At 42.4% G+C, this 58,374-nt stretch overlaps 1 non-coding gene and 1 pseudogene across 1 annotated transcript; one reads left to right on the top strand and one right to left on the bottom strand.

Annotated features, from left to right (window-relative positions):
* Positions 1-8,184: 8,184 nt before the first annotated feature.
* On the bottom strand, positions 8,185-36,804 carry LOC105034237 (uncharacterized; annotated as a pseudogene).
* LOC140853900 (small nucleolar RNA R71) lies at positions 28,025-28,130 on the top strand. The gene has a single exon (XR_012137042.1). It is a non-coding gene; the product is annotated as a small nucleolar RNA R71 (small nucleolar RNA).
* Positions 36,805-58,374: the final 21,570 nt, after the last annotated feature.

Genomic DNA, 58,374 nt, shown 5'->3' with positions numbered 1-58,374 from the left:
AGAAGAAGAAAAGAAAGAAAGAAAGAAAAAGAAAAGAAAAAAAGAAAAGAAAAGAAAGAAAAGAAAAGAAAAGAAGAAAAAGAAGAAAAGAAAGAAAAAAGAAAAAGAAAAAAAAAAGAAAAAGGAAAAGAAAAGAAAAGAAAAATAATAATAATAATAATAAAAATATATATATATATATTTATATATATATATATATGTATATATGAACAAATAAGTAATTAAGTAAGTAAATAAATAAATAATAAATAAAAAAAAAGAGAAAAATTGAAATTGATGAGAGAGAGAGTTTCTCTCTCTTCTCTCAGTCTGAACCCTGACTTTTTCTCTCTCTGGAATTGGACTTTCTCTCTCTACTTCTCTCTCTAGAATTTTCTCTCTCTAGGATATTTCTCTCTCTTGATGGATTCCTCTCTCTCTAAGTTATTCCTTTAGGATTAGCGTAGTGGGAGGTCTCATCTGATGATTTTGATCGAGTTTAGGAAAGAATCGATTTTAAGTGAGGTTTTGAGTTGGGATTTGTTTAGATTTAATTTTGAATTAAAATTAATGTAAAAATATAATTTTGAATAATAGGCAAGGAAGAATCTCCTAGAAGTTAGTCGATCCATTCATTCAGTGCTCCGTGAAAGGTAAGTAATGAATCATCTTTCCAAGATATTCCATATTTATTCTGAAAATAAATAATTATTCTCTGAAATTATGCATGATTTATGAAATTATGTTTTTGAAAGAAAAGTGCTTTTGAAATGTTATGGTATAGTCGATTTATGCACATGTTTAGTGAAATATTATGATATATGGTTGTGGTACTAAGTGTTTTGATACAGATCGAATTTAATGCTCTCAGCCTAACTATGTTTCAGTGGGCCCCGCCAATGGGGATTATACGTTGGTACTTTGTGGACCCTGCCAGTGGGGTTGTGCGCTGGTATTTCTGGACCCTGCCAGGGGGGTTGTGCGCTGGTACTTGTGGACCCTGCCAGTGGGGGTTGTGCGCTGGTATTATGTGGACCCCGCCAATGGGGGTTAAACGTTGGTCATAGTCGAGGCTGTTGAGTTTCGAGTGTTTTGAATCGAATCGGATTTATTATATGTGAATATTTGAAATTTTGGGTTTGCATTAAATCAATATTAAATATATTTTTATGTTTAATTGCAGCTTTATTCTTAAAAATTTATAATATCTGAAATATCTGGTTGAGATATTTGTTACTTACTGGGCTGTCTAGCTCATTACATTTCTTTCTATTTTTCAGATTCAGATAATTAATTTCGAACGTGGGAAGAAATATTGGGACAGAGCTTTTAGAGGCGAGATTTAGCATTGTCAACACTTCAATTGAATTTAGATTTATTGTTTTAGAAAAATTTATTGGATGTAGACATTTGATTTAATTACATGAATTACAGTTGAATAATAATTATTTGAATTTATTCCGCTGCGATGCATCGATATCGTGATGAGATGCCTTGCATGCTTATGGAGAGAGTTCTTCATGAGTATGCGGCGGTTGCCGCGACCCTCGATCCACAATCTCGGGTCGGGGGCGTGACAATTAATATGGTATCAGAGCATAAGTGGATAAATTATGACACATAGAATTTAACATAATATGAGTGTAGGTGGGTAGACATTAGGATATTGGGACGTTAAAGTATGAGCATCATAATAAACTCAGGGAAGAGTCTATGCGCTTACTCACAGAATCCACAGGTTTCCAATACAATGGTGACAGGTATGAAAATTTCGAGGACGAAATTTCTTTTTAGGGGTGAAGAATGTGATAGCCCAAATGAAAAAAAAAAAAAAAAAACAGAGAAACCGGGAAGAAGACTCCCGGTAGGAGTCTTCTTCTCCGGCGAATCCCGAGCAATTAGGACTCCTAGGACCCCTCGGAGTCCTAGGGTGCTCTATAAGAAGACCCCCTCCCTCTTGAGACCGATCATTGGCCTCCTCCCTCTCTCCTTCCCTCCGATTTTCCCCGAAATTAAGCCGCGGACACCGGGTTGATTTCTCGCCGTGATTGCCTGCCGACGAGGTCTCCGGAGGCTGAGGTAAGTCTTTCCTCTTCCTCCCCTCTTTCTTCTCCTTCCTCCCATACTCCTGTGCGGCTGCCGGCGACGAGAGTCGCTGATTTTTCCGTCGGGAAGCGACCCTGTTTTTGGGTTTCTTCTCCTTGAATTCCGGCGCCGGCGATCGGAATTGATCGCCGGCCACCCTCCTCCGTGATCGGGGGAGTGACCCCGTCGGCCGCCGGCCTCCGCCGCGGCGGCCGTGGCCCGAACGGTCGGTCAAGGCCGAGGGGACGCCGGTCCCCTGTTCCGGGCGGGAAGAACGAGAAGAAGAAAAAAAGAAAAAGAAAAGAAAAGAAAAAAAAGAAAAAAAAAGAAAAAGAAAGAAAAGAAAAAGAAAAGAAAAGAAGAAAAAGAAAAAAAAGAAAAGAAAAGAAAAAAAAAAAAAAAGAAAAAGAAAAGAAAAAGAAAAGAAAAGAAAAGAAGAAAAAGAAGAAAAGGAAAGAAAAAGAAGAAAAAGAAAAAGAAGAAAAAGAAAAAAAAAAGGAAAGAAAAGAAAAGAAAATAATAATATAATAATAATAAAAATATATATATATATATTTTTATATATATATATATATATATGAACAAATAAGTAATTAAGTAAGTAAATAAATAATAAATAAATAAAAAAAAAGAGAAAAATTGAAATTGATGAGAGAGAGAGTTTCTCTCTCTTCTCTCAGTCTGAACCCTGACTTTTCTCTCTCTGGAATTGGACTTTCTCTCTCTACTTTCTCTCTCTAGAATTTTCTCTCTCTAGGATATTTCTCTCTCTTGATGGATTCTCTCTCTCTAAAGTTATTCCTTTAGGATTAGCGTAGTGGGAGGTCTCATCTGATGATTTTGATCGAGTTTAGGAAAGAATCGATTTTAAGTGAGGTTTTAAGTTGGGATTTGTTTAGATTTAATTTTGAATTAAAATTAATGTAAAAATATAATTTTGAATAATAGGCACGGAAGAATCTCCTAGAAGTTAGTCGATCCATTCATTCAGTGCTCCGTGAAAGGTAAGTAATGAATCATCTTTCCAAGATATTCCATATTTATTCTGAAAATAAATAATTATTCTCTGAAATTATGCATGATTTATGAAATTATGTTTGAAAGAAAAGTGCTTTTGAAATGTTATGGTATATCGATTTATGCACATGTTTAGTGAAAGATTATGATATATGTTGTGGTACTAAGTGTTTTGATACAGATCGAATTTATGCTCTCAGCCTAACTATGTTTCAGTGGGCCCGCCAATGGGGATTATACGTTGGTACTTTGTGGACCCTGCCAGTGGGGGTTGTGCGCTGGTATTTCTGGACCCTGCCAGTGGGGGTTGTGCGCTGGTACTTGTGGACCCTGCCAGTGGGGTTGTGCGCTGGTATTATGTGGACCCCGCCAATGGGGGTTAAACGTTGGTCATAGTCGAGGCTGTTGAGTTTCGAGTGTTTTGAATCGAATCGGATTTATTATATGTGAATATTTGAAATTATTGGGTTTGCATTAAATCAATATTAAATATATTTTTATGTTTAATTGCAGCTTTATTCTTAAAATTTTATAATATCTGAAATATCTGGTTGAGATATTTGTTACTTACTGGGCTGTCTAGCTCATTACATTTCTTTCTATTTTTCAGATTCAGATAATTAATTTCGAACGTGGGAAGAAATATTGGGACAGAGCTTTTAGAGGCGAGATTTAGCATTGTCAACACTTCAATTGAATTTAGATTTATTGTTTTAGAAAAAATTTATTGGATGTAAGACATTTGATTTAATTACATGAATTACAGTTGAATAATAATTATTTGAATTTATTCCGCTGCGATGCATCGATATCGTGATGAGATGCCTTGCATGCTTATGGAGAGAGTTCTTCATGAGTATGCGGCGTTTTATCATAGGAGTTACTGTAGAGGACTTCTGGCTGGAGGTCATAGAGCTCGACTTCTTTGATGATGTCGGAGGGAAGGGTTTTGCCGGAGACCTTTACTGCTCGATGAGTTCCACCTTGGTGGGATTAAACCTGTACCCTGCGGGAAACTTCTCCTCCTCTCCCATATCAGTCTTTCTTTCTCTCAATCCGAGCTTCAAGATTGTTCCGATCCTCCAAGATTGTGCCAATCCCGAACAGAGAAGTGTGTCTGTCTCTTAGAGGCTGCAAACGAGTTCTCCTCGAACGGGGTCGAGGCTGCTGAAGAGGAGGAGAAGAAGAAGAAGAACGGGAGGAGGCGCTAAAGAGAAAGAGAAGAACAAGAATCACGGAGGGCTGTCATCATATAATTCTTTTCTCCTTATGGTTCCAGATGTTTTTTTCAAAATGTGTGCGCGCGAGAGAGAGATGGTATTTTGCTTATCATGGGGTTCTGCAACCTCAGAAACCACTGCCATTTTTCTTTGCCTCTAGTGGGTTTTCTAGTTTTTATAGTTAGAAGTATTTGTATATGTGTATGCATTTTTATAACACATGAACATCTCATCTCTCTATGTTCCTATGATGATTTTTCCACTTTGTCTTTCCAAAAGGACGAGTTGGCAACTTGGCATGTATCATACAGTTGATATGCATCAAACTTGTTGGACTTGCTCTTATCAGTCTAAACATTTGCCCTGAGGATTGACTTATCCAAATCGTGAGACGGACTCATTGAAATCACAAATCAGGAAGAAGAGGAATTTGGAACAGTAGGAAAGATACTTTCCTTACTTAATTGGGATAGCTTTGAAAGTGTTATTGGGAGCAGAAGAAAAATAAATGCAGCATTTTCTAGTTCAAAGAATAAACCAGGCCTATTGCACGATAGAAGAACTGTAAGACAATTTTATAGGCATAGGCCATTCTCCTGTGCAAGCTTAAATTAGCCCTTTTCATTCCTAAACAAATGAATCCAAACTGAGTTCAAATGGATCTCTGTGATTTAAGTCTATAATCTGATACATTAATTCTGTTGCTTCTTCATATAAGATTTAGTTTGTGTTGAGATCAACCAATTTTAGGTTGTGCATAAACCTAGACCAATGTCTACATTAATTTAGCAATGATCACTGACCATTCATGCAGGTACAATTGCAAAGGTAACTGGGACTTGAATGGGATTTTGTTTTCCATCCAAGACTAGGATGTCAATTTTGATATTACTTAGGTCTCAACTTGAGCCTGCTTCAAATGTATCAAGTAAGGCTTGAAAATTATGCACTAAAATTATACCCTGCACCTTCAGACACAAATAAATGGTGGGAATATGGTGGTTCAACTCATCCCTGGCCTTGGAAACCTGTTCTTGGGGTTTAGACTCGTAGTCCGCCTCATACTTAAGAATAATCAAGCATTAACTAGGACAATAATGCATTCAGTAGAATTATACACAGAAATATTCTTAATTCTTGAGGATATTCTCTCTCTTTGTATCTACCATCGCACTTCTTTCAAGTCGATGGATAACCCTTTTTTTTTGTCAGTGTCAAGTGCTTGAAAAGCTAGAGCCTAGGGAGGAGTAGTTGCACCTTCTCTCACAAGGGCACGGGCAGGTTTCCATGGAGGAGAGAGTACAAGAGAGAAAAGAGGTCTCCGCACATACTGAGTTCCATTATGTACATAGTTATCTTCAAGTGGTGCACACTAATATCCTGTCTGCACACGATTAAACTCAGCATACAATTTATCAGTCAAGCTAGTGATGTCACTTGGACAGTTATCAAACCTGCTGGTTCTTTAAAAATTTTGGAATTAGACATTGTTCAAAATGCACCTTGGATGATGTAGTATTACTGGTTGGCAATTGAAGGCTGTTACAATATTGCCATCCTATTGCTTAGTTTAGATACTTAATTTACATCTATAATGAAAGATTCTTGTGATGTAATGCATTTTGGTCATCAATGGAGCAGGATTAGGCTTTTCACTACAACTAAGGAGAGTGATGCTAAAGAGCCAAGCCTAGCATCGCTCACTATGCCATGCTATATAAGATAATGGTAGGTGACATATCATTAAAAAATGGAATAGTGGAATATAAAAGAGAAGCCCGAGACTAGGCAGATACTTGAAGCAGTGCTGATGTCACTCTAAACTGTTGAGCAAGTAGTTCTCTAAAATAATCATGAGAAATAGATGAAATGAAGAGGATGGATTTGATGCTATATGAAACATTGGAAGCCATATGAAAGAATTCTGTCTCTCTCAAAGAAGTTGAACAGAAATTGTCATACCCGTGACACAAGATTGTGAGCCAAGGAGTCATGGCAACTACTGCATACTCCTGAAGAACTCTCTCCATAAGCATGTGAGGTATTCCAAATACGATATCAATGCATTATAGTAGAATTGATTTAAATAACTAAAAGTCAATATAAATTAATAACTTGAATTAATAAATATATTTGAAAGTTTTTATATAAAATAAATCTCGATTGATAAATTTCAACTAATAACAATAGATCTAAATCTAAACAATATTGATGATACTGAATCTTGCTTCTAATCTCTCTTCCAAGTAGTATCCATATCTGAAACTAAGCATCTGAATCTGGGAAAAAAAAAGAAGAGGTAATGAATTAACAGCCCAGTAAGCAATGAACATGTTAGTTAGATAAATCTAGCTTATCATATATTGAAAAAAAAAATATATATATATATAAGGTACATCAATTCAAAATCCAATTCCCATATATAATACTTTCTGAATAGACAACATGCAGATGCAATCCTTTCACAATTCAAATTTGTTCATTAATCAATATCTTTCAAACATTACGTTTATCCTGACAACTATGAACTAAATTAAAGTAGAAATTCATAACCTCCATTAGTAGGGTATCAAAATTACCAGTATTTAATCACTCCACGATAGGATATCGAAACATTAGCACACAACCCCCACTGGCAGGGTATCAAAATAGCAGCATTTACTAGGATGTCATAATATCAGCATTTAACCTCCACTAGCAAGGTTTGATACATAGTCAGGCTACAAGTCAAAATTTATTACAAATCAAAATACTTTTATTCAAAGACATATTTTATATTTCAAATCGTATGATTCATAAATCATGCGATATCAAAATCAATCAGACAATCCACATCAAATTCAATATATTTGATAATAATTCATTTAATATTCTAAAGAAAGCCATGTTTAGTAATTAAAACTATAATGCATCAATTCATAATCATGAATAATTCAATATAGAAAGTATTTTATAATTTACTGATGAATATAGAAAAAGTGAAACATCACTTACCTTGCAAGTAAAACTAAATAATTGATCAAATTAATTTTTAGAATCCCTCTTAGAACTCATCACTTTTGCATCAGAAACTTGTACATATTGCTATGTAAGAGCATAGACCTTTCCTTATATTTGAAATTTCAAGTTTCTATCTTTATTTTGTTCAATTGTTGGAATAGACTGACTTTTCATTCTTTGCAGGTATTCAGCTATTTTGTAGCCTTTCTAACCATAACCAAAGTATGCACCGGTGTTCCAGAGATAATTTTTTTACTATGACTTTTACTACATCTAAAATACTTGATGCTATCAGTTGATCTAGAATTATTACTTACTAATCTCTTGTTTGAATTCTCAGTATTTTTACTATTTTGTTCTTGAGATTCATTTAATCTATTTCTCTTCTTTTGATTGCTTTCCCTTTCTTCACATTCTTCATTAACTTCTCTTTCTTTGGAGGTCATTCTAGCAAATTTATTGTGGGCAGATTATTCAGAAAGCGAATTAGAATGATTAGATAGTGCTGCAATACCAAACAAATCTCAATTTGTTTCTCGTATGTCCTTGTACCACCAGAAGCAAGCCCTTGGTATGTAGTATGTAAACTTTCCAAACCTAACATTTTTTTGATGCTTCTTATTTTGGATGTTTTTAGTAGTCGTAAAAACAAGGCTTTTCCAAAAAGTTTCACTTAGCTATGGTCTATTTGATTTTTGCATCCTGTTAATATCAGTGCAATTGTTACATAATTCTATTGGACTATTCCATTTGTTCTAACTAACCAAACTTGGGCACTACTATGCTCCATTCTAACATACTACTAACTACCGATTTGTGGTAACTTACTCTGTCAAGAAGCATGACCCACATAATAGATGTGAGGTGCTGAGAAGATTTGCTACTAATAGCTTAATTTGGACTCTGACTCCACTGATGTCGATCAAGCAACTTTCCCCTCAAGCCTCAAATCTTACGCATTGTGAATAGATAAACCAACATCACTAATTTCCTTTGTGTCTGGTTCTTTGCTTGATGGTTTGGCAAGACCATTTTCTGTTTGAATATGAGGAATCTGAATACCTGTTTCTGGAACAGTAACAGTCACTGTCGTTACCAACTGTAGGGTCCATTGAATTTTCCTGAAAACCATTCTGAGGTTCCAGCTGAGATCCAGGTATGTTTTCCACATGCTCGGTCTGAACTTTTCGGTCATTCAGTTATGAAGTTCTTCCAAGAGGTTATATTCTGTGTTCATCTGCCCATTTTGTGTTTTGTTCTCACATCAGGAACATCAATATCATCACCAACTGTATTTTTTGTAGATCCTACCTGAGGTACTTTTTACTGTTCTACTTGATTTGAATGATCTTTAGTTATATCCTCCAAGTGGCTGGAATCGTATTCATTAAGTTGTAAACCTGAGCCCTTCTCCAAAGGAATGGATGCAATTTTATTCTGGCCAGCATGCAGCTCATTGACTGCATTTTATATTATTTCCTCATGAGGAGGATTGCTCTTATGAACTTGAATGGTTGAAGGGTAATGGCAACATTGTCTAGTTCCACCAATGGAACCATTTCAGGGCCTACACCTTCTATATGATAATTTAACTTATTTCCAGACTCAGCACCAGCATAAATTGCAGTTGCATTTGGTTCTGCAGATCTATGATCCTCAATCCATGCTTCACTTTCAAAAAAAATTCTCCCTCAGAAGTGTTTAGTGGCATTTGTAAAGCATCTATATTCTCCAGTTCATTCCCATTCATTTTCCATTTGTCAGGATATTTTGATACTCACATTGATCATAGCAAACAGAACCATCCAGATAGTCACCATCATTATTTTCCATAAGGCATGCTCCGCCTTGGATATTAATTCTTTTGATACAGTTATCCTTCTTCATTAGTTTGCTCTTCCTATGCATGGTAGGCAATTGAGTTGGCTTCCTGTATATTTGCAGAAACTTCATCAGGGCGTTTGCTGTGGATGATCCATCTTCTGTAATTGTGAGTCTACGACGGAGGAATCACTTGCAGGATTATCAAGTTGGTTGGGAGAAGCAGGAGACATGTCCCCACTACCATCATTCTTTTCATAGTTCCCTACTTCTGTATCATTGACAAGCATAGTACTATGAACATTCCTTTGATTACTAGAAAAATCTTGTTTCTCTTTAAAAGCAACCATAAATGCTTTGGTTAATAAAGAACAATCAGTGCTTTTTGTATATTTGGTGGCAACATCCATATTGACACTAAAGGATACATCAGCATCATAGTAATTGTCACGCCCCAAATTTGGGACATAATATGGCCATATTACCGAGGGGTATAGCCCATGATAACATGAAGCCAATTAATCATAATCAACTAAAATCCTTCATAAATAAAACATAATGAAAGATTCAATTTCATTATTCATCAAATAATTAAACTAATATTGGTTCGGAGTATCTAAATCCAAAAGCAAGTACCAACCCAAATCTCAACATTGGTAAATAGATAGCTACAAATCCATGATCATAAAATAAACTAAACTTCCACTACCAAATTTTCAAGCTTGCTATGTAGATCCTTAAGCTTAAATCCTTCATCGGTCCTAATATTTTTTCTCTGTAAAAGAAAAAATAAAAAGATGTGAGCTACACTAGCTTAGTAAGTAGAACTGGTGCTTCCTTATCGGATCAAGCATAAGTTTTTCCATGATAATACTATATTTAGAAAGTAACAGATATTATAAAAATAAATATTTCATAGAGTATATAATAAAACAAGTTATAAACCGGATCATGCTTGCATAAATCATGAATATTTTATAAATATGAATTATAAATCATTCTATCATGTATTCATGTTATGTTTGAAAATATTGCTCGTAGATATTCATAATAAGGTCACTATTATACTCATGACAAAGTCATATTTCTTAATCGACAGAGTTTTTGTTTTATATGCCAACTTTATATCCATTGGCAAGGCCATGTTTCGTGTGGATGCTAGCTTCGAGTGTCAATCTTTCTATAGGGATTCGTTTATACCTGTTGGGTATAAAATACCCACAGCCGGAACCCACGGCGCAGCTCCGCCCGGACTCCTACGGGAGCCGGGCTCCACCGCCATCAGCAAGCGCTGCTCCGCCCGGACTCCTACGGGAGCCGGGCTCCGCCGCCGACATCAAACAGCTCCGCCCGGACTCCTACGGGAGCCGGGCTCCGCTCTCAATATCAATCGCTGGTAAGCTCAATCCGGGCTCCTATCAGAGCCGGACTTCACCCTTGACTTTGCTTGCAGCGCAGCTCCGCCCGGACTCCTACGGGAGCCGGGCTCCACCGCCATCAGCAAGCGCTGCTCCGCCCGGACTCCTACGGGAGCCGGACTCCACCGCCGACATCAAAACAGCTCCGACCGGACTCCTACGTGAGCCGGGCTCCGCTCTCAATATCAATTGCTGGTAAGCTCAATCCGGACTCCTACGAGAGCTGGACTTCACCCTTGACTTTGTTTGCAGCGCAGCTCCGCCCGGACTCCTACGGGAGCCGGGCTCCACCGCCATCAGCAAGCGCTGCTCCGCCCGGACTCCTACGGGAGCCGGGCTCCGCCGCCGACATCAAAACAGCTCCGCCCGGACTCCTACGGGAGCCGGGCTCCGCTCTCAATATCAATTGCTGGTAAGCTCAATCCGGACTCCTATCAGAGCCGGACTTCACCCTTGACTTTGTTTGCAGCGCAGCTCCGCCCGGGCTCCTGCGGGAGCCGGGCTCTGCCGCCATCATCACAGCTCCGCCCGGACTCCTACGGGAGCCGGACTCCGCCGCCGACATCAGAACAGCTCCGCCCGGACTCCTACGGGAGCCGGGCTCTGCTCACGACGGCTCCGACCATTGCCGAGCTTCAATCGACAGATCCGCGCCCCTGACAGGCCCTCAAAATGGCTGCGACCCTGCTCCACCTCCTGTGGCGGACTCCACACAGCATCATCATTCCCTGACAAGCCGCAGCAGCCATGGCCGCCCTGCTCCACTTTCTTGTGGCGGACTCCGCACAGCTCCATTATCCCCCTGGCAGGTCACAGTAACGGCCACGAACCTGCTCCACCTCCTGCGATGGATACCATGCGATTCTCCTGACGACGGACGCTGCTCCACCCCTCATAACAGATTCCACGTGGCAAGTCGAGGTGATACCCACGTGTCTGCTCCATTATCTTTCGCAATCAATTCCCCTGGCCATGGGCGGCCCACTACCAGGCAGTTACACACGTCGCCGTCAGTCCGTTGCCTCCCCCGCCTATAAAAGGGGGGACTCAGATACGTTATTTTTTAAGCTCATTTTTCTTATCTCAAAACTCTGCTAAATTCTCCGTTCGAGCACTCCATTCTTGTTGAGGCAGAGAACTGACTTGAGCGTCGGAGGGTCTTGCCGGAGCAACCCCACCTCCGATTTAGACTTCCCTTGCAGGTCCCGGCGGCGACCGCGGCTTCCTCAACTCCAGCTTCTCCGGTGCAGGCGGATTTTTGCACCAACAGGATTGGCGCTAGAGGAAGGGGCTGTGTCTTCGCAGCACCCTTGTTCTTGAAGGAGCGCTCAACGAAGCCACCTCGGCCATCTCTCCGTCATCTACTCCTAATCCTCCCCCGCGAGATCAACACCTGATGCCTCCGCGCAGGGCGTCCACCCGGCGGTCCACGGCCTCCGCGGCCAGGTCTCAGGCTCCGGCCTCCCCTCCCGTTTCTCAGCCAGCTCCTCCTCCCCCTCCGACGACGGCGGTCGGCGCGGAGCAGTTTGACTTGCTGGCGCAGCAGGTCAAGGGCCTCGTCGAGGCCGTGCAGGCGATGCAGCAGCAGCCGCCGCAGGCGTCAGCGCATCCGGAAGGGGCATCTCCGGAATGCCAGAACCCGACGGTGGGGCGGGCCACCTGGGCTAGCCGCCCCGTCCTTCCCGAGAAGGCGAATCCAAGGGTGGAGAGCCCTCAGTCAGACCATGACTCCACCCCTGGGAGGTCCCTGCCCCCGTTCTGCCAAAGGACCCTCGAGACTCGAAGTCGAGAAGATTCCTGGACCGGAGGCTCCAGGAGATGAACCGACGGATCGAAGAACTCCGCCATGCGCCTCCCGCTTATGGTGAGGATATCTGCACTGACCCTCCCTTCTCCCAAATGATTATGCAGGAACCGATCCCGCCGAATTTCAAGCTCCCCCAGTTTGAAAGCTACGACGGGACGTCGGACCCGGTGGACCACCTGGAGGCCTTCCGAACGATGATGTTGCTTCATGGTGCCCCCGACGCCATCTGTGCCGGGCTTTCCCGTCTACGTTGAAGGGAGCAGCAAGGAACTGGTACTCGGCTCTGAAGCCGGGTACCATATTTTCCTTCGATCAAATGAGCCATCAATTTGTGGCCCATTTCGTCAGCAGCCGGCATCCCCGAAAGGGTTCGGAGTCCCTCATCAACATCAAGCAGAGGGAAGGGGAGTCCCTCCAGGCCTACATCAACCGCTTCAACATCGCGGCGTTGGAGGTCCGGAATTTGGACCAGTCGGTTGCCATGGCCGCCCTGAAAGGCGGCCTTCAGAAGAATGACCTTCTGTACTCCCTGGAGAAGAAGTACCCCAGGGATTTCGCTGATCTGCTGGCTCGGGCTGAAGGATACGCCCGAGCGGAAGAGGCCTTCAAAATGAAGGATGAAGAGACTGCAAGGGAGCGCCAGGTGGGAGATTCTGGCAAGCCCGCAGTTGAGAAGAGGCCAAGGGAAGCCCAGCCTCGCTCCCGATCCCCTCCTGGGCACAAGCGCGCCCATACTCCACCCCGGGCACACAGGCAGAGAAGCCCGGACAACAGGTTTCGGCGGGGTTCCCCGCCAGGGAAGTTCTGCAGCTACGCCCCCCTCAACGCCTCGAAGGCCCAGGTACTGATGGAGGTCAGGGAGCTGATCCCTAGGCCGGAGAGGATGCGCACGCACCCCGGGAAGCGCAACCCCAACAAGTTCTGCCTCTACCACCGCGACCACGGCCACGACACCGAAGAGTGCATCCAGCTCCAGGACGAGATCGAGGAGCTCATCCGGTGAGGTCGGCTCGACAGATTCATCCGCCGCAGGCCTGAGGGTAGAGGAGACCGGCCAAGAGCCCTCCCGCCGCCCGAACCACAGAAGAGGGAGGAGCAGCCCGGGGACCGGTCTCCTATTGGGACCATCGACTCCATCGCCGGAGGGCCTCAAGGAGGAGCGGGAGAACTGTAAATGTATTGCTTACTGTTTTGTTTTGAATCTACTTTTCTTTTTAGCTAACGCACTCCTCCTGCTTAACGCGGATGTACTATGACTGGATATGACCTCTCCAAAAAACAACGGCCATGTCAGGAACAGGAGGAGAACCTCGTCCTGACATGAGCAAAGTCAAAGGCTCGGTTCTTTTAGACCGGATGGGGGGAGAGGCCTTACAACGCCCTAATGTGCCCCCACAGCCCTGTTAGGGACAGGAGGAAAACCTCGCCCTAACTTGAGCAAAGTCAAAGGCCCGGTTCTTTTAGACCGGATGGGGGGAGAGGCCTTACAACGCCCTAATGTGCCCCCACAGCCCTGTTAGGGACAGGAGGAGAACCTCGCCCTAACTTGAGCAAAGTCGAAGGCCCGGTTCCTTTAGACCGGATGGGGGGAGAGGCCTTGCAACGCCCTAATGTGCCCCCATAGCCATGTCAGGAACAGGAGGAGAACCTCGTCCTGACATGAGCAAAGTCGAAGGCCCGGTTCTTTTAGACCGGATGGGGGGAGAGGCCTTGCAACGCCCTAATGTGCCCCCATAGCCATGCCAGGAACAGGAGGAGAACCTCGTCCTGACATGAGCAAAGTTGAAGGCCCGGTTCTTTTAGACCGGAGGGGGGAGAGGCCTTACAGCGCCCTAACGCGCCCCCACAAGCCAGGCTGATGACGAGAACCTCGCCACCGGCTCAAGCAAAATGGAAGACCCGGACTCCTACGGGAGCCGGGTTCCGCCGCAAAGGTAGGCTTCACCCGGACTCCTACGGGAGCCGGGTTCCGCCGCCAAGGTAAAGCTTCACCCGGACTCCCACGGGAGCCGGGTTCCGCCGCCAAGGTAAAGCTTCACCCGGACTCCTACGGGAGCCGGGTTCCGCCGCCAAGGTAAAGCTTGACCCGGACTCCTACGGGAGCCGGGTTCCGCCGCCAAGGTAAAGCTTCACCCGGACTCCTGCGGGAGCCGGGTTTCGCCGCCAAGGTAAAGCTTCACCCGGACTCCTATGGGAGCCGGGTTCCGCCGCCAAGGTAAAGCTTCGCCCGGACTCCTACGGGAGCCAGGTTCTGCCCCAAGAAAGACTTCGCCCGGGCTCCTAAGAAAGCCGGGCCCCATCCGCCACTTCGCCAGCAAGGGTTAAAAATGGTGGCGAGGCTCAGCCACATGACGAGATCGGATGGAAGGGAAGAGCCCTTTCCCACGACGACCTCTAAGCCAAACAAGCCAAACAACGAGAAAGGGTCGACGAACGACAACATTGATGCTACGCGCGGACAAGGTAACACAAAATACCTTTTTCTTATTTCCGATATATGTACTACAGGGCCAGGACGGCCAGAAAAAGAGGGACAAAACGACAAGAAAAGAAATGGGGGGCAGCTACAAAAAGGGGCTGACTACAAAAGAACTCTAAGGAGGTCCTGCTCCCTCTAACATAGGGTGATCACCTCCATCCCCCGACCAGGACTGCCTCAGGGTCTCCACCATTTCCTCTAGTTCCTCCTTCTTTTGCAGCATATCCTGGAGCGCCTGACGAAGTCGTCGGCTCTCAGCCTCCGCTTCCCGATGCCACTTCCGCAAAACTTCGGACTCCGTCTCTGCGTCCGCGACGGCCTTCCGCTCAAGCCCCAGCTGGATTTTTACTTGTTGAAGCTCAGCTGTCTTCTCCCCAAGAGAGACGAAAATCCCTTCGACAGTGCCTCTCAGGGCCCGGAGCTCTTCGTTATCTTGGGCGTTAGCAAGCTGCGCCCTAGTAACCAACTGGCTCTGGAGGCGAACCACCTCGTCCGCCGATCGATGGAATCTCCCCTTGAACTCCTCTACCTGTCGGTGCCAGTTGGCCCGCTGCACATCGTGGCTCATCTCGGCATCTTGAAGCTGCTTCTGGAGGTCAGAAACTTTTTGTGACCATATCTGCTCATCCCGCGCTATGAGTCAGGGTGAGTTCCCTTCCAGCTGGCCGATCCTCCTCTTGGCAGCCGACAGCTCCACTTTAAGGGCGCTGATCCTGGCCTCTTGAGCCCAAGTTCGGTCGCTAGCGCTCTTCGTGCATTCTTCGAGCTCCTTCGCAAAGTTCGCCTTCCTCCGGCTGTAGTCCATGATCACCTTCACTTGAATACTTCTGAAGTGGGCGGCCTCGACAGCGGCCTCGGAGTAGCATTTTTTTGCCTGACGGAGCTCGCCTTCCGACTTCTTCAGCTTCCTCGTCAAGTGGAGGACCTCCTTTTTCAACCGTCGGATAGTGGACTTCAGCGGGACCCCCAGGGGCAAGGGGAGTGCTTCAGCGAGACACTGCCATCGGAAGAGGCAAGCGTCAAAGACCGAATCGTTACAAGAAGAAAGGTCGGAAGGAAGGAGCAGAGGGAGGAAAAAATCATCCACAAAAAGAAATTCGGCTTTATTAAGTGATCTTGAAGACAAATGAAAAGGAAGCATGACAACAAAAGAAAGATACAAGGTCGGAGGTCTCAGACCTCGGGAGCGGGGGGTGGAGAGTTCGGCGCGGGGGGTGCAACTGCTGTGGCGGCGGGCGAAGGGCCGGCCTCATCGTCGGACTCCTCCAAGAATTCGAGGCCAAGATCGGGATATCTGCTGGCCACCTTCTCCCGGCAAAGCTCAAACCCTTTGGTAAATGCCTCCAGGCCGAACTGGACGTTCAGCTCCCTCATCTCCGCGGAGGCCTTGAACTCCTCCACCGCAAGGGTCTTGGCCTCCGAGACTAGAACCGGAGTTTGCTCGGCCAGCTGGGCGACCTCGGCCTCCGCCTTCCTCACCGACTCCTCCAGGCTCCGTCTCTCCGCCTCCCGGGCTTGTCTCTCCTCCTCCCGGGCTTGTCTTTCCTCTTCCCGATCCTGTCTCTCTCTCTCCAGGGCCTCCCAGAGGGCGGCCACCTCGGCCGTCTTCGCTTGAAGACGAACAACCTCATCTTGGCAGCGCTCCTCCGCCCGGAGGAGATCCCTTCTCATGCGGCCCGACGCCTCGACATAGGCGAAGAGCTGGTGCCCGATCTGCAAAGATAGATGGAGAATTACAACAAAGACCGAGGCAACTGTGCAAATGAAAATCTGCTTACCTCAAGAAAGGACCCCAAGGTGTCCCAGGCCCGCTGCTCGGGATCGGTGCGGTCGATCCTCTCCACGACATCGGACAGGATGCAACCATCGAGCAGCCTACGGATTAGAGCCTTGTCGTTGAAGGGATTCTCCGATCCCCCCTCGGAGCAGACGGACTCGTCTGCAGCGGCTCGGTGGCTGCTCGGCCTGCGGGCCACCGATTTTCTCCTCCTCCCCGCGGCAGGCGCCTCCGCGGGGCGAACCTCCAGAATTGGGACCCCAGTCGGTGGGCTCCCTGGGGGAGCCCGGGGGGCCGCTGGCTCGGCATCCGAAGAAATGTCGATCGTCGGGGTCGCCTGGACGGGCGCGGCCAGGCTTGTCTCCTCCACCCTGGCCCTCTTCGCCGAGCCGGAAGTCGTCGCGCCCTTCCTTTTCTGGGCTCTCATGGCCTTGGCGAGCATCTGTGTGGCTTCGGCGTCCATTGCTAAAAAAAAAAAAAAAAAAAAAAAAAAGAAAAGAAGAGGGGGAAAAGAAAAGAAGAAGGAAAAAGCAGCACCAATCAGTCCAAAAAAAAAAAAAAAAAAAAAAAAAAAAAGAGAAGAAAGAAAGAAAAGAAAGAAGAGAAAGAGGAAAGAGGAAAAAGGAAGAGAGGGAAGAAGAAGACAAGAAAAGGAAAGATGTATACTTGCTGGATCTTGAGGGCTCAGGCCGATGTTGAAGAGAAGCGGCTCCCTCAGTAGGTTTGGAAGGGAAGGAGCGGGATAACTCAGGAGCTTCTGGGCGGCCTGAAGGTCGTCCTCTCCCAGGCCAGGAGCCCAGCGGACGGAATCCCTCAGAGACCCCCAAGGGGGTAGGCCCAATTCCAGGGTCGGGCAGTAAACAAAGAAGAATTTCCCCTTCCAGTTGTGAATCGAAGAAGGGGCGCCCTTCAGCAAACCCTTCTTGCCGAACTGAGGGGAGAAGTACCACCAGTCCTTCGCTGAAGGATGGCGTTTGAAGGTGTAGAAATATCTGAATAAGGAGAGGGATGGCTGGACCTCGGCTATATGGCAGAGAGAGAGAAACCCTATCAAAAACCTAAAGGAATTCGGGGCAACAGAAGCAAGTGAAATATCTAAAAAGCGAAAGAAGGCGGCGACGAAGTTTGGGAGCGGAAGCCGAAGCCCGGCATGAAAGGCCTCCTGGTACAGGCAAAAGCGGTCGGGAGGGGGAGCGCTGGCCCTATCAGAGGGGCCAGGAAGCTCCAGGTCGTACTCCGCAGGGACCCCGTATCGAGCCCTTATCAGGAGAAGTTCATCCGGGGTCGACGAACACGAAATGGAGCCCTGTGCGAAAACCGAGCGAGGCCCTGCCCCGAGCGCGGGTTCATCCGCAGAAACGGGGGCCTGGGGGTTCGAAGCAGAAGAACTCCCAGAACTTACGGAGACAGAAGATTCAGAAGACATTTTTTCTCGGGGAAAAACCTAAAGGACCCTAGAAAGGCAAATCGAGAGGGGAACGAAACGCCAAAGGTCAACCCGGAGGAAGACACGAAGAGAATGAAAAGACGAAAGATCCCTAGGCGGTGAAAAGAAGGTGGGCACTAACCTATCTTGCTCTGAGACGGAAGGCGCCTACGGCTCGAAAGGGCGTTCGCGAGAACAGACTCTCGGGGAGATGACAGACGCCAGCGAAAATCAAAAATGGAGTAGGACGCCTGAAGGAGGGAGGACGGGTTTAAATAGACCCTGGGATCCGGCGCCATAATGATCTCCAGTCCCCCCAGGCCAGTCCGCGCTCGACACGTGTCCCACTCCCCATGGAAGACGGCTGAAGGCGGCTGGCGGTTGGCAGGGCCATAATTGCGCCGTACCTAGGCCAGCGTATCTGCGGGGTCTTCGAAGCGTCCCCTCGTTCCGCCCCAATTCGAAAAGACTCCGGCACGCGCTCATTTAATGCCAAAATTTCTGGGAGCGGCAGGGCGCGGGATTCGAAGGGATGGTTCCGGCTGTACTTCTGTGTACTTCCTTCGTTTGAAATTCAAAACTCGGATGTAGGGGGACTGGTGTTGGGTATAAAATACCCACAGCCGGAACCCACGGCGTAGCTCCACCCGGACTCCTACGGGAGCCGGGCTCCACCGCCATCAGCAAGCGCTGCTCCGCCCGGACTCCTACGGGAGCCGGGCTCCGCCGCCGACATCAAAACAGCTCCGCCCGGACTCCTACGGGAGCCGGGCTCCGCTCTCAATATCAATCGCTGGTAAGCTCAATCCGGGCTCCTATCAGAGCCGGGCTTCACCCTTGACTTTGCTTGCAGTGCAGCTCCGCCCGGACTCCTACGGGAGCCGGACTCCACCGCCATCAGCAAGCGCTGCTCCGCCCGGACTCCTACAGGAGCCGGGCTCCGCCGCCGACATCAAAACAGCTCCGACCGGACTCCTACGGGAGCCGGGCTCCGCTCTCAATATCAATTGCTGGTAAGCTCAATCCGGACTCCTACGAGAGCCGGACTTCACCCTTGACTTTGTTTGCAGCGCAGCTCCGCCCGGACTCCTACGGGAGCCGGGCTCCACCGCCATCAGCAAGCGCTGCTCCGTCCGGACTCCTACGGGAGTCGGGCTCCGCCGCCGACATCAAAACAGCTCCGCCCGGACTCCTACGGGAGCCGGGCTCCGCTCTCAATATCAATTGCTGGTAAGCTCAATCCGGACTCCTATCAGAGCCGGACTTCACCCTTGACTTTGTTTGCAGCGCAGCTCCGCCCGGGCTCCTGCAGGAGCCGGGCTCTGCCGCCATCATCACAGCTCCGCCCGGACTCCTACGGGAGCCGAACTCCGCCGCCGACATCAGAACAGCTCCGCCCGGACTCCTACGGAAGCCGGGCTCCGCTCACGATGGCTCCGACCATTGTCGAGCTTCAATCGACAGATCCGCGCCCCCTGACAGGCCCTCAAAATGGCCGCGACCCTGCTCCACCTCCTGTGGCGGACTCCACACAGCATCATCATTCCCTGACAAGCCGCAGCAGCCATGGCCGCCCTGCTCCACTTCCTGTGGTGGACTCCGCACAGCTCCATTATCCCCCTGGTAGGCCACAGTAACGGCCACGAACCTGCTCCACCTCCTGCGACGGATACCATGCGATTCTCCTGACGACGGACGCTGCTCCACCCCTCATAACAGATTCCACGTGGCAAGTCGAGGTGATACCCACGTGTCTGCTCCATTATCTTTCGTAATCAATTCCCCTGGCCATGGGCGGCCCACTACCAGGCAGTTACACACGTCGCCGTCAGTCCGTTGCCTCCCCCCGCCTATAAAAGGGGGGACTCAGATACGTTATTTTTTAAGCTCATTTTTCTTATCTCAAAACTCTGCTATATTCTCCGTTCGAGCACTCCATTCTTGTTGAGGCAGAGAACTGACTTGAGCGTCGGAGGGTCTTGCCGGAGCAACCCCACCTCCGGTTTAGACTTCCCTTGCAGGTCCCGGCGGCGACCGCGGCTTCCTCAACTCCAGCTTCTCCGACGCAGGCGGATTTTTGCACCAACAATACCTATCTGAGAGCTTTTGAAATATTTGCATCTTTTTCTTAAAACATACATATACATAGGTAAAAAAATCATAAAATTTATACTTCATAATCATACTATTTTAATAAAATATATTTATGAAATCAATACTCATAATAAAATATACTTTTTCATATCACATATGCTGATCCTTATTTTATAAAAAATATGATTTCATCAACAATAATTCTTTGCATAGAAAATATGGTTATTTAAAAATATATAAGGAGTGTAAGATCCATTTATCTCATTCGTCTTAGATTTTTAGTCTTCCTTAAATAAATCAGATAATCTTATTTAAAATATTAAAATATAATCAATTTTCTTTTAATGAGTTCAATAAAATTAAATAAGGAAAGAGGTCGTTGATCGAATGATCGGTGCGATAAGCTGTCCGGACACCGAAACAATTCATGGCCTCCTAGCTGAGGATCCGATCTAAGTGACTCTGATCAAGAAATTATAGAGCATAGATTGGATCAAGATCAAGATCGATCAACAGAGTTCATCAATAGTAGGTTTCAAAGATACTAGACAGGCATGGTATGGGTTTGACATATAGTACAAATATTAAAGTAGTTTCAGATCATCTTGTTGGAGTCAACATAGGTTCTTAGAAGAGGAAGACATGACTCGATAGGAGTCCATAGATATTTTTAGAGAGAGAAATTTGGTGAAGAGAGAAAGTAAAGAGAGAAAATGGAGAGAAAATCTTCATATTTCTCAAAAGAGAAATTCCTGATTAACATCATCGAGGCCAAGTCATGATGACTCCATGGGGGTTAACAGTGTTCAGATCTATAAATATATAGTAAGGACTGGACAGGGATTGACAAACTGTACTGATGCATAGTCGTTGATAGCACCAAAAATAACTCTACTCACTACGTAGGTAGGATGAGTCCAGATCGTATCCTCAGGGACCTTGGGCTAAGTTGAGATTGCAAAATAAAAGAAAGAAGCATTGTTTTGATTTAGAAAATAAATTATCTTAAAATTGATGTAATAAAAAAATAAAGAACTCGAGAGTTTTGAATTAATTTTGTACTAGCAGAGTTGTATCTCTTTTTTTTAATTAAATTGATGTGATTAATCTTAGAAAAAATACCTATCTTTTCTCGGCACGCTCCGTACCCATAGATCACGGTGCGTCTCCAAAAAGTACTAGGTAAACAACTCTTCTTTCCTCGGCACGCTCCGTATCCGTAGATCATGACACGTCTCCGAAAAGTAAAAATTATTCCTAATATTAATCTAATAGGAAAGCATAAATAAAAGCATATGAAAGAGAGCAAATAAAGAACTCATGACAATTTAAATAAAAAGCATAATCTTTATTGCATATAAAGAAATACAAGAAAGTTTAGAACAATAAACCCGCTCTGTGTCGTTACAAAGTTTCTTCTCCACTTTCGAGACTGCTAGCCTAGCTGCTCATGAAGTAGTCCCTTTCTTTTCCTCTATGCAAGGCTCTAGAAGAATTTCTGGGATGATCCTCCAATAGAAGTACAAGAGCCTTTTTATAGATGTTAGGAGGGAGGAGTTTTACATGATTTTTTGATATGGGACTAAAGAAAAAAAATACTAAAGACCGCGCGTCCGAATGCCGCACCTGCGTCTGCGCCCGCCTGCACGTCGTCTGTGCTCCGCCCGCACTGCGCGTCGCCTACGCGTCGCCTGCGCATCTGCTGCCACGATCCGTGCACCACTGTGCCACTCACGCCCGCACCCGCGCTGGCCCGCGCTGTGCCGCTCGCGCCCACGCCCGCAATGCCGCGTTCATGAGGAAAGCACCCGTGAAACAAATTACAAAAGTTTCCCAATTACAAAAAGAAACTTTTGTTTCTTTAAAATGATGCCTATATCCTTTTGGATTCCTTGCATAGTATCTTCATTTTTTATAATACCGTATGCATCCTTCTTTTATTTTAATTTCATTTTAAGTCCAATTTTCTTCAAACTTGAGTCTTTTTGATCTGCGAATCGGACTCTTTGTATCGACGATCATCTTTCCTGTAAAACATAAAAAGAAACATCAAATTTTTAATAAATAAAATAAATTAAATATAATTTTTTGCTTTAAAATACTTAAATTAAGTGTTTATCACACCCCCCAACTTGAATTTTGCTCGTCCTCGAGTAAAATAGATATATCAGTATTATGTACCGACTTGATTTTGAATAAAAAGTTAGGTTAGGCATCCCAAAAGGTAGGTGATACTTGATCAGACCATTAAAGAGATACTTCATTGGATTATCAATTTGACCCAATTAGTGGCTGAGTATTAACTAAAGAAATTTCAAGAGCTTTTCTTTCACCAACTCTCCACTTTACTCTTTAAATCCTCTAACTTAATGTGAGAAAGGTTTATTATCTTCTTGCAATTTAACCCCCTTATTATCCACTTTTTTTTTTTTAACATTGCTCACCTTTTTACGCGAACCACAACGCTTACCTAAGCGAAAGGGCCCGGTTACTCCGTAGGAAACCAATATTTTTTTTTATTATTTTTTAATAAAAATAAAATTTTAAGGAGAATTTTTGCATACCTCGATCTTTCCACCCAATCTCTCATGAAGCAGATTCTTTATTGAGATCAGTAAGAAGAGGGTTGTAGAATCATCCTTAAATTTTAGTTTAGTCTAAACCCTGCCATTCATTGGGTTTTTTTAATAATTTATTCCTCAGTATCTCTAAAATTATCTTGACCGTTAATCATTCATTGATTAGGATGCCTAATTGACTCTTAATCAAAATAAAATTCGGATACACAAAACTAATTATTTCTGACTATACTCGAAGATTTTATTAATTTCCTTCCCCCTAACTTAATCTACATTGTCCTCAATGGAGTAGAAAGCAACGAAAATAAAAGGAGAGAGTGCACTTGGGATAATTTTGCTTCGAAAGTTGAAGATAGCTTCATTGATTAATAGGCTTTTGTTCTAAATTTCTGCAGCTGCAGTAAAGTAAAAAGTAAAAAAAAAATGAAATCGTTGGGTTGTCTCCCAATAAGCGCTAAGTTTTACGTCTTCAGCCAGACTGAATTGAGTATTATGGCGGTATTGGATCCACTAAATCAATAGATTCAATTAATTTTCCATCACTAATTCTATCTATGTAAGGTTTCAATCACTGACCGTTCACTTTAAAGGTGTTCCCCTGTTTAGGATTTTTGAGTTCTATAGCTCCATGAGGAAATACCTGAGTTACAATGAAAGGTCCGTCCCAACATGAGCGAAGTTTTTCAGGAAACAGATGCAACCTAGAATTGAAGAGCCAAACTTTTTGATTGGGCTCAAATATTTTTCATGCAATGAATTTATCGTGGTATGCTTTAGTTCGAGCCTTATAAATTCTGACACTCTCATACGCTTCGTTGCGTAGCTCTTCAAGTTCATTTAGTTGAAGTCTCCTATTGGAACCTGCATTTATCATATCAAAGTTAAATTGCCATATGGTCCAAAATGCACGATGTTCCAATTCCACCGACAGATGACAAGCTTTTCCGAATACAAGTCGATAAGGAGACATTCCTATGGGTATTTTAAAAGCAGTACGGTAAGCCCATAATGCATCATCCAAGCGTGCTGACCAATCTTTTCTATCGGGTCTTACCATTTTTTCAAGAATATGCTTGATCTCTCTATTGGAGACCTCAACTTGACCACTTGTCTAGGGGTGATAAGGTGTGGCAACTTTATGAGTTATTCTATATTTTTTCATTAGCATGTCGAAGTGCTTATTTGTGAAGTGTGTACCCCCATCGCTAATTATGGCTCTTGGGTATCCAAATCGACTAAAGATGTTATGCTGAATGAACTTGATCACGACTTTGTGATCATTGGTTCGGGTTGCCATAGCCTCTACCCATTTTGATACGTAGTCCACTGCTACCAAAATATACTCGAATCCAAATGAGGAGGGAAAGGATCCCATGAAATCAATTCTCCAAACATCAAAAATTTCTACAACAAGAATAGGGGACAGGGGCATCATATCTTTTCTCGAAATATTTCCTGTTTGCTGGCATCGCAAGCAATTACGGCCAAATTCATGTGCATCTTTGAATAGTGTCGGCCAATAAAATCCACTCTGCAACACCTTTGCTACAGTTTTTCTTCCATTAAAATGTCCCCCACATGCTAACGAGTGGCAGAAAGTAAGAATACCTTGGACTTCACACTCGGGGACACAACGTCGGATTACTTGATCTGGGCAATATTTGAACAATTCTGGTTCTTCCCAGAAATAGTACTTTACTTGGGAGAAAAATCTATTTTTCTCTTGTTGGGTCTAGTGAGATGGGATTTGTCCCACTGCCAAGTAATTGACTATATGAGCGAACCAGGGAAGATCAGTGGAAGAGATTGAAAAGAGTTGTTCATCCAGAAACCTATCTTTAATCCTTTCTTTATTGTGTTCTACCAGGATCCTAGAAATATGATCTGCTACCAAGTTTTTGGAGCCCTTTTTGTCTAAAATTTCTAAATCAAATTCTTATAATAGAAGGATCCATCTAATCAGCCTAGGTTTTGTATCTTTTTTGGATAGCAGATGTTTCAGTGCTGCATGATCGGAGTATACTAGGACCTTGGAGCCCAAAAGGTATGATCTAAATTTATCTAGGGCAAACACAACAGCGAGTAACTCTTTTTCAGTCGTGGTGTAATTCAATTGAGCATCTGAAAGAGTTTTACTTGCATAATAAATTACATGCGGTTCTCGATTAAATCTTTGACCAAGGACTGCCCCTATAGCATAATCAGAAACATCACACATGATTTCAAATGGTAGGGTCCAATCCAGAGATTTTATGATTGGTGCAGTGGTTAAGGCAGTTTTGAGTTTATTATAAGCAGTTAGGCAATCTTCATTAAAATCAAAAGAATTTTTCTTGGCAAGCAAGCTGCACAAGGGTCGTGATATCTTGCTGAAATCCTTAATGAAGTGCCTATAGAAACCTGCATGGCCTAGAAATGATCGCACCTGTTTAACCGAGGTTGGGGGAGGCAATTTCAAGATTACTTCAACCTTTGCTTTATCTACTTCGATCCCTCGCTTGGATACAATATGTCCAAGCACGATTTCTTCACGAACCATAAAATGGCTCTTCTCCCAACTTAAAATCAAATTTGTCTCTATACATCATTGAAGAACCTTGGCTAGGTTCTGAAGACAATCATCAAAGGTAGAGCCAAATACTGAAAAATCATCCATGAAGACTTCTAGAAATTTATCGACCATATCAGAAAAGATGGTCAAAATGCACCGTTGAAAAGTGGCTGGTGCATTGCAAAGACCGAATGGCATACGTCTAAATGCAAATATTCCATATGGGCATGTGAAAGTAGTCTTTTCTTGATCAGCAGGAAATATCGGGATCTGGTTATATCCTGAATATCCATCTAGAAAATAGAAGAAACTTTGTCCTGCTAGCCGTTCTAAAATTTGGTCAATAAAAGGTAAAGAAAAATGATCTTTCCTAGTAATGGCATTCAGCTTTCGGTAGTCTACACATACTCGCCAACCAGTTGTTGCACGAGTAGGAATTAACTCACCCTTATCATTCTCTACTACGGTAATACCTGACTTCTTAGGTACTACCTGGGTTGGACTAACCCATTGGCTATCCAAAATTGGGTAGATAATTCCAGCATCTAGCCATTTCACTATTTTCTTTTTCACGACTTCCCACATATTCGGATTCAATCTTCGTTGCATGTCCCTATGTGGTTTTGCCTCAACCTCGCAGTGAATATGATGCATGCAAACAGAAGGATCTATACCCTTCAAATTGGCAATTGACCACCCTATAGCCTCTTTATGCTTTTTGAGTATCCCGACAAGTTTGTCTTCCTGATCGTTGGTTAGGTCAGATGCAATGATCACTGGAAGGGTGTCATTGGATCCAAGAAATGAATATTTCAGCGTGGTAGGAAGAGGCTTTAGCTCTAGCGTAGGTGGTGCTTCTAAGGATGGTACCAGAGGGCTTGATTGAATTGGTAATTGCTCGTACTTTACAGTCCAAGGGGGATTGGTGCTAAAATTGGAGGGTTGTAGCAAAGCATGTATTTCTTCAGTGTATCCATCAATATCAAAATTATCCATTCCAAAATGTGTTAGACATGCCTGTAAAGGATCTGAGTTGAGCAAGGCAGGAGCTTTATCTTCTATAACTTCCTCTAACAAGTTGATCTCATTATGGTCGTACACAGGTGGTCCCAAAGATGCATTGAAAATATTCAACCTTAGCTTCTTATTTCCGAAAGATACATCCATAACTCCGATCCTACAATTTATACAAGCATTAGCGGTTGCTAAGAAGGGTCTACCTAGGATGATTGGTATTTGGTTGGGGTTGCTGCCAGATTCCATATCCAGCACAAGAAAATCAACAGAAAAGTAAAATTCATCTATTTTCACCAATACGTCTTCCAACATTCCACGGGGTACCTTAATGGATCGGTCTGCTAGTTGTAAGGTCACTGTCGTGGGTTTTAACTCTTCAAATCCAAATAGGTCATATACAGAGCTCGGGAGAAGGTTGACACTTACACCCAAGTCTAATAGTGCCTTCTTAATCGTGAGATCCCCTATGACACAAGAAATAATTGGGGTACCTGGATCTTTCAGTTTGGGTGGGGCAATTTACTGGAAAACTGAGCTAGCCTGCTCAGTTAGGTGGACTTTTCATAGTATTTGTGCCTTTGATTTTCGTTTCTGTGTACACAGGTCCTTTAAAAATTTAGCATAGGTTGGAACTTGCTTAATGGCATCGAGAAGAGGTAAGTTTATCTGAACCTGTTTAAACAGTTCCAACATTTCATTCATTTTTATACCCTTCTTATCAAGAGGCAGAGAGGATTCTAAAGCACTGGGAAATGGAGCTTTAGGTGTAGGTGCTGGGTTAATAAGTTCTTTCTTCTCTTCAAATTTCTTCTTTTCTGTTGTAGCTGAAATTGGTTGCTCTTGTTGTTGGATTACTTCAGGTTGATTTAAGATTTTTTTGCTTCTAAGGGTCATAATCGATTTGGCATGTTCGAAAAAAATTTCAGGACCAATGGAGCTTTCAGTCATGTACTGTCCTTTTGGGTTATTAATAGGCTGACTGGGTAATTTGCCTTCTTCCCTCCTACTGAAAGCTGTTGCTAGCTGACCCATCTGGGTCTCTAGCTTTGCTATTGATTGCGTATGGGAGTGAAGGAGTTGGGTATTCATTTCTAGTCCTTTAAGTGCTTGCAGTACCTTTTCTTCGAAAGTCGAGCTATGAGTACTCGGAGTGGGTTAAGGAGGGTTCTGGTATTGTGGCTGAGATGGATGCCTATAAGTCGCATCCGGATAACCTGATCTTTGTTGCACTGGAGGAACCACTGGTTGTGATTTCCATGAGAAATTCGGATGGTTTCTCCATCCCGGATTGTACGTACTAGAATAGGGATTGTTCTCTGATCTATGAGTAGTTTGGGCTTGATGGACTTGTTCTTGTACATATTCAGGAAACTATGGTGCAACCGAACAATCATTCACACAATGAGTGGGGCTCGAACACAATGCACGTATATCTTATATCTGACGGGATGGAGAAGGTGACTGTCCTATACTTAATAATCGATCTAACTTTTGGGATAATTTATCTACCTTATGATGGATATCTATGGTATTTCCTACTTCATATATTCCACCTCTCTTTGGGTTTAACATGGGTTTACCTCTAATAGAGGCAAACATATGATGTAATGAATTTTCACTTAAAATTTCAAACAGTTGCCATGCTTTATTCTCACTTTTCAGTATGAATGTCCCACCACATGATACATCGACCATTTATCGATGTCTTTCAGATAGCCCATCATAAAAATATTAGATTAACTGCCACTTGGGTACAGCATGGTGAGGATATTTTCTAATAAGGTCCTTTAATCTCTCCCATGTTTCATGAAATATTTCTCCATCTAATTGGGAAAAACTAGTTATGGCTTTCCTTATTTGATTAGTTTTTCCTATGAAAAAATATTTCTTGAGAAACTCTCCTTGCAGCTGGTCCCAGGTTGATATAGTCATGGAATCCAAAGTATGTAGCCAGTATTTGGCTTTGTCCTTAAGTGAGAAAGGAAATAATTTTAACCTAAGAGCATCATCGGAGAAGTTATGAATTTTGACAGTTGAGCATATCTCAAGAAATTCTTCAAGATGTTTATAAGGGTCCTCATTACTAAGTCCATAAAATGAAGGTAACATTTGGATTACACTGGACTTAATTTCATATTGAGTGGCCTCCACAGGGGGTACTTGAATACAAGGAGAGTAGGTATATGTGGAAGGAGTAAAGTACTCTTTCAATTGCCTGGGTGGATCATTCTCCTGATTTTGGTCTATATTTTTACGTCTGTTGGCTCTAAAGGTTCTTTCTATTTCTGGATCAAAAGGTTGAATTTCTGGTCGTAACGATCTACGGCCAAGCATACACCCTATAATTATACTTTAGAGCAAACACAAAAAATTTTAGTTTTTATAATATATATATATATATTTATAATAAAGTGAGAAAAGAGTGAAGAAAATCTAAAGAGAAGAACCTAAGAATCTAAAATCTATGAAAAGGGAGAAATTAGTTAATGTTTAGATATTAATTGCAATCAACTTAAACAAGCATAGACTCTCTATCCTAGGGTTAACTTAGATCTAGACAGCTCCTAACTTTCAAGACCGCCTTTGAGCACTCCAAGCTCAAGACTGACTAACTCACTCGGCCAGGTAAGCGTAAGATGTGGGAGGTTCCCTGCTCGTTGCTTTTCTTAGACACCAACTGAGTTGGCCAGGTCAGTCAACGGAACCAATTAAAAATCACTTTCTTTAACCACTTGCCTTAGACACCGAGCAATTAACCAATCCACACTCGGTTCAACTCTAGAGCTTTCTTGTCCTATTGAGCTCAAAATTCCTAGGGCTGACGTCTAGTTGATTTTAAAATTAAGGCTTGGTTTAATGCAGAATGAAGGTTATAATTTTTGGACCAAGGAAGGGTGATCAAATCCCCACCTTATCTGGTTAATGGGTTATTGCCCTTAAGATTAATTATGGAGATGCAATGCAAAGAAACAAGGTGTCCAATCAAGTTAGAAATTTTTATATTTGAGGTTACACTATTTTAGTTAAGTGTTATGAAATGTCAGTGGCTTCTCTTTTTTTTTAAAAAAAAAAAGGTTTATAGTTTTATCTTTTTATATATATTTTTTTAGTTTTTTTTTAGTTTTGCAAGAAAATAAGTTTAAGTGATTAAGTCTAAAAAGCAATAAATCACTAGGCTATAAAAAGTAGCAAATTATTCTAAGCAGAAAAATTCCTAAGATTAAAAAGTAGTAAATTAGTTATGCAAGGTAATTATGTAATTATGCAAATAAGATTATCTAGCTAGAAAGCACTGAAAAAAATTTAAAGCGAGAAATAAAAATTGAAAAGTATTTTTTTTTTATTTTTTTTTAATTTTTTAATTCAACCGTGCCAAGATCCCCGACAACGGTGCCAAAATTTTATGCGTAGTCGTTGATAGCACCAAAAATAACTCTACTCACTACGTAGGTAGGATGAGTCGAGATCGTATCCTCAGAGACCTTGGGCTAAGTTGAGATTGCAAAATAAAAGAAAGAAGCATTGTTTTGATTTAGAAAATAAATTATCTTAAAATTGATATAATAAGAAAATAAAGAGCTCGAGAGTTTTGAATTAATTTTGTACTAGCAGAGTTGTATCTCTTTTTTTTAATTAAATTGATGAATTAATCTTAAAAAAAATATCTATCTTTTCTCGGCACGCTCCGTACCCGTAGATCACGGTGCGTCTTCGAAAAGTACTAAGTAAACAACTCTTCTTTCTTCGGCACGTCCCGTATCCGTAGATCACGACGCATCTTCGGAAAGTAAAAATTATTTCTAATATTAATCTAACAGAAAAGCATAAATAAAAGCATATGAAAGAGAGCAAATAAAGAACTCATGACAATTTAAATAAAAAGCATAATCTTTATTTCATATAAAGAAATACAAGAAAGTTTAGAACAATAAACCCGCTCTGTATCGTTACAAAGTTTCTTCTCCACTCTCGAGACTGCTAGCCTAGCTGCTCATGAAGTAGTCTCTTTCTTTTCCTCTATGCAAGGCTCTAGAAGAATTTTTGGGATGATCCTCAAATAGAAGTACAAGAGCCTTTTTATAGGTGTTAGGAGGGAAGAGTTTTACATGATTTTCCGATATGGGACTAAAGAAAAAAAATACTAAAGACCGCGCGTCCAAATGCCGCACCTGCGTCCGCACTCGCATGCACGTCATCCGCGCTCCACCCGCGCTGCACGTCGCCTACGCGTCGCCTGCGCGTCTGCTGCCGCGATCCGTGCACCGCTGTGCCGCTCGCGCCCATGCCCGCAATGCCACGTTCACGAGGAAAGCACCCATGAAACAAATTACAAAAGTTTTTCAATTACAAAAAGAAACTTTTGTTTCTTTAAAATAACGCCTATATCCTTTTGGATTCCTTGCATAGTATCTTCATTTTCTATAATACCGTATGCATCCTTCTTTTATTTTAATTTCATTTTAAGTCCAATTTTCTTCAAACTTGAGTCTTTTTGATCTGCGAATCGGACTCTTTGTATCGGTGATCACCTTTCCTGTAAAACATAAAAAGAAACATCAAATTCTTAATAAATAAAATAAATTAAATATAATTTTTTACTTTAAAATACTTAAATTAAGTGTTTATCATGTACGGATGTCAAAGTGAGTTCGGATCTTTCTGAAAAGATCATATCAGATTCATAGTATGGTCCATGGGTCAGATAGAGAGAGAAAAAGAGAGGATAGAGAGAGAAAATCTTAAAAGAGAGAGACAAGAGAGAAAAAAAGTATTTTCTCTCTTATTCCTCTTTTTTTTATCTTTTCTTTTCTTTTCTTCTTTTCTTCTTCTTTTCCTTTCTTCTTTTCTTGGCCAAACAAGGGAGACATGGGTGGTCCGTTGTGGCTGGTGGTCGGAAGATCGGGGATGGGTAGCGGCAATAAGCGAAGGTCTAGTAGTAACGGTCGACGGAGGTGGGGCAAAAGACAGTCAACGACGGGGATCGTCTGGTGAGAAATCAAGAAAGGGAAGCAAAAAAATAGGGCACCTATGGTTTCTCTTCATTTTTTATCGTTGGCCGTTCATCGATGGTCATAATCTCACCATGGAGGATCGTGGGGAGGCTGAGGATTATGGTTTAGGGGTGTGGCACCACAGTTGGTGGCGTTAGTGGTCGGAAAGATGGGAAAAAGATTCAATTAAAATAGAAAAAAATAGAGCTTTGCCTTTTGGTGGTGCATCTGGCGAGTCCGATAGCCGACGGCTGTGCACAATGGCATGGGAAGGAGAGGAAGGAAGAGGGAAAGAAGGGGCGGGACTTACCTTAGGCTCCGACAACTTCTCCGATGAGAAATTTAGGCAGACACAGTGAGGGTGTCCATAGCTTCAGCTAAAGAAAAAAGAGAGAAAGAGGAGGGAGGAAGGCTGTTGTTCGACGTTGATTGCTAAGGACCAGAAGGGAGAGATTTATAGGTTGGAGGGGAGGCCGAATCCTCTCCAAATTCGACTTCTCCTCCAATAATTTTGGATGGAAGAAGACTCCCAGCGGGAGTCTTCTTCATTTCCTTCTTTTTTTTTCTTTTTAAGCTACTTTGAGATTCGTGCGATAAAAAAAAAATTAGATTATCACATTCTATATTTTTTTTAAAAAAAATTATCCTCGAAACTTGACATACCTGAGATTTCGAACATTGAAAGTATATAATCTTCATACTGTCCTTAAGCTTTCAAATTATCTACGTCTCAAAGTACTTGATCCAACATAAATAATTATATAATATTTCAAAACTAGATTATTTTTATCTGCAAGATAATGAATTTTTTTGATCCCTTGATCTTAGCTTAAATATCAAACTTCCTTGGGCATAAAATTATTTACTCTTGATTAATTTCATCTGAAAATCATGATCAACCCTATCTATTCTTAAGAAAACAGAAAAGTCAATAACATTAGATGCTCACCATAATCTACAATCTTCTTTATCTTTTTAACTTCTTATATGTTGTAACAATTAAATTTTTATCATAGAAAATCCTCGAATCCAATCAAACAAATGAAATAATAATATCAAAGATAGAAAAAGAATATCTATACCCAAATATTCTACATCCGAGCTTATCCAAGAAATATCAATCCACAACCTTAAACTTAAGATGCTTAACAATCTTCTGACTATTATTAATAATAAAAGAATCCGAAGGTAGTATTGCAACATCTAAATGAGCCTAAGGATCAACAATCTTATCCTTTTGTTTGTCAATGACAGTCTCTTTTGCAAAAGTCAAGCTCCATTTATATCATTAATACTTTTAACTAGTTTTAATATAATTCAACCACAACACTTCTATTATGCACTCTGATCTAATCCCTCAAGTCCTCCAAGGCTACTAGATGAATCATAACAAAAATATCATTTACATTAGAATCTAAAAATAAAATAAAATCCAATTTTTATTTATTTATTTATTTGATAGAACTAGAGTAAAACTCTAAGTTGCTTTGTCCTTAACTATTCCTCAAACATACCACATCAAAATTAAATATTGATTCATTTTGTATGTTTAAAACCATTGCATAAGCTTTCACTATTCATCTAGAATCTAATACATCTAGAATTAATTGGGAGTAAGTTAACTTTAGATTTACCTAACAATCAATAGGATGATTCTAAATCAACCTTTCTTTGTAAAATAATTAACTCAAATCTCTAATAAATTAGAAGACCTTAAATCAATATCATTGCGAGTAGAATCAATTCAGTTATCTCTTATAGAGCTTCCTTTATCATGACCCTTAGCATCAAAAAATAATTTGACATAAAACCTTATTCCTTATTTATTAAAAATTATGCAGTCTTTCAAGAATTTGATAATAGCAGGATACCTTAGATGAGCTCCAAAACCTAAACTTTGATTTGAAATAATTAATATACTCTATTATCTTCAACAAACATAGGGTAGATCAAATATTCCAATACAAAAGATGGTAATTTTTTTATAAAAAAAATTCATCAAAATGTGTATGTCATACTCTCATTATAAAATTCATCCACCAAAAGAATCAAATATATTTTTTTATTTACATACAAGTTTCATATATGATCCTTCTGTAGGTTCAACGCTCAAAAATATTTCTCTCTCATATGATACAAACTTTTTTTTCTTAGATCACATTCTAAATAGCTTCCTTTCTAAAATTATAATGATCAAACAATCAACATCAAAATTAAAAAAATCATAATCTTCACTCATATCAAGTTTAAAATTTTAGAATCATCTAAATAACAATTAATCAAGCATACTCAACATAACATATCAATATATCCTACTTTGTTCTAGAGTCAATATCTCTCATACTTAGGTCAAATCTTATTTATTAAAATGCAAGACATAACTCATCAGTTCTATTATATACATCATATGCCACTAAATAAATTCTATCATAATATTTATTGACCTGAAATCCAATCTTTGAATCCTTTAGGCTACATTGACCATGTCCTTAGTGATCGTAATCCTATACTCAAATATCACTTATGTTACAGTCCTTAGTGATCATAACCTAGGCTTTGATATTACTTATATCATGCCCTAGTTACTTAATTCATAGTTCCAAGTAATCATAACCTAGACTATGATACCATAAAATATCACGTCCTAAATTCAAAACATAACACGGCCATACTACTGAGAGGTACAGCCCACGATAACATAAAGCTAATTAATAATAATCAACTAAAATCCTTCATAAATAAAATATAATAAAAGATTCAATTTTATTATTCATCAAATAATTAAACCAATATTAATTTAAAAGCAAGTACCAACCCAAATCTCAACATTCGTAAATAGATAACTATAAATCTATGATCATAAAATAAACTAAACTTTCACTACCAAATTTTTAAGCTTGCTACGCAAATCTCCAAGCTTAAATCCTTCATCGATCCTAACCTTTTTCCTCTATAAAAAAAAAAAAAGATGTGAGCTACACTAACTCAGTAAGTAGAACCGACGCTTTCTTATCAGATTAAGCATAAGCTTTTCTATGATAATATAATATTTAGAGACTAACAGATGTTACAAAAACAAATATTTCATAAACATATAATAAAATAAGTTATAAATCAAATCATACTTGCATAAATCATGAATATTTCATAAACATAAATTATAAATCATTCTTATCATGTATTCGTATCATGTTTAAAAATATTACTCACAGATATTCATACTAAAATCACTATTATACCCATGACAGGGCCATATTTCTTAATCGCTAAAGTTCTTATTTTATATTCCAACTTTATACCCATTGGTGGGGCTATATTTTGGGTGGATGCTAGCTCTGGATGTCAACCTTCCCATAAGAATTCGTTCATAGCTATCTGAGAGCTTTTGAAATCTTTATATCTTTTTCTTAAAACATATATATACATAGGTGAAAAAATTATAAAATTCATACTTCATAATCATACTATTTTTATAAAATATATTCATGGAATCAATACTCATAATAAAATATACTTTTTCATATCACATATGCTGATCCTTATTTTATAAAAAAATATGATTTCATCAATAATAATTTTTTGCATAGAAAATATGGCTATTTAAAAATATATAAAGAGTGTAAGATTCACTTACCTCATTCGTCTTAGATCTTCAGTCTTTCTTAAATAAATCAGATAATTCTATTTAAAATATTAAATCATATCAATTTTCTTTCAATGAGTTCAATAAAATTAAATAAGAAAAGAGGTCGTTGATCGGATGGTTGATCCGATAGACTGTCTGAACATCGAAATAATTCATGGTGTCCTAGCTGAGGATCCGATCTAAGCATTTCTAATCAAAAAATTATGGAGCATAGATTGGATCAAGATCAAGATCGATCAAGAGAGTTCATCAATAATGAATTTCAAAGATACTAGAAAGGCCCGGCATGGGTTTGACATATGGCACAAATATCAAAGCAGTTTTAGGTCATCTTGTTGGAGTTAACATAGGTTCTTAAAAGAAGAAGATATGACTCAATAGAGGTCCATAGATATTTTTAGAGAGAGAAAGTGGGTGAAGAGAGAGAAAATAGAGAGAAAATCTTCATATTTTTCAAAAGAAGAATTCATGATTAACATCATCGAGGGCCAAGTCATGATGACTCCATAGAGATTAACGATGATCAGATCTATAAATATATGGTAAGGACCAAAATAGAATCGACAAACTGCATGGATATCAAAGTGAGTCTGGATCTCTCTGAAAAGATCATATCAGATTCATAGTACGATCCATGGGTCAGATTGAGAGAGAAAGAGAAAAGATAGAGAAAGAAAATCTTAGAGGAGAGAGACAAGAGAGAAAAAGTATTTTCTCTCTTTTTTTTTCTTTTCTTTTCTTCTTTTCTTCTTCTTTTCCTTTCTTCTTTTCTTGGCCGAACAGGGGAGACATGGGTGGTCCATTATGGCTGGTGGCCGGAAGACCGAGGATGGGTGGCGGCAGTAGGCAGAGGTCCGACAGTGGCAGCCGACGGCGGTGGGGCAAGAGACAGCAGGCAGCGAGGATTGTCCGGTGAGAAATCAAGAAAGGGGCATGAAAAAATAGGGCACTTAGGGTTTCTCTTCATTTTTGGTCATTGGCCATTCACCGACGGTCATGATCTCACCGTGGAGGATCATGGGGAGGCTGAGGATTATGATCCAGGGGTGCGGCACCGTGGGTGGTGGCGCTAGTAGCCGAAAAGATGGAAAAAAGATTTGGTTAAAACAGAAAAAAAAAATAAAGCTTTGCTTTTTGGTGGTGCTTCCGGCGAGTCCGACGGTCGATGGCCATGCGCAATGGCATGGAAAGGAGGGGAAGGAAGAAAGAAATGAGGGGCGCAGCTTACCTCAGGCTCTGGTAGCTTCTCCGGTGAGAAATTTAGGCAGACACAGTGAGAGTGTCCATAGCTTCAGTAGAAGAAAAGAGAGAGAAAGAGGAGGGAGGAAGGTTGCTGTTCGGCATTGATTGCTAAGGACGGGATGGGAGAGATTTATAGGTTGGAGAGGAGGCTAAATCTTCCCCAGATTCGAGTTCTCCTCTGATGATTTTGGATGGAAGAAGACTCCCAGCAGAGTCTCTTCGTTTCCTTCTTTTTTTTTTTTTCTTTTTCTTTTTAGACTACTTTTAAATTCGTGCAATAAAAAGAAAATCAGGTTATCACAATAAAGCTGGGGTTGGGGTTGTATCTTTCGTGCGAAAGAATGATTGATCTTCTTTTGCAATGTGAATCGTTGGATCTCTCTCTGCACAAAATTTCAAAGATCCATTATTTTTCTTCCATCTGCCTGCACAGATTTCAGAGTGGTCAATACGTGATCCAATAGTTGACATCGTGAAAGAAGTGGAATCATTTTTCTCATATGAGAGATACAACCTGAACCTGTGAAACTATAGCATCATAAAACTGTTTTTCACTTTCCAATTGATTTGCATTGTATTCATTACCAGGACCAGGAACTTGGCTAGCATGGAGCAAAACACGTGGTTCCAGCTCCAGATGGAAATATAGATTCATGAAGGAGCCCGACAACTTTGATGGAACATGCTTCCCGCAATGAAAGATTTACTAAGACAAACAAGAATTCCAAGTAATATCAGCACCAAGATAGGCAACTAAATTTAGTCAGCCCATTTTGATGGTTCCAAGACCATAGTTACTTTATGAACAATAACAAAACCAAGAACGAAAAAAAAGGGGGACATGTTCCATACTTAAAGAAATAACAATAAAATAGACAAAAGTTACAAGCAAATGTAGATAGTTGTCAAACCGTCTACATCATTTATAAGTCTTTTAAAATTTGCATCATTTCTTTCTTAAACTTTATTCTCTTGTAAATGGAAATACAAATAACCACTAGGAAGGAAAAGAATAGTGTACTTTGCAATATGTTTACAAATGTGCTGTGAAAATGAGGACCAATGTACATCAGAAACACTGTAAGGTAAGCCAAGATGGATTCACCCTACATTCTGATGCAAGTAAAATTTTATATGACAGCAAATGCAGAACAACAAAGTTTTGGAATTTTTAAGTAGTCTGTATCATATGTGGGTAAAACAGGTCATGATATTTCATATTGAACAGGAAGTTTCAAAACAAATCCTTGTCTAAGGTTTAGGTTTGAAGTAGATTTGAATTCAAATCTGTGAATTTTCTGTTGGATTAATTTTTAGTTAATTTGTTGTTCTATGAGTTCTTCAGAGTCTTTATCATGCCTCCGACCCAAGATCGTGAGCCAGGGGCTATGGCAACCACCAAATACTCAGGGCCAACTCTCCCCACGAGCATGCAAGACATCTCTTCATGATATTGTAAAGCAAATAGTGAAATAAATTTAAACAATAAATCTATATTTAAATCATTAAAATTGAAACATTAGTTTCTCACAAAATTCAATAATATTCAAATGATCTAATATTAAACTTCACTAACATTTCTAATCTAAATAGAGTTATTGAAGTTTTGTTTCGAATCACTCTCCCACGATGAAATCACCAAATCAAGCTAGTTCTCTAAATCTGTAAAAATAGTAAAATATAGATAATGAGCTACACAACCTAGTAAATAATGAATATTTTAATTAGATTAAGTCAAATAATAAAATAAATAATTATTTATAAAAAATAAGTATATAGAATCCATCAATTCGAATCAAATTTCAATGCATCATTATCAAAATATTATGCATGTCAAATTCAATCATTTTCAAAATTCAAGTTTCTTTTATGAATTCAATCCTTTCAAAATTGTCAGATTCATCTCATTAGTTATGAGATATGACCATATTTTTTTTGTGGCAGAGTCATAATTGAAAGAAATATGCTCTACAAGTCAATCGAAATTTGTATTTTGATGGATTTTCTTTGTAATCTTCCGGACTCATGTAATTGACACTTTATAAATAAAAGATATTTATTTTTCATCATATACTATATTTTATATTCATAATAATTATGATGAACCTCATAAATCAAGGTAATAGTTTTAGGATTATGATGAGATCATACCTATGAGATCTAAAATCTTAAAATTTTGATTTAGAATATTTCTAGTCATAAATGTAGGATCGCGCAGGGGTTTCATGCATATATTTCAAAATTTTCAGCAGAAAAATATTAGATTAAACTATTTAATCTACAAATACATGCATAAGATCTGGTCTTAAAACTCTTACAAATGAATTTATAATATGAATTATATGCATAAAAATCTGAATCTAATATTACAAGCATTTGAACAAAAACAACAATTAGTGATAGATCTAATCTATCACTTCTAGGGATCCAAACCCAATACCTAAATGTGGGTAGTCGATCTCTATAATTGAGAACGTAGATCTGAAAGTCCTCTCTAGTTGCTCACAACCGTACAAGCATCCGACCTCTACAGATGGTCCACACAAAGTCCTCGGACCGATCAGCCCTCTGCAAGAGTACTAGCTCGTGTAGTTGACTTTTGATGGCAAATCTGATTTGATCTCTTCCTTTGATTGCCTTGGATCTTTTCGATGTTGGAGATAGATCAAAGGGGATGCTGGATGGTGAAAAAAAATTTGATGAAGACTCTCTTCTCTTTGATTTTTCTCTCACCCAAAATCTTAGAACAGTTCTAGGTCGCTCTCCCGAGAGGAGATTGGTCTCCTCTTTTGTTCATGCCAAGAAAAAAGAAAACCCACCCAAACCTTACACCCCAAAGAAGTATTTTCAACCCTCTTTCTCTTTAATATCTCATGGTGAAAAGCTCTCTTAGTTTGATGCACAAAAATATGGTCTTTTTATGGTTGTCGCACAAACCAGAAAAGACAGGATAAGGGCTGGAGTTTATTACAATTAAAATCATTTTGAATTTCAATTTGACTCCAACTTTTTCTCACCCTTATTTGACTTAAAGAGAGACCTACCAGAAAAAATTAGATATGAAAAAAAATGGAAATACTTCCTTTTCTCGCATACAATGAGCCCCTTCAAAAATAGCCAACATGTGGAAGGATATGGATAAGGTTTTAAGTTGAAATTCAAACCATTTTGAATTCAAATTAAAACCAATCAATCCTATCTTTAATGGGAGACAAAAGAAGGATAATTTTATAATTTTCTCACACACAAACTGATTTTGTGCGGTGAGAAAAGATGTGAGACAATTTGGGTGGCGCAAGGGAGAGAGTCCCATTCATTTGGGACTCTAGGGTTTAACCAATTGGATTTCTTTCAAACCCAATCCAATTAGACCCAAATAAAATATAATGAACTAATTTAATTAAGCTTCTATAACCTTAATTAAATTTAATCAAATTAATAAATTAATTGAGCCATAGATCTGATCAAATCAGGATCATTTCTCCCTTACCGATTAGGTCATCTCATAACCTAATCTGATCTGACCTGATTGAATCAAATTCAATCAGACTTGATCCAAATTTTAATGCTCAATCAAATTAAGCTAATCAATAATCTAATCACTAATTAATCCTCCATTAATGATAGAGTCCAAGTTAAGAGGGACTCTTCTCTAGAGTCTCCATCCAGTGGGACTCTTCAGCAGAGTCTCCGTCCACTTAGACTCTTCATCAGAGTCTCCATCCACTGGAACTCTTCAGATTAGCCATACGATTAGAGAGAAACCTCTAATATGTGTGATCTCATAGATTCAAACCTAAACCGATAGCACAGAAATTGATTTCTGTACCAATCGAGGTAACCATCTAGCAATGGTACCCGACGTCCGGATAGGCCGAATGTATGCAAAGCAACACTCAAGATCCTATTTAGATATAGTTACTATATAATTCATCTCTTTGACCTTTGATGCTAGGATGACTTAGAGTTTAAACTGTCAACTCTTAATAGTACATCCATTATGTGTCTCAACCTTATAAATCCTGTGACTCCTCACAAGGATTGCCCTGATCAAGGTCTTACTAAATTGAAACACAAAGCATTCTCTCCATTCTCTTAGAGTGGTCAATTCCATCTTGACTCATGCATCGATTTCATAAGTACTTGACTATGCCCAGAAATCTTTCGATCCTGAATTAAAAATTCAGGTAGTCCGATACTAAAGCATAGTGAGTTGCTTGCAAGTCATCGTGATGATCTCAGGTCGGAGGGACACTTATACCCATATCCCTTCAAAGTGACTCTTAACAGTAGAGTACTCTGGAGTTGGTCACGTTCAGTGAAATATACTCTTAAATTCTACTTGCATACCATACCAGCATCTCCACACTCTTTGGTTAAGAGGACAACCAACCTATATGGTACACAACGACCTACACTTGATATATCTATTGTCTTAGTAATAGTATATCATTTGATCATGAATTTATTTAAAGACTAAACGATAAATCTTTTTTTATCGATTGAAAATAATCCTAAGGACTTTCATCATAATACAGAAGTTCGATATAGAAGATGTACAAACTTATGATGAAAAATATTTTATTAATTAATTCATATACAATTACATCAAATAGCACAACCATCAATAAGCTGACGATTAACTTTGGGACATATTTTCCAACAACTCCTACTTGTACTAAAGCCAATCGGTACAATATCGTATACCCATCTTTATTTTATGATCTTCAAACTCTTTCACCGCAAGGGCTTTAGTTAATAGGTCGGTCAGGTTCTCTTTTCCATCGATCTTCTGAAGGTCAATATCACCTCGATCTATGATTTTTCAGATCAGGTGGTAGCGATGCAGAATGTGCTTGATCCGCTGATGTGACTTCAATTTTTTTGCTTGAGCAATGGTGCTAGTGCTATCACAGTACAACAAGATGGGACCATCAAAGGAGGGTGCCACTCCGAGCTCGTAGATAAATTTTTGTAACCACATAGCTTCCTTTGCAGCATCGGATGCTGCAATATATTCTGTCTTGCAAGTAGAGTCGGCCACAATGTGCTACTTAGAACTCTTCCAGCAGATTGCTCCACCATTCAAGGTATAAATATATCTCGAGATGCTCTTGCTGTCGTCATGATCTAACTGAAAATTGAAGTCTGTAAATCCCACAAGTTTTAAGTCAGATTCTCCATAGATAAGTCACTGATCCTTAGTATTTCTCAAATACTTAAGGATGGTCTTTACGACCTTCCAGTGGTTCTCACCTGGATCGAACTGGTATCTACTCACTACCCCTAGTGAGTATGCCACATTTGATCGTGTATATGTCATGACGTACATAATAGATCTCATTACTGAAGCATATAAAATTTTACTCATATGCTCTCTCTCTCTTAAGGAGTTATCGGACAAGCACTCTTCGAGAGAGAAATTCTTTGGCCTATCGAAAGATAGCCTTTCTTGAAATTCTCCATGCTGAACTTTTTTAGCACAGTATCAATGTATGTCGACTGGGATAATCCAAGCAACCTTCTAGATCTATCTCTATAGATCTTCATCCCAAAGATAAAGGATGCTTCTCCCAAGTCCTTCATGGAAAATTAAGATGACAATCAAACTTTTATTTCTTATAATGCAGGGATGTCATTCTCGATTAAGAGAATATCATCTACATACAAAATAAAAAATACTATTATCGAGTTATTAATCCACTTGTATATGCAGGGTTCCTCTTCATTCTTAATGAAGCCATACATTCTGATCACTTTATCAAAATGCATGTTCCAACTCCGAGATGCCTGCTTAAGTCCATAAATGGACCTCTGAAGCTTGCATAATTTTGACTCATCTGTGGATATGAAACATTCAAGTTGTATCACATACATCTCTTCTTCCAGCTCTCCATTTAGGAAGACTATTTTCACATCCATTTGTCAGATTTTATAGTCCAGATGTGCTGCAATCGCAAGCATGATCCGAATGGACTTGAGCATTACCACAAGAGAAAATATCTCATAATAGTCAATACCATAATACTGACGGTAATCCTTGGCAACCAGACAGGCTTTATAGGTTTCCATCTTTTCATCTGTGCTCCTCTTCCTTTTGAAGACCCACTTACACCCTATGAATTTTATCCCTTCAGGTGGATTAACCAATATCCATATATTGTTGACTTTCATGGACTCCATTTCAGATTTCACGACTTTCAGTCATTTATTGGAGTCAGACCTCTGCATCGCATCCATATAGGTGATCGAATCCTCATTGTTCTCATCGAGTTCAACTAGATCACCGTCTCAGACTAAGAAACTGTAGTATCTATCCGGTTGATGTGGTACTCTACTAGATCTCTTTAAAGATGTTTCTATAATAGATTTTGGATTTGATCTAATCAAGTCCAACTCAATGGGTTTATTAGATTGTGTCGGTTCTTCTATCGATCGAACTTCATCAAGTTCAATCTTTGAGGCATTAGTTTCTTTCCCAAGAAACTTCTTTTCTAGAAAGACTGTCCTATTGCTGATGAACACCTTCTATTCATCAGTGAGATAGAAGTAATACCCCTTAGTCTCTTTTGAGAATCCTATAAATAGATACTTGTCAAATCTAGGTCTAAACTTATCAATTTTCAGATATTTAACATAAGCCAGACATCCCCAAACTCTAAGGTGAGAGAGTGCTGGCTTACGCCCTATCCACATCTCATATGATATTTTACTTACAGACTTACTTAAAACTTTATCTAAAATATAATAAGCCGACTCGAGTGCATATCCTCAAAAAGAGATCGGCAGACTTACAAAGTCCATCATAGATCAAACTATGTCTAACAGGGTTTGATCCCTCCTTTTCGATACACCATTATGCTGTGGTGTTTCAAAAGGGCTCCATTGTGAGAGAATCCTATTCTTTTCTAAGTATGTCAGAAATTCACTGGAGAGATATTCTCCTCCTCAATCAGATCGAAGAGTTTTAATACTCTTTTTAGTTTGTTTTTCTATTTCATTACAAAATCGTTTGAACATTTCAAATGATTTTGACTTATGCGTCATTAAGTAAACTTGCCCATACTTCAATAGATCATCTGTAAAAGTAATGAAATAATAATATCCACCTCTGGCATTGATGTTCATCGATCCACATACATCAGTATGTATGAGACTTAGAACTTCACTAGCTTGCTCACCTTTTCCAATAAAAGGTGACTTGGTCATTTTTTCAAGAAGACAAGACTCACAGATTGGAAGCAATTCACAATCACTGACTTCGAAGATTTTTTCTTATGTCAATCTATTTATTCTATTCTTGTTAACATGATCTAACCTACAGTGTCAAAGATAGATATCAGAGACATCACTAATTCTAGGACATTTGCTGGACGTGTACATTACACTAACAGATTGTGATAATATGTAAATACCATTGTTCAGCTGTCCATTCATCACATTAATATCATTCATAATGATATTAAATTTTTTTTTTATTAAAATTTTATAACTGTTCATGGCCAAGAGGCCTACAGAAATAATGTTCAATAAAAAGGAAGGACAAAAGTGACATTCACTAAAAATAATTATATTCAACTTGAATACAAGCTTAATAATTCTTAATGCTAGAACTGGAACTGGTCTTCCCTCCCCAACATTGAAAATTTTTTATCTTCTTCAAATCTCCTATTGACCTGCAGACCCTGCAATAAATTATAAATATTAAAAAGACTTTCGATATCTAATACTTAGGTAGTAGAATCACAAATTGAGAAATTACAAGGTGTTATCATATAATTACTTTATGCAGGAATAACTTGCTTCTTTTTCGATCTATTTGGATCCAAGGAGGTAATGTACTGAGGATAATTCTTCTTCCAGTGCCCCTTCTTCTTGCAATAGAAGCATTCTGCCTGACTCTGATTGGACTTGAATTTTTTGGTCTGACTGGGTTTAGGTGCCCCAGCACTTTGCACCCTTTTCTTATTTTTCTTATTCTTCTTTCCTTTCTTAAAGGGTCGATGTCCAGAAGAAGATCCTCCCACTACATTCACTAACTCCTTATGGAGCTGGTGATCCTTCTCAAAGTTCTACAATAATCGCAGCAAACTGTGATAATTGACCGCAGGCTTTGTCATTCAAAAATGAGTAAGGAAAGGGAGGTAGGACTTTGGCAGAGAGTTTAGAATGTTATCTTTCTCCAACTGCTCATGTAGACGAAAACCAAGCTTGCTTAAGCACTCAATCATTTCGATCATGTATAGTAAATGATCGATGATTGACGCTCCTTTCCTTATTCGAGCGTTGAAGATGGCACAACTAGTCTTATGCCTCTCAATATCATCGGGTGTGCTAAAAAACTCATTCAATATTTGTAATATGTCTTGTGGCTGAGCATTCTCGAAACGATGGTTGAACTCATCATTCATTACCGTCAGTATAATGCAACAAACCGTAGTTCGATCATTGAGCCACTTTTGATAAGTGTCTCTGACCGTGCTATGCACATTCGGAGCTGGCTCCTCGGGTGTCGGATCTGTTGTTGGGAAATGTGTCCCAAAAAGCCAATCGTCAAGCTGTTGACGGTTGAGCAACCAAGTATTGTAATTGATTTGTTAATAAATAAAATATATTTGGTATTTTCATCATAAGCTTTCATCTTCTAATGAACTCCGTTGTTATGATGAAGTCCTTAGGACTATTTAGATTCGATAAAGAGAGGATTTATCGATTAGTCCTTAAAACTGTTCACGACCAAATGATAGGCTGTTAATAAGGACGACAGCTTCTATCGAGCATAGATCGCTGTAGGCCATATGGGTTGGTTGTCCTCTTAACCAAAGAGTGTGGAGACACTGGTATGGCATACAGGTGAGATGTAAGGGTACATCATCATTGAACGTGACCAACTCCAGAGCATTCTGCTGTCGAGAATGTCTCTGATGGGATATAGGTATAAGTGTCCCTTAGACTTGAGATCGCCTCAGTGACTTGCAAGCAACTCACTGTGCTTTGGTACTGGACTAACTGAATTTCTAATTCAGAGACGGAAGGCTTCTGGGCATAGTCAAGTACTTGCAAAGTCAGAGTGTGATCGAGATGGGATTGACCACTCCAAGAGTTGGAGAAGAATGAGTCGCTGTATTTCAATTTAGCAAAACCTTGGCCAGGATAATCCATCAGATGGATTTGATATTTTGAAATACAATGTGGACAACCTGATCAGAGTTGACAGTTAAACTCTGGGGTGTCCTATGATCATTTTGGTCAAGGGGATGAATTATATGAAAACTATATCCGCATGGGTTCTAAGGATGTTGTTCTACACATTCGACCTATCCGATCGTCGGGTACCATTGCTAGACGGTCACTTCGATTGGTATAGAAATTTGTTCCTATGCTACCGGCTTAGGTTCGGACCTATGAGGTCACACACATTAGATTTCATGATCCGATCGGATGGTTGATCAACGATTAAGAATCGTTCTAGGGTTAGATGATCAATACGATTGATATTTAACCCAATGCAAGTGTTGCAGGAGGATCGATTAGCAATTTGATTGCTAATTGGCTTAATTTGATTAAGCCAATGGGATGAGATTAAGTCTAATTAAATATGATTTAATTAGATTTGGTTTGGGCTTGATTGGATCAAGTCCAATTGGTTTATTGGATAAGCCAAGTGCAAGAAAAAACTAGTCCTAGTTCAACTAGGACTTGGATCAATCTAATTTCTAATTTGATTAAAAAATTAAATCAGATTTAAATATAATTTAATCTGATTAAATTAGGTTCTTAATTAGGTTAAGACCTATTTTAATTGGGTTGATCTAATTTTGATTTGATTTGGTTTGAAAAACCAAATTAAAACAAGTTATGAGACAGAATCCTAGTAGGACTAGGATTCCACCTTGCGCCACATAAACCTTCTCCATGCCCTCTCTCTTATTCAACGCCAATCTCCACTTATTTTGTGCAACAAAAGCCCTCTCCCAGATCTCTCCCACGTTCACAAAAGGTCTCCTCTCTTCTTTCTTACATGGAAGGTGGTTTGGATCAAATCTAAAAGGAATAAGTTTGGATTTCGAATTCTATGAGATAGAGTTTTAGAAATCCAAAACTCTTTCAATTTTGCACCGAATTTATCCAAATTTTTTTTGAAATTTTCGTGGCTTTTAGGGTATACATTTTGCACTCTTTTCTATTAATCCATATATGAAAATATGGAGGAGGTGCTCAAGAGTTGGGCGTCCCTTAACTTGCCATGTTTGGATAAGCCTTGACTAGGTGTTTGACCTAGACAAGGACTCTATCATATCTCTCTATATAAGATGAGTTTCTTTGTGAAATTTAAGGGAGAGATAGATATTTGAGAGACCTTTCTTCCATCCAAAAATCAGAGAGAAATATGTTTGGGTCGTGGAGATATAAAAGATGCAAGTTTGGGTGTCTAGAGAGAAAAATGTGAAGAAGAAGAGGGTCTTCTTCTTGGGTTTTTGTTTTCATATCTTTCCTCCCTCCATCTTGAGTTTCTTGAGAGTGTCTCAGATCTGAAACTCTTCCTTTTACTTTCTATCTTTGGAAGAGTCCAAATCAAGAAGAAGGAGGCACCTGATCAACCATCAAAGAAGGATCAGCGCAGTACTAGCATACTGTGCTGATTTCCTGAAGCAGGACTTCAGATTGAGATTTGTGGGCTCGTGTGGACAACTCCTAGAGGCCGGATGCGTGTGCGGCTTGCAACATCATTCTCAAGCCCAGATCAGCAAGGTTAGAACGTCTAACTTGCAAGGTAATAGATCTGATCTATTGTTTAATACATACATTAGATGTAGTATAGAAACATGTTGATATGATCAACATGTAGTTCATGCTATATTTATATATTTTAATTTCTGATTTAATGCCATGTAATAATCATGTAATAGGATCTTAGATCTAGAGATTTTCTGATCTTAAAAAATAAATTTTGATTTATTTTAGTCTTCCGCTGTATGATCTTGAAAAAGTTTCAAGATCTAACCCTCTTTTTCAAGATCTAACCTTGAAACCCTAGATCTGGTTCCTTCAATTGATATCAGAGCCTAGGTTCTTTATTACATGATTATTTATATATGCTTAGATTATTTTTAGATTAGATCTAATTTATAATCTGATTATTAAATCTGAAATTAAAATTTTAGATCAATCACAAACTGCAAGGTTGTCCTGCTGTAAGGTTTACCCCTTATAGTGCAAAGGTTGTCCTAGTTTATGTAGATCTATCTTTAATCATAAATTTATTAGATATGATCTAGATTTAATTTATGATTTATTAGATTTAAAAGATATTTAAATCTGAAATAAAATCTCTTTGTTAATAATTTTTGTGCAAAGAAATTGTTTAAAGTTGAAATTGTTTCAATTACATGAACCTATTTAGATTAGATCTAAAGTAGTTTCATGTTTATTTCACTTGCATCTTGATTATGAATCAAACATGCAATATGGTTGGTAGAATCATATTATAAAATTATTTTACAAATATGAAAATTATTTTTTGAAAAGCCGAACCCAACCCTCAGCCCAAAACTTAATTAAGAATTAAGAAGTTGTTTGATTAGGTTCTAGAATTGTGAATTGAAGAACCTAAGACACAAATCATAACACATTGGGTTAATGGGTTAGTGGGAATTAGGTCCATTAATTGGGTTAGACCTATGGTTAGATTAAAGATGGACTTAATTAGAGAATTGACTAAATCTAATCAATTGTTGTCTTAGATTAGGTCAAGGATTCTCTAGATCAATTACAATAGTTGTAGTTGGTCAAGTCCATGTCTTTAACGAGAACCAAATGGACTTGATTCTTGGCTAAGCGGTCTAGCACGAACTGTTAGGTTGATCTAATCGAAACTAATTAAACCAGTTGGTGTCTAAGGTAAACCAGACCGATGGTTTTTAATTGGGAGCCCGCTTACCTGGCCATTTCTGATGGTGTCTAAGGCAAGCTTTGGCAGGCCCTCCCACTGATCGAACTTACCTGGCCTCTTGGTGAAATTATATTTTGATCGGATCACTTGACTATTCGAGCTGACCCATGTCAGTTAGGTAAATCAGTGTGACTGATTTAGGTGCTCCTAGACCAGCCCCTTTAATGGTCTCCCTTAAGCTGACTTGGTGAAGCCAGTGGGAGGATCATGATAAGCTGGTTCATCTGACCTCATCCTCTAAATTATTTAAATCCTCTAAAATTATTAGGTCCTTAAAATGACAAAGTTATGGAGATAACTGAGTCATAGCCTCCCATTAAGGTGTTTGATAATGAGTCCATTAACTCAATAATCATTGCAGACCCAAAGGCCTGGTGCTTGTTGACTAATGGAATTATCACTCATCATATGATGACTTGGAAGTATCTCTCTAATGGTGGTTAGGTGAGCCAACCAAAGTTGGGCTTAATCATTCGTTGGTTAGATACACCAAGTATGATCATGTTAATGGTTGGACCTAACTGGATCCTTACAGTGGAGGCCAAAGCCTACTGATTAGGTTTCTGGGGCAAAATTAAAATTACTAGAAATTATTTAGAGAAACAATTGGTTATGAACCTACCCTTAGATGTACATGGGTTGGCCAACCAAAGTTGGGCTTATGTGCAGTCTAAGTGGATTCTAGTACCCGCTAAGGAATTAGGGTAATTCCTCGAATTGGAGGTAGAGGCTACCAATTCGAATAAAATAGTGGGAGAAACCTTTTGATTAAAGTCCAAATCTTTAGGTTTAATGAATCAATTACTAATTAGGTTATGGTTCTCTTTTGTGCAGATATGGCCACTTCCCTATCGCTCCGATCATTGTTGGACAATGATAAGTTGGTGGGACCCAATTTCGGTAGCTGGTACCGAAAGTTGAAGATAGTCCTAGAGCATGAACGGATCCTATATGTGATAATGGATCCTGCACCTGAGGAGCCAGCTGTCAATGCACGTGGAACAGTCAGAGACACTTACCAGAAGTGGCTCAGTGATCGGACCACGGTGCGCTGTATCATGCTGGCTGCTATGAGCGACGAGTTCAGTCGCAGATTCGAGACGGCTCAGCCAAAGGACATGCTTCAAGTGTTGGAGGATGCCTTTGGCACACTCGATGACGTGGAGAGGCACAAGACTAGTTGTGCCATCTTCAACGCCAAAATGCGGGATGGTGCCTCTGTCACTGATCATGTATTGTACATGATCGAGCTGATGGAACGATTGAGCAAGCTCGGCTTTCCCTTGCATGAGCAGCTTGGGAAAGATGCAATACTGAACTCGCTGCCCAAGTCTTATCTCCCATTCCTCACTCATTATAGAATGACAAAGCCTGAAGTAAACTACCATGGATTATTGGGGTTACTTCAAAACTTTGAGAAAGATCACCAACTCTATAAGGAGTCGGTGAACTTAGTGGGAGGTTCATCTTCTGGTTCTCGACCCTTTAAGAAAGGGAAGAAGAACAAGAAGAAGAAAGTGAAGAAGGTGCAAGTTAAGGCTGGGACATCTGTGCAGTCTCAGACCAAAAAGATCAAACCCGATAAGAGTCAAGCTGAATGCTTCTTTTGCAAGAAGCGGGGGCACTGGAAGAGGAACTGTCCCCAGTACATTGCCTCCTTAGATCCGAACAGGCAGAGAAAGCAGCAAGTTATTGCTGGGCAAGGTATTTATATGATAACTCCTTGCAATTTCTTTATTTGTGATATAACTGACTGGGTATTGGATACCGGTAGCCCTTACCATATTTGCAATTCATTGCAGGGGTTGCAGGTCAGTAGAAGATTCGAGCAAGGCGAGAGGTTCCTGAACGTTGGAGATGGAAGACCAGTTCCAGTTCTAGCATTAGGAATCTTGAAACTTGTATTTGAATCCCATATCGTTGTTCTTAATGATTATCATTTCTGTCCCAGTTTCTTTTTAAATGTCATTTCTGTAGGCCTTCTGGCCAAAAATGATTATGAAATTTCAATAAAGAAACAAATTTGTAATATCATTGAGAATGGTGTTACTATTTTTTGTGGACATTTGAACAATGATGTGTATATGTTATCACAACCTGTTAATGTAGTCTATTCAACTGGCAAGCACCCTAGATTAGATAGTGTGTCAGATATTTACTTATGGCACTGTAGGCTAGGTCATATAAACAAGAACAGAATAAACAGGTTGACTCAAGAGGGAATCCTCGAAGTTAGTGATTGTGAATCACTTCCAACCTGTGAGTCCTGTCTTCTTGGTAAAATGACCAAGTCACCTTTTACTGAAAAAGGTGAGAGAGCTATTGAGCTCTTGGGCCTAATACATACTGATGTATGCGGGCCCATGAGCACAAGTGCTAGAGGTGGATATTTCACTTCATAACTTTCACGGATGACCTATCCCGATATGGATATGTCTATCTGATGAAACATAAGTCGGATTCATTTGAAATGTTCAAACGATTCCGAAGTGAAGTAGAAAAATAAACTGGGAAGAGCATTAAAATTCTTCGATATGATCGAGGAGGAGAGTACCTTTCTAGTGAATTTCTCACATATCTAGGAGAGAATGGGATTCTCTCCCAATGGACTCCTCCAGGAACACCACAGCATAATGGTGTGTTTGAAAGGAGGAATCGGACTTTGTTAGACATGGTCCGATCCATGATGGGTTTTTGCTAGCTTGCTGATATCCTTCTGGGGATATGCACTCGAATCGACCTGTTATCTGTTAAATAGGATTCCAAGTAAGTCTGTAATTAAGACTCCATATGAGATATGGATAGGACGTAAGCCAGTACTTTCACACCTTAGGGTCTGGGGGTGCCCGGCCTATGTCTAACGATTAGTCACAGACAAACTTGGACCTAGGTCTGACAAATGCTCATTCATAGGGTACCCCAAAGAGACAAAAAGATATTTTTTCTACCATGCTGATGAACAAAAGGTGTTCGTCAGCCTTAAGGCAATCTTTTTAGAAAAGGAGTTCCTTGGTGAAGGAACCGTTGCCTCTAAGGTTGAACTTGATGAAGTTCAACAGGTAGAAGGACCGACACCAATAGCTGAACCTGAGTCGGATATGATTAGATCAGATCCAGAGCCCAGTATACCTGTACCATTAAGGCGATCCGGTAGAGTACCGCATCAGCCAGACAGATACTACGGTTTCTTGGTCTGGGATGGTGATCCCATCGAACTTGATGAGAATAATGAGGATCCGATCACCTATATGGATGCTATGCAGAGATCTGATTTTGAGAAATGGCTTGAAGCCATGAAATCCGAAATGGAGTCCATGAAGGTCAACGATGTATGGACATTGGTTGACCCACCTGAAAGGGTTAAACCCATTGGGTGTAAATGGGTCTTCAAAAGGAAGAGGGGCGCAGACGGAAAGGTGGAGACCTATAAAGCCCGTCTGGTTGCCAAGGGGTATCGTCAATGTTATGGTATTGACTATGACGAGATGTTTTCCCCTGTGGCAAACTCAAATCTATTCGGATAATGCTTGCAATAGCTGTCCATCTGGATTATGAGATCTGACAGATGGATGTAAAGACAGCTTTCCTGAATGGAGAGCTGACTGAAGAGGTGTATATGATACAACCTGAAGGGTTTACATCCACAGATGAGTCCAAGGTGTGCAAGCTTCAGAGATCCATTTATGGACTGAAGCAAGCTTCTCAGAGTTGGAACATGCGTTTTGATAAGGTGATTGTTGGTGCAAAATCCGCTTGCGTCGGAGAAGCTGGAGTTGAGGAAGCCGCGGTCGCCGTCGGGACCTGCAAGGGAAGTCTAAACCGGAGGTGGGGTTGCTCCGGCAAGACCCTCCGACGCTCAAGTCAGTTCTCTGCCTCAACAAGAATGGAGTGCTCGAACGGAGAGTTTAGCAGAGTTTTGAGATAAGGCAAAAGGGCTTAAAGAATAACGTATCTGAGTCCCCCTTTTATAGGCGGGGGAGGCAACGGACTGATGGCGACGTTTGTAACCGCCTGGTAGTGGGCCGCCCACGGTCAGGGGAATTGATTGCGAAAGATAATGGAGCAGACACGTGGGCATCACCTCGACTCGCCATGTGGAATCTGTTATGAGGGGTGGAGCAGCGTCCGTTGTCAGCGGACAGGAGAATCGCATGATATCCGTCACAGGAGGTGGAGCAGGTTCGTGGCTGTCGCTGTGTCCTGCCTTGGGATAGCAGAGCTGTGCGGAGTCAGCCGCAGGAAGTGGAGCAGGGCGGCTATGGTTACAGCGGCTTGTCAGGGAATGATGGTGCTGCGCGGAGTCCGCCACAGGAAGTGGAGCAGGGTCATGGTCGTTTTGAGGGCCTGTCAGGGGGCATGGATCTGTCGATTGAAGCTCGGTAACGGTCGGAGCTCGGTTTCTGTTGAGGTGCGGGTGAGGTCCTCCTGGCGGTAGGGGTCGTGGGCAGAGCCCGGCTCCCGTAGGAGTCCGGGCGGAGCTGCAACTGCTGTCGGCGGTGGAGCCCGGCTCTCGTAAGAGTCCGGGCGGAGCTGCACTGCAAACAAAGTTAAGGGTGAAGTCCGGTTCTGATAGGAGTCTGGATTGAGCTTACCAGCAGTTGATATTGAGAGCGGAGCCCGACTCCCGTGGGAGTCCGGGCGGAGCTGTTCTGATGTCGGCGGTGGAGTCCGACTCCCGTAGGAGTCCGGACGGAGCTGCGTTGAGGTCGTCGGCGAAGTCCGGCTCCCGTAGGAGTCCGGGCGGAGCTGCACTTGCTGATGGCGGTGGAGCCCGGCTCCCGTAGGAGTCCGGGCGGAGCTGCACTTGCTGATGGCGATGGAGCCCGACTCCCGTAGGAGTCCGGGCGGAGCTGCACTTGCTGATGGCGGTGGACCCCGGCTCCCGTAGGGGTCCGGGCGGAGCTGCACCCGCTGATGGCGGTGGAGCCCGGCTCCCGTAGGAGTCCGGGCGGAGCTGCACTTGCTGATGGCGGTGGAGCCCGGCTCCCGTAGGAGTCCGGGCGGAGCTGCACCCGCTGATGGCGGTGGAGCCCGGCTCCGTAGGAGTCCGGGCGGAGCTGCACTTGCTGATGACGGTGGAGCCCGGCTCCCGTAGGAGTCCGGGCGGAGCTGCACTTGCTGATGGCGGTGGAGCCCGGCTCCCGTAGGAGTCCGGGCGGAGCTGCACTTGCTGATGGCGGTGGAGCCCGGCTCCCGTAGGAGTCCGGGCGGAGCTGCACTTGCTGATGGCGGTGGAGCCGTGGGTTCCGGCTGTGGGTATTTTATACCCAACACCAGTCCCCTACATCCGAGTTTTGAATTTCAAACGAAGGAAGTACACAAAAGTACAGCCGGAACCGTCCCTTCGAATCCCGCGCCCCGTCGCTCCCAGATATTTTGGCATTAAATGAGCACATGCCAGAGTCTTTTCGAATTGGGGCGGTACGAGGGGATGCTTCGAAGACCCCGCAGGTACGCTGGCCTAGGTACGGCACAATTATGACCCTGCCAACCGCCAGCCGCCTTCAGCCGTCTGCCACAGGGAGTGGGACACGTGTCGGATGCAGACTGGCCCGGGGGATTCGAGATCATTATGGCGCCGGATCCCAGGGTCTATTTAAACCCGTCCTCCCCCCTTCAGGCCCCCCACTCCACTTCTGATTTCTTGCTGGCGTCTGTCATCTCCCCGAGAGTCTGCTCTAGCGAACGCCCTCTCGAGCCGTAGGCGCCTTCCGTTTCTCGCTCCCAGGCCCCAGAGCAAGATAGGTTAGTGCCCGCCTTCTCCTTCTTACCGCCTAGGGTCCTCTCCTCCTTCCACTTCTTTTGTGCCTTCTCCTGAGTTGACCTCCGGCGTCTCCCTCCTTCTCGGCTTGCTTTTCTAGGGTCCTTTAGGTTCTCCCCCAAAGAAAAATGTCTTCCGATTCTTCTGCCCCCGTAAGTTCTGGGAGTTCTTCTGCTTCCAACCCCAGGCCCCTGTCTCTGCGGACGAACCGCGTTCGGGGCAGGGTCTCGCCGGTTTTCGCACCGGGCCCATTCCATGTTCGTCGACTCCGGACGAACTTCTTCTGATAAGGGCTCGGTACGGGGTCCCTTCAGAGTACGACCTGGAGCTTCCTGGCCCCTCTGACCGGGCCAGCGCTCCCCTCCTGGTCGCTTTTGTTTGTACCAGGAGGCATTCTGTGCCGGACTCCGGCTTCCGCTTCCTTCTTTTGTTGCCGCCTTCTTTCGTTTCTTAGATATTTCTCTCGCCTCTGTCGCCCCGAATTCCTTTAGGTTTTTGATAGGGTTTCTCTCCCTTTGTCATATAGCCGAGGTTCAGCCTTCCCTCTCCTGTTCAGACATTTCTACACCTTCAAGCACCATCCTTCAGCGAAGGACTGGTGGTACTTCTCCCCCCAGTTCGGTAAGAAGGGGTTGCTGAAGGGCGCCCCTTCTTCGATTCACAACTGGAAGGGAAAATTTCTCTTCACTTACTGTCCGACCCTGGAACTGGGCCTGCCCCTTGGGGGTCTCTGAGGGATTCCGTCCGCCGGGCTCCCAGCCTGGGAGAGGATGACCTTCAGGCCGCCCAGAAGCTCCTGAGTTACCCCGCTCCTTCCTTCCAAACCTACTGAGGGAGCCGCTTCTCTTCAACATCGGCCTGAGCCCTCAGGATCCAGCAAGTATACATCTTTCCTTTTCTTGTCTTCTTCTTCCTCCCTCTTTTTCTTTCTCTTTTTTTCTTCTTCTTCTTCTCTTTTCTTTTTTTTTTTTTTTTTTTTTGGACTGATTGGTGCCGCTTTTTCCTTCTTCTTTTCTTTTCCTATTTTTTTTTTTTTTTTTTTTTTTTAGTAATGGACGCCGAAGCCACACGGATGCTCGCCAAGGCCATGAGAGCCCAGAAAAGGAAGGGCGCGACGACCTCTGGCTCGGCGAAGAGGGCCAGGGTGGAGGAGACGAGCTTGGCCGCACCCGTCTAGGCGACCCCGGCAATCGACATTCCTTCAGATGCCGAGCCAGCGGCCCCCCGGGCTCCCTCAAGGAGCCCACCGACCGGGGCCCCCATTCCGGAGGTCCGCCCCATGGAGGCGCCCGCCGCGGGGAGGAGGAGAAATCGGTGGCCCGCAGGCCGAGCAGCCACCGAGCCGCTGCAGACGAGTCCGTCTGCTCCGAGGGGGGATCGGAGAACCCCTTCAACGACAAGGCTCTGATCCGTCGGCTGCTCGATGGTTGCATTCTGTCCGATGTCGTGGAGAGGATCGACCGTGCTGATCCCGAGCAGCGGGCCTGGGACACCTTGGGGTCCTTTCTTGAGGTAAGCGGATTTTTATTTGCTCAGTTGCTCGGTCTTTGTTGTAATTCTCCATCTGTCCTTGCAGATCGGGCACCAGCTCTTCGCCTATGTCGAGGCGTCGGGCCGCATGAGAAGGGACCTCCTTCGGGCGGAGGAGCGTTGCCAAGACGAGGTTGCTCATCTTCAAGCGAAGACGGCCGAGGTGGCCGCCCTCCGGGAGACCCTGGAGAGAGAGAGACAAGACCGGGAAGAGGAAAGACGTGTCCGGGAGGAGGAGAGGCGAAGTCTGGAGGAGTCGGCAAGGAAGGCGGAGGCCGAGGTCGCCATCTGGCCGAGCAAACTCCGGTTCTGGTCTCGGAGGCCATGACCCTTGCGGTGGAGGAGTTCAAGACCTCCGCGGAGATGAGGGAGCTGAACGTCCAGTTCGGCCTGGAGGCGTTCACCAAGGGGTTCGAGCTCTGCCGAGAGAGGGTGGCCAGCAGATATCCCGACCTTGATCTCGGCTTTTTGGAGGAGTCTGACGACGAGGCCGCCCCTTCATCCGCTGCTGCCGCAGTTGCACCCCCCGCGCCGAGCTCTCCACCTCCAGTCCCCGAGGTCTGAGACCTCCGATCTTGTATCTTTCTTTTGTCGCCATATTTCCTTTCCGCTTGTCTTCAAAATTAATCAATAAAGTTGGATCTCTTATTGTGGATGGCCTTTCCTTCCCCCTGCTCCTTCTTTTCTGCCTTTCTTCTTGTAATAAGCTGGTCTTTAACGTTTGCTTCTTCCGATGGCAGTATCCCGCCGAAGCACTCCCCTTGCCCCTAGGGGTCCCGCTAAAGTCAACTATCCAACGGCTAAAAAGGGAGGTCCTCCGCCTGACGAAGAGGTTGAAAAAGTCGGAGGACGAGCTCCGCAAATCGAAAAAATGCTATTCCGAGGCCGCCGCTGAGGCCGCCCACTTCAGGAGTCTCCAAGTGAAGGCAATCATGGACTACAGCCAGAGGAAGGCAATCATGCACGAAGAGCGCCAGCGACCGAACTTGGGCTCAAGAAGCCAGGATCAGCGCCCTTAAGGTGGAGCTGTCAGCTGCAAAGAGGAGGATCGGCCAACTGGAGGGGAACTCATCCCGGCTCACAGCGCGGGATGAGCAGATATGGTCACAAAAAGTTTCCGACCTCCAGAGGCAGCTTCAAGATGCTGAGGTGAGCCATGACGTGCAGTGGGCCAGCTGGCGCCGACAGGTAGAAGAGTACAAGGGGAGATTCCATCGATCGGCGGACGAGGTGATTCGTCTCCAGGGGCAGTTGGTTACTAGGGCGCAGCTTGCTAACGCCTAAGATAACGAAGAGCTCCAAGCCCTGAGAGGCACTGTCGAAGGGATTTCTGTCTCCCTTGGGAAGAAGACAGCTGAGCTTCAACAAGTAAAAATCCAACTGGGGCTTGAGCGGAAGGCCGTCGCGGACGCAGAGGCGGAGTCCGAAGTTTTGCGGAAGTGGCATCGGGAAGCAGAGGCTGAGAGCCGGCGACTTCGTCAGGCGCTCCAGGATATGCTGCAAAAGAAGGAAGAACTAGAGGAAACGGTGGAGAGCCTGAGGCAGTCCTGGTCGAGGGATGGAGGTGATCACCCTAGGTTAGAGGGAGCAGGACCTCCTTAGAGTTCTTTTGTAGACACCCCCCCTTTTTTTTTTGTCGTTTTGTCCCTCTTTCACTGGCCGTCCTGGCCCTGTAGTACATATATCAGAAATGAGGAAAAAGCATTTTGTGTTACCTTGTCCGCGCGTAGCACCAATATTGTCGTTCGTTGACCCTTTCTCCTGTTTGGCTTAGAGGTCGTCGTGGGAAGGGGCTCTTCCCTTCCATCCGATCTCGTCATGTGGCCAAGCCTTGCCACCATTCTTAACCCTTGCTGGCGAAGTAGCGGATGGAGCCCGACTTTCTTGGCGGCGGAGCCCGGCTCCCGTAAGAGCCCGGGCGAAGCTTTCCTGGCGGCGGAACCCGGCTCCCGTAGGAGTGCGGGCGAAGCTTCTCTGGCGGCGGAACCTGGCTCCCTTAGGAGTGCGGGCGAAGCTTCTCTGGCGGCGGAACCCGGCTCCCTTAGGAGTCCGGGTGAAGTTTACCTTGGCGGTGGAACCCGGCTCCCGTAGGAGTCCGGGTGAAGCTTCCCTGGGCGGTGGAACCCGGCTCCCATAGGAGTCCGGGTGAAGCTTACCTTGGCGGCGGAACCCGGCTCCCGTAGGAGTCCAGGTGAAGTCTTTCTTGGGCGGTGGAACCCGGCTCCCGTAGGAGTCCGGGTGGAGTTTATCTTGGCTGCAGAACCCGGCTCCCGTAGGAGTCCGGGCGATGCTTACCTTGGCGGCGGAACCCGGCTCCCGTAGGAGTCCGGGCGATGCTTACCTTTGTCGTGGGGACCCGGCTCCCGTGGGAGTCCGGACCTTCCACTCTGCTCATGTCGGGACGAGGTTCTTCTCCTGTTCCTGACAGGGCTGTGGGGGCACATTAGGGCATTGCAAGGCCTCTCCCCTATCCGGTCTAAAAGAACCGGGCCTTCAACTTTGCTCAAGTTAGGGCGAGGTTCTCCTCCTGTCCCTAACAGGGCTGTGGGGCACATTAGGACGTTGTAAGGCCTCTCCCCCCATCCGGTCTAAAAGAACCGGGCCTTCGACTTTGCTCAAGTTAGGGCGAGGTTCTCCTCCTGTCCCTAACAGGGCTGTGGGGGCACATTAGGGCGTTGTAAGGCCTCTCCCCCCATCCGGTCTAAAAGAATCGGGCCTTCGATTTTGCTCAAGTTAGGGCGAGGTTCTCCTCCTGTCCTAACAGGGCAGTGGGGGCACATTAGGGCGTTGTAAGGCCTCTCCCCCCATCCGGTCTAAAAGAACCTGGCCTTCGACTTTGCTCCATGCCAGGACGAGGTTTTCCTCCTGTTCCTGACATCGCCGTTGTTTTTGGAGGGGTCGTATCCAGTCATAATACATCCGCGTTAAGTAGGAGGGGTGCGTTAGCTAGAAAGAAAGGTAGATTCAAAATGAAATAGTAA

Source organism: Elaeis guineensis, chromosome 14 (genome assembly GCF_000442705.2).
Source record: "Elaeis guineensis isolate ETL-2024a chromosome 14, EG11, whole genome shotgun sequence".
In the NCBI taxonomy this organism is placed as follows: domain Eukaryota; kingdom Viridiplantae; phylum Streptophyta; class Magnoliopsida; order Arecales; family Arecaceae; genus Elaeis; species Elaeis guineensis.
Note: the sequence above shows the minus strand (reverse complement) of the source record. Positions and strands in the feature narration are given on the sequence as shown.